Raw genomic sequence first — 71,199 nt, 5'->3', positions numbered from 1 at the left:
TCAAACAACTTATCTGGAACCATCTCGTTACAGTCATGTCAATTATTACCAAATCTTCACATTCTGGACTTGTCAATGAATAGTCTCCATGGAACCATCCCCTCATGTTTGAATAATCTTAAGAGCATGGTTCACCCAAGATGTAGAGCTTCATAGAAAGATAAGAGGCAGGGTGTATGGATTATTGACCCCGCAATGATTGAGTGGCAAGGAGAGGAACGTGAATTCTTTAGCACTCTAAATTTGGTGAAGAGCATTGACCTATCAAGCAATAATTTACAAGTACCCTGATCTTTCCTTAAACCAACTAAGAAACCTACTAGTTTTGTTCAAGGAAGAATATGGAAACCCGCAAAACATTTCATTAGATATTGTTTCAATTATGAACTCTAGTTTGTTTTGTATGAGACATCTAAAAAATTTCAAATTATGTTGTTTGTATTTGGTAAACTGATGGTGTAACATATTTTAAATCTTTGGATTGTAGATATGTAAAATGTTTTAGATTGAAAATTACTGTTTTTGTTTTATTAAATACAAAAAAATTATTCTATACAAAAATCTGGGAAATTAAACAAATCACAGGGGCATGGCTAAAAGTTGTAAAATCTGTGCAGAACTTATAGGGACGACTTGTCGTCTCTATAGGGATATGTTTGGCGACAAGAAGTCGTTGCTATAGATTCACCTTCGGCGACAACAAGTCGTCCCTATATGGGTTGCTATGGCGACGACAATAGGATCTAAAATGACAGAACTATGGCGACAAAGCCTATGGCGACGACATGTCATCTCCACAGGGTCTATAGTGACGACTTTGCACCCTATGCTGACGACTTTTATTGTCCCCATAGGTCTTTAATCTTGTATTCGTAGAATATAAAAACTAGATGCAATTAGAGGTGCACACAAAACCCAACTGTTTTAGAAAAAAAAACGTGGGGGGGGGGGGGGTTGATGCAAACTGATTTTGTTTGAAACTGAACCTTTGATTTAGTAATGGCACAATTGTTAAGAGATAAATACTTAATGCCAAGCTTGGAACAATAGTATAAGGACTTGAGTGAATCCTACGTACGTAATAACTAGTCTCAAATATATTTGTTTATGCTTTCCTGACTTCAGTAACCTTTTACTTATGTTATTAAAAAGAAGAAGAGGAATAGTCATTTCTCAACAATATAATAATTAGCAAAATGGATAAGTGTCATCATACTATTTTAGTTTGGATAAAACACTTTGCTCACAAGAAAGCCCCACAATATATACCATTGTAATTGAACTTTCAAATGTATTTAATATCATGCCAATAACTTATAACTCCCAAAACTAGTGAAAGATCTTTTTAGTAATGCTCATTATGCTATTACAGTTCTCTTTTAACATAATGAAAATACAATGACTGCAATCCACTGATGTTTTTTTATAGAGAATCAGAATCTAATTGATTTTAGAAATAAATGGGCGTCAAAGTAATATGGCTGCTGGATTCCATGTAAAAGATTTGAGGGATGACAACATGATGAGCTTTGTGACTTATATCTGAACAAGACACGTTCAAGTTACTCAAATTATATGTGTAAGAAACTAACAATAAGAATTACAGCCACATCAACACAAAAAGGCATTTCTTCAAACAGTCAGTGCTCGCAAACATACATATTCACATCATTTTGCACATTTAATCTAGTAAAGAAAATTTTAGATAAACAACATTTAAGAGAAAATGGTAAATGAGATTAAAATCTACAAAGTTGCTAACCTTGAAATGTTGATTCTAGATGAAATGAAAGTTTTGATAACTACAAAATGATAGAAGTGAATGGAGTGGAGCTTCACACTAGTACATAAATGACTTTTACTCAAACACTTTTCAAAACATGGTGTCACTATTTTGATTAATTGTGTCACTAAATGTCATTAATGAAATTTCCGTAACATTTTAGTCACATATTTACTAAAAAGATGTTTGGAAGATGCAAAAGTTCTTTTCAAAATAACTTTTTGTAAAGAAAAGAGTGGGTTTTTAAAATTCAAGAAAGTGTGACTTTTTGTAACTTTTGGACTTTTAAAGCTAAATCACACTCAAAAGTCAAAAAATACTACCCAAACATTTTTTAAAAACAACTTTTGGCTTTTGCTTCCTCAAAAGAACTTTTAGGCTTAAAAAGTAATCCTTAAGCATTGTCACCATTGTAAACCATGTTTAGACATTTAGCAATGGTTTAACATAACAAGTGTGAGATATATAGCCAATAGTCACAGTTGATAATTGTTACAAAACATCATCAATTGTTACGGTTTTTTTGTTTGATATCTTCCTTTATGTTGTGATGGTTATTAAATGACACGTAAATACATATAAGGTCACATGAATTCTACTTTTATGCCACAAAATCGTAAGGTAGAATTGGTCACAGTTTAATTTATTGATAAGAAAAATGTGTGACTATACGCAACTTATTATCAGGGTTTTATTTTATATAATCATAATATAAAAAGTAATCTTCATAAATAGCCCATGTGGTTTTTAGGAATATGAAGTTTAGTCTCTAATTTTTTTGGTCTCTTGGTAGGGTTATGTGGTTTTGGTTTTTATCGTGGTTAGTGGCGGATGTTATTAAGGGCCAGGAGGGGTTGTGCCCCCTCGGCCCTACTTTTTTGCTTATAAGTTGTATTAACCCACTAGCTTTTATATATATATCAGACCTAAGAATAATATAAAATTTGGTTTGTGCCGCCTGCTTTTTTGTAAGAACGGTAGTTTATTCCCCCTCCCCCCCCCCCCCACAAAAAAATACTTTTATACCATTATTAATTTATTTTATATTTTTCTTTAAATAATAATACTTAAAAAAATTGAAATATATAACACCCAAACCCCCACTTCAAGCACACCTATAGCCAATGTTTTGAAAATTGGACCGGAGATCAAACCGACCTTCTTACTAGTTCAGTTGTCCTACCGCACCTGTCTCAAAACCGGATGATGTCATGATTTCATACAAAAATGAAAAAATATTTTTTTAAACCGGTTCGCATGACGAACGGTTTTTTGGCCTCTAAGAACCAAATCCGAGACCGGTTCCCGGTTAATCCCCAAAAGATAGCTAATAGTAACCACCCTTAGTACTGACTCATCACCAGAAACCCAAACTCATCACCAGAAACCCAATCTCAGCCCCTCTAATTGCAGAATCGGGTTACAATCGTCATGCAGGGAAACCCTACAATTTGTTTCATCTAAATCCAACATTCTGATTCAAGTAAAAGCCCTCTTTGATGTAGCTGAATCCGCTTTCAATTCCCCATTATATATATCGTCAACAATGCCACCGGCAGGGTTCTCACCTTATCATACTAATTCTTTATCTCTTCTAGTGCTTGTTTTAATTAAATGATCTTGCTTATTTCCGTTAATTATTCCTTTAAATATGATGTCGGTCTTTGTGTTAATATCAATTTACTTGTTGAATGAGATTGTAGTTCATTTTAAGAATTTTTTGGGTGAATGTGATAATACAATATTTGAACACCCTGTATTAATCTGAAAATCTTAAGTGTTGGATGATTGATTTTATGTTTGTCGATGATATTGAATCAAAATTTGAAATTGATTGATTGTTAAAAAATTAGAAGGTGTGGACTTCAAACGATGGCAGAAGAAAATGCATTTCATGCTGACTGCTTTGAAGGTTTTTTATGTAATTTTCAATCCTATACCTAAGGAAGAAAATTGGAGAGGATTATTGGTGATTTTAGAGTCACCTCGAGGAGGTGAGATGTTTTAAGTGTGGAAAGATTGGGCATTATGCCAATGAGTGCACATTCAACAAGAAGGTTTGTTATGGGTGTAATGAAGAAGGGCATATTTCTAGGGACTGCCCAAAGAAGAAAAAGGTGGCAAGTCCTAATGTTCCGCCAAGGCCAAAAGCAAGAGCATTCCAGATGAATCTGGAAGCAGCAAAGGATGAACCAGATGTCGCTTCAGGTAGCTTTCTTATAAATGGATTACCTGCCAATGTATTATTTGATTCTTGAGCTAATTACTCCTTTATAACACATAAATTTGGTGGAAGACTAGCATTGCCTGTAGATAAACTTGATAATGCTCTAGTTGTAGAAGTTACTAGTGGACAATTCATATATGTTAGCGATTGCATTAAGAACATCATCATCGACTTGAACGGGAATAAATTCCACGAAGAATTGTTACCTATTGAGTTGAATGGTTTCGACATCGTACTAGGAATGGATTGGCTTAGTGCAAACGATGTCGAGATACTATGCAAAAAGAAGATGATGAGAGTAAACCCACCTGGAAGAGAGTCATTTATGGTGTACAGGGACAAACGTAGAGTAAATTATGGAATTATTTCCCTGATAAAATCCAAAGAAAGAGAAGAATCTAGTGTCTATCAAAAGGGTGCACATCATACTTGGCATTTATGGTCGATGCAAAGAAAGAGAAGAATCTAGTGGTGTGTGACTATCCGGAAGTCTTTCCTGGAGATCTTCCTAAATTTCCCCTTGATTGACAAGTGGAGTTTCGAATAGACTTGTTGTCACGATCGACACCAACAGCAAAAGCACCATATTGGTTAGCACCGATATAGATGAAAGAGCTTATGATGCAACTTCAGGAGTTGTTGGACAATGACTTCATTAGACGTAGTTCATCACCCTTGGGAGGTTTGGTGTTATTCGTGAAGAAGAATGATGGGAGCATGAGAATCCGCATATACTATAGAGAGATAAACAAGGCAATGGTAAAGAAAAAGTATCTATTTCCAAGGATTGATGACCTATTCGATCATATGCAAGGTTCGAGCTATTTCTCAAAGATCGATATTAGGTTAGGATCTCATCAGTTGAAGGTGAAAAAGCAGGATATTGAGATGTACACATTCAGAACAAGATAGATACACTATGTATTCTTGTTTATGTCATTGGGACTAACCAATGTTCCAACAACATTAATTGATATGATGAATAGGGTTTGTAAACCATTCCTTGATAAATATGTAACAATGTTCATAGATGACATTTTGATTTACTCAATGAGCCAGCAAGAGCATGGAAAACACTTACAAGAAGTGTTAGAAATTTTAAAGAAGCACAAGTTGTACACAAAATTCTCCAAATGTGATTTTTGGATTCCAGAAATTCAGTTCTTGGGTCATGTGGTTAACTAAGAATGGATAATGGTTGATCCATTGAAGCTGTGATGAAATGGGAACGACCAAAAATTCCCACCGAGAGTCGAAGCTTTCTGGGATTAGCAGGATTTTACCAAAGATTTTTCTTCGATAGCCTCTCCATTGACAACTTTGACTAATAAAGGAGCTACATATACATGGAGTGAGAAACATGAAGAAACATTTGATAAATTAAAGAAGAAGTTGTGTGAAGCAACGATTCTTTATTTACCTAACAGAGTTGAAAACTTTGCATATGCATCTCAGCAATTGAAAGAGCATGAAAAGAACTACCCCAATCATGATCTGGAGTTGGCAGCAGTAGTATTCACATTAAAGATATGGAGGCATTATCTTTATGGAACAAAGTGCAAACTCCTCATTGATCATAAAAGTCTAAAGTATCTATTTGATCAAAGGGAATTAAATATGAGACAATGGCACTGGCTAGAATTGCTCAGAGGATTACGACTATGAGATACTTTACCACCCTGGTAAAGCAAATGTCGTGGCTGATGCTCTAAGTCAAAAAGTAAACCTGGAAAGAAGAAGGAAAGGAGCGTTAAGAATAGAAGTTGTCTCAACAATCGTGGAAAGCATCAAGAAAGCTCAGGAAGGTAATTTAGAGAAGAATGTTTAGGCAAAATGTTGGTATTCCGTACAAATAGTAAAGGATTAAAGGTATTCCAAGATAGGATTTGGGTGCTTAAAATGGGATGAATAATAGATCTTCTGATGGAAGAAGCTCACAAGACCATGTACTCGATTCGTCTCGGGAGCACTAAAATGTGTAGGGATCTGAAACCTTACTACTGGTGGCTGATGATGAAGCCCAATGTTGCAAAGTATGTAGAAGAGTATGTAACATGTGCAAGAGTTAAAGCACAACATCAGAAACCGTATGGGGGTTTAGAAACTTTACCTGTACCTATGGGTAAATGGGAAGACATCACCATAGATTTTTTTGACTAAACTGCCTAGGACAAAGAACGGTCATGACATGATTTGGGTAGTTGTGCATCGTTTCCCAAAGAGTGCACACTTCATAGCAGACAATGAGAGATGGTCTATGGATAAGCTTACACATGCTTACGTGAAGGAGATAGTATGTCACGCCCACGTTTCCAGGCTAGGCATTATTGTTGATGTAATATTCTATGTTAACCCTTGTAACTCTTTTTGAAGTATTAATGATGAAATATTTGAGTATTATGTGAATTTTGTGAATTATGTGTTTATTTTCTTAATTATTATAATTTAATGAATTAAGAATAAAATGAGCGTCAAAATTAAAGTGTGAGATAATCCTGATATCTTTGCATTAAGATGTAGTGGTTGAAACAAGGATTCCAGAGATATAAAGAATGCCGAAATCCGAGTTATAACGAAGAAGTTATGACCTGTCGAAGTTTCGCGACAGAACTGACACGACGCCGAATGACGTAAAAAGTGAATTTACGATAGAGCGATATTTAGCCTTAGTGATCTAAATGAAATTTGTAGAGTTCGTTAAACCGAGAGCGTGCATAAAAAGATCGTCCAAATCTGACTTCGTATGAGGAAGTTATGATTTTTCTAAGTTTCAGCTTAGCAGTATGCAACCTGAATACTCGATTTGAGATAGACAAGTTTTTAGCCAAAAAAATCTAAACGAGAATCGAAGATCTCGTCAATGGTAGTGCAACGGTAAAAAGACAGGCGAAAACGGACGTCGGATGAAGAAGTTATGAATTTATAACGGAGTTTTCCTGTCCCGGCCTACTAAAAATAAATAATAAAAAATAAATTCAAAATTAGCCAACGGACTCTAAATGAAAGTTGTAGAGTCTAGCCTCACCTACACGTGGATATAAAGAACGTCGAAAACAGAGCTCGTATGCGAAAGTTACGCAATTTTGAAGTTTGGTATGTCGGTGTACGCCAAGCGTAATGGAGAACGCCCAACGTACCCATATGCATTGACCCGCATGGGCCACGTCGACCTGAACCATCACTCGAGTACCCGGATACGTAAGCCATGATGACTCCGGTCTGATTCGAAGTGTACGCCCAACGTAGGGCTTAGTATGCCCAACGTACTCCGAGATTACGCCAAGCGTAATCCAATTTTCAGCACCCTATAAATAGAAGTCGAGGATGCCGAGTTTCTTTGCCAAATTTCTTTCATTCTCTCTCGTTTTTACCTCGTTTTGCGTGCAAGAAATATCCCGAAGCCTCGGTATCATTCCCGAGACTCGAAGCAAGTCCTGAAGCCCCGAAGATCCCGAGAAGTAAAATTCCCGAGCCGAAGCTTTGCCCGCGAGGAGCCCGATTTTTGTGAAGATCTTCCAGATCTACCGAAGAATATTACTTCTACAAGCAGTAGTGCTGTCCGATTATCTTCTGATCAAGTAAGTGTGTGGTTACTTTCTTCCAACACATAAATATGAAGTATTTGCTTTGAAATACGTGTTATGTGTATATATATATTGTTGTTTATTTGAAGTAAGTGTATATTCCTCTTCTTCTAACACACTGGTACAAAGTAGTCTATATAAAATACGTGTTATGTGTTTATACATTATTTGTTCATTTGAAATAAGTGTTGAATAAGTGTTTTATACAAATTTTAAACTGTATATGTATTTTTATCTACAAAAGTGTTGGGTAAAGCATGGGTAGATAATTGATGTGTGTTAAAATGAAGAGAGGCCTCGATGTTGTTTTTTATTCAATCATCTAGCAGAGTTTAGAAGACGACCACAGACTTTTCTAGACAGTCCTGCGGAACGCTAGCAGGCTCGCCACCTGTAGGTGTTAATGAACTTGGGTGTTCATTCGCTGTACTCCATCCCCCTCACGGTTGCCTTATTTGACATATATAGCTGGGAAACCCCCGAAGCATGTGTTGTCGCCCCGATGAAATATTCTTAGACTCGGCCCCTTATGTTAGTTGTTTTAGGGACGTAAAGTGGGAATAACGGGAATGGGTAATTGGGTTATTGTTGGTTGATGAAAATTAATTTAATTATTTATTGTGGGTTGAAAACCCTATATGCTCACCACTCACCAGGCTCCCAAGCCTGACCCACTCAGTTTTCTTTGTATTACAGGTAGTGGCGCCAGAGCATAAGTCGGATGACTTGTCAGGATATTTTGGATTATAGACCTGTTGTTTTATATAACTGTTGTAAAGTCTATTTTTGTAATGTTTATGCTTTTGGTCTGTTTATTGGAACATGACATCCCGAGTTTTGTTATATAATGAAAATACATTTCTTTAATAAATGCTTTGGTAAATCTTATTTTTATCATATTTCGTTTTGGGAACAAATTCCGCAACTATTTTAATCAAAGGATTACTCTGAAATTATTTTAAAAACATAAATTAAACCGGTCTTTTCTGGCCGTGATTTTGGGGATGTCACATCGTAAGACTTCACGGTGTACCATTAACGATTGTATCAGATCGCGACAATCGTTTCACATCAAGATTTTAGAAGAGTCTACAAGAGGGTTTGGGTACGAAGTTGTCTTTAAGTACAACCTACCATCCGCAGACTGACGGTCAAAGAGAAAGAATAATTCAAACAATGGAAGATATGCTAAGAGCATGTACCCTAGAATTTCAAGGTAACTAGGATGAGTATTTACCCTTGATGGAGTTCTCCTACAACAATAGTGACTATTCGAGCATCAAGATGGCACCTTATCAAGCCTTATACGGAAAAAAGTGTCGTACGCCGTCTTCTTGGCTTGAGGCCAGAGAAACACAGTTTATGGGCCCTAAAATAGTCTACCATACTCCTGAAAAGTTAAAAGTGATTAGAGAAAGGATCAGCAGCTCAAGATCGCCAAAAGAGCTATGCTGACAAAAACCGACAACCAATGACATTTGAAGTGGGAGATTTCGTATTACTCAAAGTCTCACCATGGAATGGACTTATATGATTTGGAAAGAGAGGAAATTTGATTCCAAGATTTATTGGACCATTCAAGGTTCTTTAGAGAATTGGGAACCAAGCTTACAAGCTGGAACTACCAAAAGAACTAGATGGTATTCATAACACTTTCCATGTGTGTGTATTTGAGGAAGTTCATGGGAGAAGTTCCCGATATAATTCCACTTTCAGAGTTAAGGATGGATGAAAATAAGAGGTTAATCGAAGAGCCTGAAGCAATTGTTGACCGTAAGAAAAAGAAATTGCGATGCAAGATGATTGAATTAGTTCTTGTGCGATGGAAACATACGAATGAGCCGAACCTCACCTAGAAAACAGAGAGTGACATGATGTGTCGCTATCCACATCTATTTGCTGATGCATGATTCCCACACAGAATCATCCTAAGGAGGAGAGAATTGCAACGCCCACGTTTCTAGATAAGCATTAATAATTTGATGTAATAGCTAGGGTCAACAACTATAACTTATTTTGACGTAATAAAGAGGAATTATTGAGTATTATGTGAATTATGTGATTTTATATGCATTATACTTGCTATTAACGATATAACAAATTAAGAATAAAATACGTATCAAAAAAGTAAAATAATAGATAGACTCAATATCTATGAAGAAACTTGAAGTGGTCATGACAATACCGACACGATGATGTGTAACGTAAAAAGTGAGTTTGCGATAAAATAATTTTTATCTTTAGCAATCTAAACGAAAGTCGTAGTATACGTTAAACCGAGAGCGTGTATGTAGAGGACGTCAAAATCTGACTTCGTTAGAGGAATTTATGATTTTTCTAAGAATTGGAATAGTAGTATACAACCCGGAAATCGAATTTTAGACTGATTGATTTTTAGCCAACACAATCTAAACAAGAATCGAAGAACTTGTTAATAGGATCTCAACGATATAAAGACAGACGAAAACGGATGTTGGATGAGAAAGTTATGAATTTTTAACGGACTTTATCTGTCTAATCTTGTTAAAATAAAACTTTAAAATAAAGTCAAAATTAGCCGACAGAGTCTAAACAAAAGTTGTAGATCACGTCGCTACCTACACGTGGATATAAAGGGCATAAAAAACAGAGCTCGTATGCGAAAGTTACGGAATTTAGAAGTTCATTAAATTATGGAAGGATGTGAGGGCGACACATGGTCGAAGCAAGGCCATTCCTTTCTCTCCATGGTTTCGCTTCGAATGATGACACCTGCCCCTCATACGCACAGCGTAGGGCCTCGTATGCCCAACGTACTGAGTACGCGTAACGTACTTCAAAGCTACGACCAATGTAGTCCGAAGCCTCAACCTATAAATAGGCGTGAGGATCACCACATATCTTCACACCTTTTCCATTATTTCTCTCTCAATACCCTCAAACTCTCCCTCCCCTTCGCTAGTACATCCTAAGTGCTAGAGGCGAGTCCCAAAGCACTAGATGGCTCTGAGAATAAGAGCTTTCAGCTCAGAAGTTCTGCCCCCACATAGCTCGACTCCTAGCTAAACCTCCTTTGTAAGTGAGTTATGCTTACCCTACTTTAATTATAACTTATGTTTAAGTTCATTATCTTTATTATAAACCTATAAACAATACATGTGCTAAGTATTATAAATTATAATACCTTTTAACTACTTACGCTACGAGGAATTTGGTTCGAAGGGCTACTTGGGTTGTTGGATTTCAGAACGGCTTAATTGCTAAAATGGTGTTGTCCTTCGGTGCTTCATGTATGGCCCTTGTCTGTACATAGTAGTTGAAAAGTGTTGTTTAACACTTATTAAATATAAGAAAAACAATATTGCTCGTAAACCTTGAGTTAATTTGTAACATCCAAAATTTCAAACCAATTTAAACTTTTTAAAACATATCAAGTTCATCAAACATTACAACTTTGTTTTCAAAATATTGATTATCAGAATTTTTCCCAGAAACATAAACACAATAGGAGGAGCTGTACGATCACGCCTTGGCCTTGCTTCGATCCCCTAATGTACCTGAAACAATAAACTGAAATTGTAAGCCCGAAAGCTTAGTGAGTTAACCCCAAAATACCGATACACATACAATCAGCATAGCAATATCAACATTAACATATCATATCAATCAAAAACAGAATAGCATGCACTGGGTCCACAGCTTTACAAGCTGGACTACCCCTGGGCCCTCAGTACGAGTCTGGAATGCCTACCGGGCCCTCAGTTCGTATCTGGAATGCCATCGAGCCCTCAATACGAGTCTGGAATGCCTAACGGGCCCTCAACTCGTATCTGGAATGCTCCCAAGTCCTCAGTATGAGTCTGGAATGCCTACCGGGCCCTCAACTCATATCTGGAATACTCTCGGGTTTGTTGGCTACCGCACAGAGCAGTACAACCTCAACCCACCCTACATAACATGTCGACATGTAATAGATAAATGCACATACAGGTAATCAATCAGTATCACAGGCAGTCCTACCGACCTACCCGACTAGCATATTAACTAGCATACATTACTAACTCAACTCAACATATCAATAACTACTAGGATATCAAATCCAATGGGCCGGCCTTGGTGCCTTAGAGCCCTTAGTATAGTGAGGATAACTCACCTCGCAACTGACGTCAGAAAACTAGAAAGCTTCAGCTCCCGGATCACCAACACAAACTCCACTACCTATGATTACTATACAATCCTTTTTCATAAGTTTCCAAATTATCAGAACACCCTCAGAAGTCATCTGGTCAACTCTTGGTTAAAGTCAACGCTCACAGTCAAAGTCAACAGTTCATGTTGACTCGACTCGTTGAGTGCAGTTCACCGACTCGTCAAGTCCTTCCTAAACTCGAGAAGTCGTGAAATCCTTGATTGGCTCGTCGAGTCCTCCTTTAACTCGCCGAGCTCATACGTGTCCAAGAATCGGGGGAACTTTAGTCGACTCGCTGAGTTTTCTAACAACTCGTCGCGTTCAAGGCAAACTTCAACGGAATCGTCGAGTTGTTCATCAACTCGTCGAGTTCATGGCCAAATTCATCGGGCTCGCCAAGTTGTTCATCCAACTCGCCGAGTTAATAGCCAAATTCATCGGGCTCATCGAGTTGTTCATCCAACTCGCCGAGTCCTCGTAGACCTCCATCTATGCAGACGCTTTTTAAGCCATGGCAAGGCTCTCAATTACGGATCCAAGCCTCTAAGGCATGATTATCATGTAAAGTTGCAAACTTTATGCACATGCAAGGTTGACCAATCTATGCTTCCAATGGAGTTTTACACCTTGGGAGAGTCTCATTCCTGCACAAGTTGGAAACTTTGTGTACTAAGAAGCCCAAAGGAGCTCAGTTCTGAAGTTACAACTTCAGATATGAGGTTGCAAAGAAGGGTAGCTTCCAAACACACTATGAAAACCCTAGAAGTTGCCCCATAGAATGAATGAGGTTAGGGTAACGATTTATACCTTCCAGAAGATGCTAACCACAGAAGATCTTAGGTCCTCCAAGCTCTTTTCTCTCCAAGAATTTCTCCTTCAAGCTTAAAAATGCACAAGATGAGCTCACACACATGATTTGGACTTTAAAGGGACAAGAGGCAATGAAGGGGAGGCCAGAGGGTGGCCAATGATCCTTTAAATAGGGTGAAATGCCCCGAAATTTAGGGTTTCATCTTCCAGCTTCTACTCGTCGAGTCCCTTTGTGGACTTAGCGAGTAGATCACTAAATTCGCGATCCCACCTCGCTGCTACTCGACGAGTAGGGCAGCCTTAACTCGTCGAGTAGGACTTAAAACTAAAGAAATTCTTTATTTAAATCCATACCTGAGAATCGGGGCGTTACATAATTAGTCGCAATAAACATTAAAATAAAATCTAGTAATAATGATAGTAGGTTTTGTTGAAGGAAAATAAAATTATTAGAAGCGAAGCGCTGCCCAAGTTTGGAGTCATCACTTTAAAAAGTGAGTGCATAGTTACTTTCATCTTACACGTAAATATGAGGTATTTAGTATAAATTATGTGCTATGTGTGCATATTATCTGTGTTCTTGATATCTATGCTGGATGAACAAAATATACATGTTTTACTTGATTTAAACTTTATATATATATATATATATATATATATATATATATATATATATTATAACTATGATTATGATGGGTAAAGATGGGTAGATAATATAGATGATGAAATAAAAATGATGAGAGGTCTCAATGTTTAAGTTGATTCAGTCATCTAGCGGAGTATAGATGACGACCACAGACTATTCTAGACTGTTTAGTGGAACGCTAGTAGGCTCGCAACCTGTAGGTGTTTGTGAATGATGTGTTCACCAGTGTACTCCATCCCCCTCATGGTTTCCTTATGGACATATATTGTTGAGGAACCCATATGCAGTATTGTCAATCTCGATGATAATCCTTAGGCTAGGTCCCTTGAATTAGATGTTTTATGGACAGAAAGTGGGGTAACGAGAACATGTAATCGGGTTGACTGATTTGATGAAATTTATAAACTTAATTATTGTGGATTGAAATCATATGTTCTCACTAGGATCCCAAGCTTGACCCACTCAATTTTTTGTATTAGAGGTGGTGGCACAAGAGTATAGATGCGATGATATGATGAGAGATTATGTATTATAGCCCAATAATAATATATAAATGTTGTAAGGCTTATGTTGTTTATGTTTATTCTTTTGATCTGTATTAACAATGACATCTCGAGGTTTTAACATAATGAAAATACATTTCTTCGGAAATGATTTGATAAAATCTTTATCATATTTTTGGGAACAAATTTCGCAACCTTTTTCTTCAAAAGGTACTCTGATTTTTATATAAAGAATAAATAAAATCAGTCTTTTCTGGCCGTGAAATTGGGGATGTCACACGTAATCCTCATTCTTACTCCAAAAAGTTATATGCCAGTTCTAATACCATAATTAAACGTTTAGAAACCTGAATACATAACATTTCCTATATCTAGGTCGACAACAAAACTTAAATCTAATTAATAAATAGCAATTTAGGTAGCCAAAAGCATGTTACAAATCATTTAGCACATAAAAGCAAATTAGGTATCTTATCGTAAAGTAAGCTAGTGCTTGTGTTAATTCAGATGTACTACCTAAAATAATATGGACACACACCTTACGATCATTGTTTAGCATTCTAAGTTTAAGTCTAGAAATTCCCTAAAATTCCTAATTAACTTAAACTAATGCTTTGATACCATTTGAAACATCTCCATTTTTACTTCCAGAAAAGACCGATTTGTTTATGCTTATTAAATCAGAGTATTGTTTTAAAAATATTAATTATGCAAAATTTGTCACAAAAACATGATAATAATATTATCAAAGCATTTTTAGAAAAATGTGTATTATTTATAAATCTTGGGATATCATTGTCAATACATGAACATGAGCATAAACAGAGACCTACAATGTCTCAGTATTCTAACGGTCTACATTTCTTTGAATTTCTCATACATCATTATCCGTGTATATTTATTTAATAACCTGTAATTCAAATAAATTGAGTGGGTCAGGTTGGGAAACCTGGTGAGTACATAGAGTTTTCAACCCACAATAATGTATTTCATATGTTTAATTATCAAACAATTAATCCAATTACCCATACTCGTTTTATTCTTTATTTTTTCACAAAGATTTATCCTAAAGGTCATCTCCTAGATCGCATTTACCTATCATCACCTACATCGCATTTCCTTATATGTTTGTTGCTAAGAATTTTTCCTAAGGATCATCATCTACATCTCATAAACAATATTGTTTCGAGGATTACTCCCCCAATACGTGTCCAGTAAGTGTTGAGTGTTAGAGTATCATTGCATGAATATGTAGTTTTGACATCGCCTGAACTCGTAATTTATCACGTACAGGTAACGAACTTGTTGAGTTGACACAACACAAAATATTAATTAAATGAGTCAGGTTAAGGTCAAACTCTTTCAACTCTCTTGTAACGCCCGCAAATCCGGGCTAGTCAATTTAGAGGCAATAGGGGTCGAAAACGACTTTCGACAAAAGATTATTTAGAATAAATAATCTTAATCAAATTGTAGAGTATGTCACAAGGTTTCCGGACATATAAAGAACGCCGAAATCCGAGTTATAACGAAGAAGTTATGACCCGTCGAAGTTTCGCGACGGAACCGGCACGGCACCGGGAAGCGTAAATCGTGAATTTACGATAGAGCGAGATTTAGCCTTAGAGATATAAACGAAAGGCGTAGAATATGTTAAACTAAGAACATCGATAAAAAGAACGCCCAAATTTGACTTCGTATGAAGAAGTTATGATTTTTCGAAGTTTCGGATTAGCAGAGTACAACCCGAAATTCGAATAGTAGATCGAATGATTTTTAGCCGACACGACCTAAACGAGAATCGAAGGTCTCGTTAAAAGTAGCATAACGAGAAAAAGATGGGCGAAAACGGATGTCGGATGAAGAAGTTATGAGGATTTAACGGACCAATCCTGTCCCGGCCCGTTAATAATATAAAATTTAAAATCGAGCCAAAATTAGCCGACGGAGTCTAAACGAAAGTTGTAGAGTACGTTCCCACCTTCGCGTGGATATAAATAACGTCGAAAACGGAGCTCGTACGCAAAAGTTACGAATTTTTAAAGTTTGTACTCGATTTTGCGAGATCTGATACGAATTCGCTGACGTGGCGCTTTCCCAGCCGTCCGATGATGATCATTGAAGTCGCCTCGGATGAGTGACGCGTCGCCCCTCGCTACGCCCAGCGTTCGGTCTCGTACGCACCGCGTTCGCTTAGCCGTTCTCGGTCCAGAAGAAGCCACGTCGCACCACCGAGCCTTCGCCACCTGGAGGTCTGATCCGAAGCTACGCCCCGCGTAAGGTCCTCGGTATGCCTAGCGTACTCCGAGGCTGCGGTCTATAAAAAGGAGGTGAAGCCTCTCGGATTTCTCACACCTTCCACCATAAGTTTCTCTCTCTACTTTCTCTCACTAACCCCCAAACCCCCCTAAACCCTAGGAAAACCCCTAGCTCCCGAGGGAAGCCCCGAGGCTCCCGGAGTCCCGAGAAAAAGGAGTTTTTCGGTTTCGACACGCTGCTCCAATTAAGTTCCGGTTTTCGATAAAATTCGCTGTAAGTGTGCTATGCTTACGCAATTTTTAATATAGCTTTCAAATAATTATAGAAATGTTATTAGGTCCTTAAAATAATTATTTGGGTTATTATTATGAGTTATATTGAGCGTTATTAACGCCTAATAATAGTCAGACTAATTAATTTGTTGCAGTTATCGTTAGACTAAACCCTAGTGGTATTGGTACTAGGTTTTATCGAAGGAATATTGTTTTGAGAGTATCGAAGCACTGTCCGAGTGCTGACTCACCACCTACTCAGGTGAGTGCATAGTCCCTTTCATCTTACACATAGATATGAAGTATTTTATATAAACTACGTGCTATGTGTGCATATTATCTGAATACTTGTTGTCTATGTTGGATGAACGTTTTATACATGTTTTAAAGGATTTAAACTGTATACGTATTTTATATATACAAATATGTTGGGTATGAGATGGGTAGATGAATGATGAGAGATAGAAGATGATGTGAGTATACATTGGCAGCTATAGACTTAGTGCCTATGGGACAAACACCGGTAGCTATGGACTTAGTACCTATTAGACGTTGGTAGCTATGGATTTAGTACCTGTTAGGAATTAGTAGTTATGGACTTAGTACCTATTGAACACTGGTAGCTATGGATTTAGTACTTGATGAGTAAGATATAGCAGCTATGGAATTAGTGCTCTACGAACGAACATCGGCAGCTATGGATTTAGTGCCAGTCCTATAACCCTGGAAGTAAGGGACTTCGGAATAAACGAATGGAGGATAGATGACTCTTAGGTTAAATCCTTAAGAGTAAAGAAGATAACGGGGATGGGTAATTGGGTTAATTGTTTGATGATTGAACATAACAATTATATTATTGTGGGTTGAAAACCCTATGTACTCACCAGGTTTCCCAACCTGACCCACTCAGTTTATGTATATCACAGGTGACGAAGTGAAGTGACATTACACTGAGAGATTTAAAGAGATGTAGATCACTAGTGTAAATCATTGTAAGTTCTGTTTATGCTTATGTTTCGGTATTAACGATGACATCCCAAATGTTTTAAAATGAAATAAATACGTTTCTCCGAAAATGTTTTAATAACGTATTTACCATGTTTTTCTGGGAACAAATTCCGCAACCTTTTTATAAAATGAAGTACTCTGATCTTTATAAAGCATAAACAAAATCGGTCTTTTCTGGCCGTGATTTTGGGGATGTCACATCTCTCTCAAACTATATATTGTTTTGACATGTCATGAACCCAACACTACATGTTATAATTGCTCTCTCTCCTTTCTCGATCTCACCACAACTTGTAGCCATTGGTTGAACCCCCCCCCCCCCCCCCAAAAAAAAAAAAAAAAAAAAAAAATCAATGCGGGGCAAACATATAATACAAATCACATCTTATATATTCCACAACTTTTTGTTTTTCCTTTTGTCGATAATATTTTTCTTCAAAATCACAACTAACAATCAATATACTATATTTTCATGAAATGATCAAGAAAACAGCAAATTTAAATTTTTAAAGCAAATAAATAAATAATGATTTGCTCATATATAGTCTAAATTGATTAGAACTTATAAATATCCAATAAATTAATTAACAACCATAAATATACATATGTGTATAATATGTAGATTAAGTTAGGTAAAATCCATTCATTTATAGGTGTGTTGTTTAGTCCATATTGTACCAAACCATTTGTCTCTTAATAAGTGAAGGACTTATTGAGTGTAGTAAATGGCATATGCATGGTTTGAAACCGATAAATTTGTATGTTTTCCATTCTTACACTTCAAAAAAGTTTTTTTTTCAAACATTTGTAGGAATCATGGCTTAGAAATACAAAATTGTCATTCTCAGTTCCATTCCAAGCCTTGGTTTTGGTATTGCTCATTAGGCTCGCAAGCTTAACATTACTATTTTGATATGTACTCGGAGATGAGGATTTCAACTAGGATTATACTTGAATATTCTAGAAGGCCCATGATTCACCTTTTACCTTTGTAAATGATATGTACTTCAATACTTGAACACTTTCGTACTCAACACTTCTAATAAAATTGATGTTTTATGTTTTAGGACCGAATTCTGCACTAATGTTCTCTAAAACATTTAAAAGATTTCAAAAGATTATCACATTTCTACTAACTCGTATGAGGAGTGTTACATAATTGGCCAAAGAGGATCGAGACGTATTCCTAAAAGGATAAAAGTTTCAGGAAGTATGTGTTGAAGAGGGAATGATACAAAGAAAAAAAGGGAGAAGCTAGGTAAGACCAGAAAGAGAAAGGAGGGAGAAAGGGGAACATCCATGCATCGCATGTTCAGTACCAAAGTTGGGAAGGACTCGACACAAGAACGACAGGATAAATCCCATACACCAAGAATAAATTGAAAACATTTCAAGTAGAAATGTACGTAAAATATTTTAACATTAAAACTTAAGTTTCAAAACTCTCGTATCAACACTTATAAAACCATCGTAAAATAGACAGTGAAAGATTTGTCATTTATTAACTTACCTTAGCACAAGAAATGATTAAGGGTTTGAGATGTGGCTAATAAAAGTACCATGTACGATAAAACTATTTGTAAGAATCGGTGATTACATACGAGAAAAAGAACTCGAGGGGTGATTAATCGTCCAATAACTATTTACTCCAACCATCGACTATTATATATAGTAACTCACAAACACTCTTTATGTGTGGGTGCTTTTCCAACCTAAGAAAATTAGTTTGAAAGCAAATAACATATCACAAATCTCATACAAAATCCTTGATCGTAGCATTTGATAGTGTATCATTGAATTGTTGCATACATAAACTCTTGTTTTCTCATCTTTATTGTTGTTATTGCTCTTGTTTCCACATAAATGGCTCATTTTTTCATCACTTGAACCAAAAGCCCTAATCGTTAAGGGTAGGGGCGCTTAAAAATATCCGTATCCGGAAAAACCGATCTGAAAACCGAAAACCCGATCCGAAAATATCCGAAAAACCGGATACCCGATTTTTCGGATATCCGAAATTCGGATATCCGGTTTTCCGGATATGGATTCGGATATTGATAATGAGGATTTTCGGGTAATCCGAAAACCGAAGTATATAAACAAATTTGATATTTTTATTGTTTTAAATAGGATAAATAATAGATAAAGATTATCATAAAAAGTAAAAATAAAACTCAAAAATTAAAAAGGGGTACGATGGTCGATGGGGTTATCTGGTTATGAAAGAAAGTTATCGACGTTTTAACTCTGAAGTTGCTCAATCGATTCAAGGCTCGAGCACCGGGTGACGACATTCACCGAAGTCCACCCAAGTCTAACGACCACCGTTAAGGTCACCATTCACTCGCTCAAGATATCACGTCTTCGTGCCTAAGGATTTCACGTCATCGTTCCTTATTACCGTTGATTCCGAGTGCAGACCGGTAAACCTAAAGGTAATTACTAAACAACATGAATCTTTCAGAATCTTTGAAACATTCAGGCCTCTTAGCCATTCAGCGCTAAATCATTCAGCGAATACCAAACAGCCCCTAAGTTATTTAGCATCAAGAAAATCAAGAAATCATCTTCTGAAGCATGATGGAGACGCAGGTTGTTAAACGTGCGAAATACAAATCTTCTGTCAAAGACCCTGGTGTTCGTGGGACATTGAAAATGGTGAAGTTTTCTTAAACCCAATTATTTTGGATTCTTATAAATTTCTTACTTTGTTAATGTAATTATTGTTGATATATTGGATGAGGTGTAGGATTTGGCTTCCTTACTAATGAATAGTCGATCTGCAGACAAGGGAGAGGTTTGTTTTTATGCCTAATGATCCATCATCCTCCATCAGGCTTAATGTAGAATTCAGACTTATAAAAGGCAAGTAAAATTACCTTATCAATGTTTGTCTATTTTACTTTCATCCATGCATCAATGATATTGATTGCTTTCCATCTGTTTCTTTGTCTTTCTTAAGGACACAAATCCAGCAAGGAGGGTTCCAACAGGCCTGCCTTACTTAATCTCACTCAAGATCAGGTTTCTTTTTCCATTTTTCAATTCTTTTGTAACTGTATATATATCAATCAATCATGTTTCAGGCTTTCAACAACTGAAACATATCTGTCTATAACATTTGATGTTTCATCCAAGAAAGCTTTCAATGATTCCATTTCCAGGGTAATTACATCTTTGAGTTTGAAAATTTCTCAGACAGGGAAGTTTGTCGAGACTTTGTAGGTAATGAATGCCATTTGGTGCTTCTGTTATGTTCTTATTCTCTTGTTGATTCTTTGTTACTGATATGATATATATGACATGACATGATTGAACACAGCTAAAGCTATTACATTTTATGGGGAAGGTGGCTCTGAAAAAGCTGTTCCACTTGCACACAAAGATGAACAACTTAGCTCAGCAGAAATGGAACGTAGGATTAAGCTGCTGCAAGAGGACAGGTAGCTTATCTTTCTCAACAATAACATTCATCATCTATTGAGATAGTTAGTTTATGTGTTTGAGATAATAACATGAACATTTAATTGTTTGTGTACTGTAGTGAGCTGCAGAAGCTTCATAAGCAGTTTGTGATAAGAGGTGTGTTGTCAGAGACTGAATTTTGGGCTACAAGAAAGGTTAGTAGTTGCTTGCTTAATGAAACCTGTATGATTTTGTTTATATGTAACAGAGAAATTTAATGTATGTTTACCAATAAGTGCAGAAGTTGCTAGATGTGAATAATACAAGTAGCAGTAGAAAAGCAAAACAAAAAGTGGGGTTGAAAAGTGACATGATTTTCAATGTCAAACCTTCATCTGATGGTCAGGTATGTATCTTATCTCTCCATACAATACATTCAAACTCATATGTCCACTTTTTGCATCTTTTGATTTTGGAGCCTTGTTTTTGTTTCAGTCAAACAAAGTTACATTTAACTTGACACCAGAGATGATTCACCAGGTATCTATCTATCTATCTTTGATGATGATGTTTTTTTTTCTTCGTCTCAAACATTATTAATACATGAAAATGAAAATGTTTTTCCCAGATTTTTGCTGAAAAACCAGCAGTGAGGCAGGCATATCTAAATTTTGTACCTAACAAGGTAAGGAGTAAACAGAATGAATATGAATTATGAACCTGCTTTCTAATTCTGATTGATTGTTAGATGACAGAGAAAGATTTTTGGACAAAATACTGGAGAGCACAATACCTTCACAGCACCAGAAATATTGTTGCTGCTGCTGCAGAGGCTGCAGAAGATGAGGAGCTTGCAGTTTTCTTAAGGCAAGATGCTATTTTGGCTAGTGAAATTAAGCACAAGGTATTATAACCAACTTTCAACATTCTTATTTCATTCAGATCACATCACAATGTAACTTGACATACATACAGATTAGGAAGGTAGATCCAACTCTGGACATGGAGGCTGATGAAGGAGATGATTACACACATATTCCAGTAAGAAACAGAGTTGGATTTTTTTTTTTTTTAATTCTTTAGTAATGTATGTATGTAAAATGTAAATTAGTATAAATTGTAATTGAATTGATAGGGTCATGGGCTAGCTACTGAAAGTGGGAATGATGAGCTGGAAGCACAATATGAGCCATTCAAAAGATCTTTCCTACAAGACATCAACAGACATGCTGCAGTTGTTCTTGAAGGAAGAACTGTAGATTTTGAGACTGAAGGGGATACAAGATCTGTAGCTCAAGCTATTGCTACTTGTAAACGTGGTCAGTATACAGTATACAGTATTTATTTATTTTTTTATTCAAAAAAATTAATCTCTGGTGATAAATGAAACAGTTGAGTTAGCTAAAGAAGCCTCTTCTGATGGGAATTTGGTGCATCAAGAACGGTTGGATCGGATAACACGAATGGCTGAGATTGAGGATCTACAAGCGCCACGTGATCCTCCTGTTGCACCACTATCTATAAAGGTTCTTGATTCTCTTGTCTTGTTTGATGTTTGTTTGTTTGTTTGTTTGTTTGTTTGTTGTGAGTGACTGATTTAAAAAAAAAAAAAAACAGGATCCTCGGGATTACTTTGATTCTCAACAACAAGTTGTTGGAATGGGAATGGGAATGGGTGATGAGTTAGGTGGGGGAGGAAGACACTTTAAATCAAGGATGAAGACCTCTGAGACGTATGCTTCTTTAAGGGGTTTTATATCTGAAATCAGAACCCTGGGTTTGACTGATCCTGTTGTTAGACCTGAAGTTGCAGTGAAGGTGTTGAATGGGTTGACCCAGACTATATCAAGCTCCAAATATCAACGTGGGTTTGGTAAAAACCCACATGACAGCATATTGGATACCTTGCCAACTGTCACAAAAGATGAGCTTTTGCTTGTGAGTTTCAAATATCTTGTCTTTGTTTATTATATAACTCTAACTCTAAGAAAGGTAGCTTTTGCTTGGGTTTTTATTAACTTTTTATATTTATATTTATATTCCTTTCCATTTCATTCCAGCATTGGACGTCTATTCAGGAATTGTTAAAGCATTTCTGGTCCTCATATCCAATCACAACTTCATATCTTTATACAAAGGTAATAATCTCATTTCAAAAAAACCTATTTGGTGAATCAATTCACTAAGCCACAAATCTATATATATCTTTTGTTGGTTTGGTTTTTATTTATTTGGATTTTTCCTTCATCTGTTATTTGTAATGTAGGTGAGCCGGCTGAAGGATGCCATGTCACAAATCTACCCAAAGTTACAGGTATGGTACCTTTTCTTTGGTCAATCAAGGAGTTAATTGTGTTGTGTATATATGGTAGGTATTAAATGACACACATTTTCTTGTATTGTATCATTATCATTATCATGTTTGTTACTTTGTATATTGTACTGAAACTTTAATAATTTCCTTCCAGGAGATTAAAGAATCCGTGCAGTCAGATTCAAGGCATCAAGTTTCCCTCCTTGTTCAACCAATGTTACAGGTGCTTAATATTTATTATTCATTTTTTTTTTGTTTTGTTGTACATTCTTATTCTTATTCTTATTATTCTTTTATTGTTTGTTGGTGCAGGCTTTAGATGCTGCTTTTGCACACTATGATGCAGTAGATCAACGCAAGAGATCTTCTGCAAATGGTTACAATGTCTAATCATGACTTATTTTCTTACTGATTCATCATCATTGATTTGCATATTGTACATTCAACAAAATTTTCATGTGAGACCCACCTTGTTTGCTTGGTCTTAAAAGACTTTTTTTTCCGATATAATATGATGAAATATCACTTGTCAAATGTCAATCAATTTTGTAAACACATCAATCACCAAATAAATCATCAAAACTAGAATTAGGGCATGCAAGCTTTCTAGGTTTTGGTTTGTATATTTTCATAATGATTTCATCAACACTTTAGGGCATCATCAAAATATGGTTTCACATGCCACTATCTAATTACAACCAAACTTTGCTCAATGGATACAAAACATCCACATTTTAGCAACTAATCTTAGGTGTTTGTTTTTCCCAAGTGAAACTGTCTCATGTTTGCGGATCACTTCTGTATACCTTTGCAGCAGAAGAGGTGGACCAAACGGCTGCAGACTGCAATGAGAAGCATGTTTGTTTTTTTAACATCTATAGGCTGCTGCAGATATAAAAAATTTAAAATAAAGTGATTTAATAAACCGGAAATAGTTTTTTAATATCAAAAATTTAATAATTGTAGTCTTAAAACATTGAAATAAGATTCAAACAACCAAATTAGTCTTATAATAACATTTTAAAATAAAATTCATATAACCGAACTTTAATAATTCTCATTCTATATATTGCATCAATTTTTTGGCAATTTCATTCCGTAACTGGGCCATATATTCACGGTCTGCTGCAGTACCGTGTATTGGAATCTCACAATTTTTTATTATCAACGACTGCATTTTTATTTCGAACAGAGACATGTGGTTCATCATATCGTGCAAAATACTCATCACGTAGTCCCTTTCTTCTTATAAAATTATGAAGCGCAAAGCATGCAAGGGTAATGTTTCGTTGTATAATCAACGAGAATAGTGCCATCCTCTTCAATATAGGGAATCGTGCCTTCAAGACACCAAAAACATGCTCAATGACATTCCGAAGTTTTGTGTGTGCATGGTTAAATTTTTCTTTATTTGTTAATGCACGTCTTCGACGAAAATTTCCAAGCCAATACCTCACATTGCGATACGGTGTTATAAAGCCTCGAATGTTTGCATAGGCGACATCACAAATATAATATTTATCTGTAAAAAGACAAAAAAAATCATTTATTTTTCAAACTAAGATAAAACTATTTAAATAACAATAGATTTACCTGATGGTGGAAACGAGAATGTTGCATGTAGATTTGCTAATGCTTCTGATAAAATTCTCGAATCATGTGCTATCCCTTCCCAACTGGCCACAACAAACGTAAACATCATGTTGAAGTCACATATTGCCAATATGTTTTGGTAACAATCGCCTTTTCCCCTACTTCCATATAAATCCCGTTTGTTTGCGGGGACAACATGTATCAAAGTGTCATCAAGTGCACCAACTGCTCCTTTGAACACCCGTCGTAGCCTTATATTATGTCCCGGAATGTTTGGATTCGGATTAAAAGAAGTTGGTACTATAATGTCATGTGCGAAAAACAACATTTTGTCCAACACTTCATGAAAATTTTTATGAATTGTTTGTTTTGAGTGTTGAAATTTTCGCTTGATAATCATGTATCGTTGGTTATGACCGATCATCATAAAAAACATAGCCATCTTTTCCTCAACTGATACATGTTTGCTATCCTTTTACGCGTAATTTAGTCTAAAATGCGCGCGTAGTCGGACAAATGATTCACAAGACATGCGTAGTACTTCAACACATTGTACTTCTTCAATACAAGTGTTCAATAAGAATTTTGTTTGCTCATTGGTCCATGTATGTTTATCTGCCATTGCTAATAAAAAAACATATGGAATACATACTTTAGCAAACATAACTTTATACCAAGAACTTTCAGCATAACAACAACTTGTATTGATTAAAATAACCAATTTCAGCAAAGATTATTCATATTTCAGCAACAATTATGACACTTCAACAACATTTTATGACATTTGAACAATATTTCATGACATTTCAGCAACAATTCAACAACAATTTGTGACAATTCAACAACAATTTGTGACAATTCAACAACAATTTTATGATATTTCAGCAATATTTCATGACAATTAAACAACAATATGTGACTTTTAAGCACAAATTGAAGACATTGTAGCAAGAACTTATCATTTATCAAGATAGAAACAACATCATCAACTATTTGATAATATTAGCATCAAGATTAAGCAAGAACAAAGATTGAACAACAAAAATCGAAAAATTAATATCAAGCATGAACAATGAAGTAATTCCACCAACTTATTGGAACGAGAAACTGTGGGAAGGGGGCTGTGCCGGTGGTGGATGCTCTGGGAGGAGTGTGGTCGACGAGAGGTGGGAGACGAGAGGTGCTGCGATGGACTTCTCGGAACGAGAAACTGTGGGAATGTGTCAGCCGCATTTTTTTTAAGGTTTAGGTTGGTTTGAAGAGGTTAGAAGTAATTTTCAAGTGCTGTCCCAAGAAGAGGACGGGAAGAGGTTTGTGTGACATCCCCAATTTCACGGCCAGAAAAGACCGATTTGTTTATGCTTTGTTTTATAAAACCAGAGTAATCATTTGATTAAAAGAGTTGCGGAATTCGTTCCAAAAACAAAATGTGATAAAATTTATCAAAACATTTCTCAAAGAGAATGTATTTTCATTAAATAATAAAACCTCGGGATGTCATGTTCCGATACAAACCAAAAGCATAAACAGTACAATACAGACCTTACGGTAGTTATTTACAACTACTGGTCTATAATCTCGAAATCTCTCATCAAGTCAACCAACTTATACTCTTGTGCCATTACCTGTAATAAAAAGAAAACTGAGTGGGTCAAGCTTGGGAGCCTGGTGAGCATATAGGGTTTTCAACTCACAATAATACAATTATTATATTTAATCGTCAAACAAATCAACCCAATTACCCAACCTCATTATCTCCTTTATTTCTTAAGAATTTACCCTAAGAATTGATCATCCTTCGCTCGTTCATTCCTAAGGAATTGACACAAAGTCCATCACCGCCAAGGTCCTTAAAACTTACTGGGTTTTAATTATCCAAATTTTAAGGCATTTAAAATTATAATTAAGGAAACTAGAAACCCTATCAATTTCGAAAATAGGGGTGGAGGCTAAGGTCTCAAGAACCCTAAGTCTTTTGCGAAAATTTAAGGCCATTAAGGTTTAATTTCCATAAACCCTAATTTTGAACAGTTCACTATTATGCACAATTAGTTAGAAAACCAAAGTTCTTATACCACTGTTGAGTTTGCTAGGTTAAAAAAAATCATGTGACAGAAAAACACTTAAACCTTTAAGTTCACATGCACCTAGAAAGGATCTAGGTTTTCTCTATTGATAGAAGTAACCTATGAACATCAAGAAAACCATAGAGAGAGATTATGAAAATTGAAATTAACATAAAGATTAGGGTTAGATACCTTTTGATTATTATTGAAAATAATCAAATCAAATCCTTTTGAAGTTCCTTAGAAAACAAGCACTAAAAGCTTGGATGCCTCTAATGGCACACACCCAAACCTTAGAACTAGAAGACCATTGAGGAGGGAGGAGGGGAGGAAAATTTTGTTCCTATGGCTTTATGGGTAGCGCATGAACGAAATTAAGGTCATAAGGGGTCATATTTATAGTCTAGGTAACTTAGGGACCAAGCAAGTTTTGAATAGATTTTAATCCAAATCCAAATCATTTCCTTATATGCATCAAAAAGGCTTCTGGAAACCCCAAGGAGGCTCCTAAAACCGTCCACCCCTTGAATGGTTCTACCGTTCTAGAATCGCTTCTTTTGTTCAACTATTGAACAATTACAATTCACCCCTTGCACCTCTAATAAATTCCAGTTAACCGTAAATTAATTCCAAATTAATTCTGATTAATAATTAATCAATTTTAATTGATTTCATATCAATTTATTAACCATATAAATTAACAAAAGAATTATTTTAACAATCGATCTCATAATAATTTATTAATCACATAATAAACTAATAAACCTACTGTCTATTTCCAATTAATATTTTAATCATATAATATATTAGCAAATCATTTCGTAATAATTTCCAATTAGTTTATTAATCATATAATAATATAATAAATCATCATTTCTCTATAAATGTCATTTTACAGTACATTCGTTATTCATTTATGAATAAAAACTATGATTATTTTTTTTTTTTTTTTTTTTTTACATTTTAAGTATCATTCATATATGAATATAGCATATACTAAACATAGTATATTCATATTTAAATATTAGACGATTCATTAACTTGTGAATATTACATAGTATATTCACTTGTGAATATTAGATGGTATATTCACTTATGAATATTAGATAATATTTTCATATCTGAATATTACATAGTATTACATGGTATATCACATGTGAATAATACATCGTATATTCACTTGTGAATATTAGATGATATATTCACCTATGAATATTACACAGTATATTCACATATGAATATTACAATGTGTTTTCACAAATATATATAATCTTTATATGTTATTCACATATGAATAACATACAAACTTGCATATTCGTTTTTTTGTTTTAATAATCATATACTGATTCAAGCAAGAAAATATATTCATATATGAATATAACGTGGTAATTTAGTTTATGCATTTCATCAAACAGTTGGAGTGCATACAAGTTAACTATTTTAAAAATGTTAAAAAACATCAAGTTATCAATTCCAAATCATCATATACTTCCGATTTCATCTTCAGATGCGACACCTATGTCTGATCGATTTCTCATTTTGATTTTGATTTCCGAAAATCCGATTGGGAACCTATGAGTACCGATTCTGAGTCCTTCAATGTCGACCGTGACTGCGAGTCAAGCACTCCGATTCCAATTTCATGAACAGCGAAGAAATTCCGATTCCAACTGATTTCGTTTGCGAATCTGGGAAATTCTAGTTCCAAACTTTAACAAATCGATGAAATTGATGAATTTAGGTTGCGAATTTGTCTTGAACGACGAACCTCCCATCTACGAATATTGATGATTGATTAACACTGAATGACATTGATGATGGTTTAGTTGAAGAAATTTGGATGATTGTTGAAGGTTGGAAGAGAAATTTTGAGGATGAACGAACTGTTATCGAATTCTCTATAGTTACATATTTGACATTGAAGGTTATTAACATATTTACAAGTTTGCCACCGTGTCTTTTTATGCTTATATAAATGAGAGGCTAAGAATGATTCCCTCATTCTCAACCTTTTTTATTTTCTCAATTGAACCCACACACACACACACACACATATATATATATATATATATATATATATATATATATATATATATATATATATATATATATATATATATTTGTGGGTAAATTTAAAACCAAAATGACCATTTGTGAAATTTTGTCTTATATTTAGGTTTACCGGCCTTCATAGGAGACACAAATATGTAGCTAAAAAACATTTCACATAAGCCAAAGGAAGGGATAAAAGACTTCCTTTTATAGTTAAAGCAATTATCTATACAAATATTACCCATCCATATCCATATCCATATCCATCTATCCATAATCCATCCATGTTGCTTATTGTATGTACAATACAAGCACTAAAAGTCTAAAACAAACTCTAATCCCCACCCCACCCCACCCCACCCCACCCCTCAAAAAACAAACCCCACAACAAAAGGACAACTTGTTAGTACTTCTACTTGCCCTATCATATCATTAGTCGATCCCCGGCCTTTATACTAAGTTATATATAACAAAGATAATTTTATGAAGAAGAAGAAGAAGAAGTTGAAGTTGTAGTTGTTGTTTTGAATACGCCATGTGGATGATCATATGCAGTTCTGAAACGTAGACCTGATCCTATGTAGTTTGATACAGGACAAACCCAACAAAGAATGTTGGGACCCAATACCTATAAATATATAAATTAATTAATCTTTTTTTTTTCTTTATATGTTATAAAAGAAAAGAAAAAAGAAAAGGGAAATGTTGTCTCACTGTAGTTAGATTTTCATAGACCCCAAGATCATACGGATGAGAGTACACATTTCCGCCTTGTTCAGCTAGCAACATTGCCCTCACGCCTTCGTAATACTGTCACATGTTGATGTTATAAACATTGTTTATGTTTAAAAAGATAATGCCTACAATAAAAATCTATATATTATTTAAAAAAGAAAAAAAAAACACCTCTATTGTGGTTTTGTTTTGTAATGTAAGATGGATATGCCACCCCAAAAAGACACCTAAAGCCATGGTAAGTGCAATTAGCAACATCCCGGATATGATCTGCAAAACAAATGAACTTTGTAAGATTTTTTTTTAAAAAAAAAAAAGAAAAAAAGAAAAAGAAAGACTTCTTACATATACAGTTCTATAAGATCCTTCGGGTTGCTGTCCATCTTTTTGTGTATCAACAGTTAAACTACCTAAAAGCAAAATCTACACATCCAAAAATAAAGAGTAAATTACATGAATGGTCCCTATGGTTTAGTGTAATTTGTGCGTTTGGTCCCTAACTTAATTCAGAAGGTCCCTGATGTTTGTTTTTGTTACGCGTTTGGTCCCTATCTTACCTTAAAAGACTATTTTTCCCTTGATTTTTTAATTTATTTAAATAAACACACCCACCCCCTTCATCTTACCTTACCTACCCCTTCATTTTTATAATAGTCGTTTTTTGTAAGATCCGGACCAAACGCGTAACTAAAACAAACAGTAGGGACCAAACACGTAACAAAAACAAACAATAGGAACTTTCCGAGTTAATAAAAAATAAGTTAGGGACCAAGCACACAAATTACCCCAAACCGTAGGGACCATTCGTGTAACTTACTCAAAAATAAATAAATCACTTCAATCATTTAAAAGTTTAAACAGAAATGGAGAAAGAAAGATTTAAGATGATACACACCATAGAGTATAGGCATGCGAGGACAGCATATACAACAAACACAAAGAACACCTTATAGTTGGCGTGGCCCACACAGTTGTTCATCCAAACACAATGGTGATCCTTCAATTTCATTTCCAAAAAGGGTAAAATCGTCATTTACTAGCATAAATCATAAAACAACAGAAGGTGGCAGGCATACCATTCTTAAGACACAACGTTTACATATACGACAATGATGGGAACGAGGTGGCTTGTATGATGAACATTTCTTGCAGTATCTCAAGTCACCCCCCTGCAAAAAACAAATCTACAGTCTCAAAACACAAGGGTAAAATCGTCATTTACAGTTCTTTCAGCCCAAGAAAGAAAGAAACAGCATTTGTTCATACAGTCTCATATGGTATTGGTATCGACACCATTTGAGCACTAAATGAAGTTTATGCTGCAATTAATTCTTAACTATTACATTCGGTTTATTTAATTTATTAGATACTATGATCAAATATCGTGTTCAATTTAAGTTCTAATCATATTGAGGTTAAATAGAATTACATTTGTATTGTTATTTATAGAAAATAGTTTGTGATTAATAATAGTTCTTATATAAACATTCATTTGTCATTTACCAACATTTCTATACAAAAGGGTAAAATGGTCGTCATGCACTCATCATATTCATACACTTCATTCTGTTCAATAAAAGAAACAGTCTTTATGTATACATCACTTTATCCAGACAGACATCACTATCCATTCAGCCACTTCATCCATACAGGATTTAATAAGAAAACTCATAGTTACATGTTGTAAAGTTATTAGGGAGTTGAATATACCATAGAAATTATGTAACTTCACAAGACTGAGCATATATATTTTGTATTTCCTAGCTACACATTCAAGTCAAAAAAATAGTTACAATTTCTTGTCGAATGCGTTACTATTCCTCAGTTTGCATGATTTCTTACTATCACATTGAACAAACTAGTGAAAAAACTGTTTTGCTCTATGATCAGAATTCAAAAGTCAACACCAAATACAAGTATAGGAAACTTTTATGCTCTAAAGCATTTTCCTTTCTTCTTCCCCTAAGTATTTATAACATCTTTACATATACAGATTATAGAGATAGATCTAGTATGAATCATGCTAGTAAAAATAATTGGATCTTGTTGAGTTGACAAAAATGGTCATAATCATCAGGTGTAAGTAGATATGAAAATAGCTAAAGTTACCTATGATTAGAGATATACTCAAAAGAGAAGCATTGATCAATTATCATTTATCACCATAACAAATTTGTTTCCATGTCTAAAAAGGAAGCCATGTTGGATGATCTTGAAATTAGTTTGTTATTTATTAGAGCTATTGATAAATGGCCATGAACACAACTCTTTACAGCAATCTTGAAGAAGCGTACAAGACTTAACCTTAGGGTTTCAATTTTAAGAAGAATAGCCATCAAGTGTAGCACGTGAGGGAAATCAATGTGTCTGCTAAAGCAACCTCCTGCCAACGGTATTTAAATTTGAACATGCCATTACCACATTTAGGTGTTAAGTTTTTCTAATATAACAGTTTCAATGGGGATATGGCTCAATTTGGTAAGCTATAATTAACTGTTTCTTTTTTACTAAATGCAGAAAGATCAACTCAACAGAGAAAGAACACTTAATGGGAAAAAAAGAAGAAGCAACCCCCTGGTTTCAGTACATGCCTTAACGTCTAATGGAAGAAAGTATACACTTTTATCTTAAATATCGATGAAGATCACTTATGTTGAGTATTTTGGGAATGATGTAGATTTTGATATGAACCAGCTAGAGTAGTTGAACATTAACAAGCTAACAATCAATCCCAAGAAGTAATGGCTACTTAGCAAGCTAAGGGGGAAAAACCCTTTTAAGGTCGGTCTAAACAAATCATAACAACGGATTATCAAATCACAGATTTTGATTTGCAGAAATGATTTTAAAAACACAGATGGGATCTTAAACCTGAAAAGGAAACTAATCGAATAAATAGAATAAGAAAATGCAAATCAAGTAACATTCGAAGAAAAAGAAGAGATCCCGCATTGTGTACCTTTCGTTTGATCTCATGAATCGGGTGCTCCGAGTCCTCAATGTCGGGCGCAAATGAAGGCGGAACCCGACCAGGATCCGTGAACATGGCGACGACGTAGTTACGGATACACATAATCGCAACCGCGGTGAAAACGACGGTGTTCATGATTCCTGGAGACGAACGGAGCCCAAACCATTGGTCCACAAAAACGAAGACAGTCGAAAAGTATACGTAAACGATGGCAAGTGAGACGACAATCACGTGCGGCGAGAGCTTGCCGCCACTCGCCATTTCTCGAGGAGCCACGCTCCTTCTTCTTTTTCAAAATTTCTTTTCCGGTGATCTCCCAATGGGCAAGATTAGGGGAAATTGTAGGTTGATCTTTGAGGTAGAATCAGTGCGGCGGAGGTACCGGCGTATAGGTTTACGACGGCATCTCCGGCGGGGGGATTTGTTTATTATTAGGAGAGATTGCAGAAGGGAGCGGTGGGTGTCCGATAGGTCTATTTGGACAAAGAAGGCTCCCAGTTTTGGCTTCCACGTCAAACAAAGCCTGAAAGGCCCCGGAAGAAGAAAAGTACGGATAAGTTACAACATAGACCCTTACACTTTTCTCTATCATCTAAAAGTGGCTCAACATTAGTCATATTTCCTTTTTATGATTTTGTAGATTTGTTTTTAACTTTTAGGTCACGATCATTTCTTGACATTGACCAACATATGTGTTGTAAATCATAATAGTACCAAAGTAAGAAAACTGATTTATAATCTATAGTCTTCTCATCTCTTTACCAACAAAACAACTGTAAGGACTAGTACATAATCTTAGTTGTACATATGATATAGCTCATTATTTATAGTTTTATACCACTGAATCAAACAAATATTTCTCTCATCAATAAATGACAATGATTTATAACCAGAATTGATATGCCTCATAAAGAAGAATCCATGATCTTTCATTTTCACAAGACAGATAAGTAAGTCGACGTTACTATTAACCTAATACTTATAGATTCATCTAACCATTTATTGATGTAGGACATGTTAGACTCCGTTTGATAGACATCTTTTTAGGTCCAAACAATTCTTTTTAGTTGAATCGGCCGAAAAAACTATTTGATTTGTACAAAAAATGGGGTCTTTCCCGGTAAAATCATGGGCGGTCCTAGAGTGGGGGCAGTTGCCCCCACAACAAAAAAAAAATCAGTAAAAAATAGGTTTTTTTTTTTTTTTTTTTCAAAAAAATATATTTTAACCCTTCAAAATTATATATTTTGACTCATCAAAAATATTTGCCCCCCATAAAAAAGTTATAAAAAAAATTGCCCCCTCTTCGGAAAATTTTTGGGTCCGCCCCTGGGTAAGATATGTCTTTCCTAAAAAACCTCAGGGGAGTCAGATTCTTTCCTAGACAACATTTTCTCAGACAGCAACCATCAAATAGGCCTTAATTAATTTGTATACATTTTTCATATATAAATTTTCCATTAGCATTTTTTTTGGCTTATCTAATAAAAGTTTCTCTTAACAAACCTTACCCAAATCATGTATAAGATGTGTAATCAAATGTTGCCTCCTAATATATATATATATATATATATATATATATATATATATATATATATATATATATATATATATATATATATATATATATATATTCTTTCTAGACTGAATAGCTTTTTGGTAACCTCTAAATGGAACCATTTTGAGGTGAATTGTTCGGATTCAATATGTGTGACTCAATCTCCAAAAGACTTCCGAATGAATAAAAAACCTCAGAACTACATCTGAATGGTTATGCAATTTTACATTCCCTTAACTAGTAAGAGTTCAAAATTCAACGCAATTTACCAAAGTCCCCTAATGGCGGTTTTAACAAGAAGTTTTTGATAGTTTTTAAAAAGTTAAAAAAAAAACTAATTTAAGAAAAAGTTCTTTTTTTTTTTGAAATATGAAATATGAGCTTAAAACTTTAATTTTATAAAAAAAACTCATAATTAAAAAGATAATTAAAATAACTTTTAGGAGTTTTAAACTTTTAGCTTATATAATCTATATAACTTTACACATTTTTACAGCTACTTTTGTCAAACATTTTTAAACAAATAAAAAACTACAGTTTCAAAGGTCTTGTTAAAGACATTTTAGTTTTGTTTAACTTGTATCGAGTAATCCACCCTTCTAGCCGTATGCTGTTAATTTGTTTTTTTTTTACACCGGCGCCCAACAAGTTTAGAGCGACCATTTGTGTGGCTTCAATTGTAGAAGTAGAGATATGAAATATTGTTCGACTTTGTGAAGCAGTTATGTTTGTTTGAATATTCTTTGGACTCATTTGAAGTATCTATGATCTATCTATTCATGGTTTATTTAGAGTAAATGGTTCAATCTTTACATATACACATACATGATATTTATTTTCAATTATTTAGCGTAAACTATATATACAATGTGATAATGAAGTGGCCTTTGTTGGAATGTCATAGAAGATTTGGTGATATTTTTGGTACAAGTATATAGAGTAATACCATGAGTATATTAGATCAAGGTTCTAAATGACGTGAGGCGTGGCGTGACGTGGCGGCAAGGCCAAGCCTCAAGCTTAACGAGTCATGGCGAACCATGACGTTTTTCAAGGCGTGATGTAAGATGGCAATTTTGAATTAATTTAAAGTTATATTACCACATATATATATAAATTTATATTCAATATAATTACTATTTAGAAGTGTTGGATCAATAACTAATAACAAAAAATTAACAAAAACCACAGTAGCAAAAAAACGTGTCTTAAACAAAAAAACACGCGCTATAACACGCCATAACGAGCCATGACGTGCCATATCACGCCTTGCCAGGCGTCACGCCTAACAGCAACGTTATGAAGCTTTTCGTAACGGCGAAGCCACGCCTCACGCTATGACGCGCCTTTTAGAACACTGTATTAGATTGATGTGATATTTCACTAAGTTATTTGTTGTTAATATGTATTTCGTTACGCTATGGTATATATTTTGACTTTTTTGAATGACAAACGTATATAAAACTTCGCCTTTTTTTCTAACTCAATAACAAGATTTTTTTTTCATCCTTACTTTCTTTTCCCTCTTTAATTCTTAAAATAACTCAAAAACAAAGTGGGAAAATTATAGTCCCTTAACCCCAAATGAAACCTTTAAATACACAAAAACCACCATATACGAAAGAGTCAAAACAATAGCAACGACATAAACCTTATGGCCTCAACACAAAAATCATTTTCAACATCTAATCAAACATAAAAATGTGGTATCAAATAAAATTCCCGTTTCCTAATAATACTTACCGTTTTCCTATAATCTAACCAGGAATACTTGAAAGTGATGAATATGTGCCTACAATAGCACTTATCAATCCAGCAAGAATCATTAAAGAACATACTGTAATCTGCAAAAAAAAAAAAAAAAAAAAAAAATTATAGATTTCTGCTTGAGGAACATACAAAAAAAAGGTAATATATTTTATACGATTATGAAAATAAAAATGTAAGTTTTGGACCTCAAATGTTGTGGTTTGACCACGGAGTAAACGCAAGTAGCAAGCACACGGAAAGATTACAGACTGTAAAAACATCAAGAAATTAATTATTTTAATTAATTAAAAAATATTCATAAAATGAAGAATAAAAATGTGAAACTTACTACAAGCATCATGAGTACTGATCCGGTCAAGGCCATTACAACTCCTGTAATGAATATAATAAATTAAAATAAAGTATGAATTACGTTTTGGTTCTTGAGTATAGCTATTTTTTCAATTCTAGTCCCAAAATGTTCTCTTATACATTTGGTACTTATTTGACGTTTTTAGTCTATGTTCTAACTAAAATGACTAAACTTTTGGGGACCAAAACTAGTAATTTACTTGGAACAGGGACCGAAAATGTTGCAAGAACCTCAAGTAAGCCGCAAAATTGAAAAAAAAACAACTTTATTTAAATAAGGACGAAAAATGTAATTTAGTTTTAATAAAAACAATCCATTACCAAAATATGGAACTGTTAAAGCTACAAGTAGGGTGAAGAACATCAAAGCTGTTCTGATGATTATGGAGACAGCATAAGAACTTTGTTGAGATGGAGGCAAAAGTTCTTCAATACCAAATGCTATTGGTGTAAGCGTTAATGCAAATTTTGTAACCGGGGTAACAACCTGTGTACAACATGTATATAATAATACTATTAGATTAATTAATTTTAAAGCTATATATATATATATATATATATATATATATATATATATATATATATATATATATATATAGATATGATGGGATTTTTTTTAAATTGTTATTTGATGCATATATACCACTGTCCATGCTGCAATCTTGGAGGTAAGATAATGAGGTGGCATGTTTAAAGTGAATTGAGATTTAATGTAATCCCCAAACATCAAGTATCCAAATACTCCTACTGCAGTGTACAAAACGAAACCTATAGAAAAGCTGCATTGCATGCATGCATGAATTCACAAGTTCAATAAAAAAGTGTTTGGGGTAAAAAAGTAATTTTGATGAATAATCGTGTCACCTGATAAGCATAGCAGATGGAAATCTAGAAGGATCTTTCATGGAAGTGTAGATATTTGGAAGAACAGAATGGCTACCATAGCAAAAACCAATAAGTCCAACTGCTACAGGCAAGTTTCCAACTTCTAATGCAGTTCCACTCGGTTGATATTCAATTCCATCAACTACCCCTAGCCATAGTAAGCATAGAATCACAGTTGCCAATGTTACAACTCCAAAAGCTGCTCAAAAAAACCTATGGAATTAGTCCCTTTAATTTATCTCAGGGGTAAAAAGGGAAAATTACTGAAGGATAGATATAGAAATTAGAACCTGAAATATAGGAGAGTAAACTGAGGTTTCTCAGCCAAACTGTTGGAAGGATGACAAGGGTGGATATAATGGCACATAAGTAATGAGAATCAAGATGTATGCCACCAATATCCAATTGAGCAAGTGGAAAAAGTGATGATAAATTGTCATTCATCATTATCAAATATTCCACACAAGAAGACTGCAGTATTAATTAGCACACAACTTGAGATTAATTTAAACTGTTAATTAGATACAATCATGCAAATGAAATTAATATTCACAATTAGCACTTACAAACAATTCCATGTACAAAACCATCTGCATTGAAATGAAAAAAGAGAAATTAAAGTTACATATTTGGTCCTCATGGTTTGTTTTTGTTATTTGTAGAAATATTTGAGTTTTGTATAAATACTCACAGCTATACATATGCGGCCAACAAAACCAAATGCAGCTTGTCCAATATCAGGGTAAGATTGGAGCCCATCATATCTTTCTAAACACAGTTTTATCAATATTCCTGTATAGCAAGAAATACCACCACCAAGTAATAGAAGCAGAAGACACAACCATCCTCCTTCTTTAAATGCATAAGGCATTGATAGGAGTCCTATACCACATAGGACATTTATTGCTGCATAACAATCACTACAAACAATAAGAACATAAAAATCTCATGGAGAATAATATGGGCTGAATGTTCTACTTTGAAGGAAGGTATTGGACTAACCATTAAGAACAGATTGAGAAAATGAGCACTGCTCTACAGGAGGTGGTAAATCATGGAGGCTAGGGATTCTTAAGGCTGATATTCGAGAGAACTTTATAGGGAGTGTTGAGATAGGAACTTGATCTTTGTCCAAGCTTGTTTCAGTAATGAGGGGCTTGTGCAAGGTGGATTGATCATCTGTAGGACCAAATGATCTCTTTATAGGTAGATTTAGATTCAACTCTGATGCGCCTTTTAAAGTACCCATAGACTGAAGGGGCATTGTGTACATGTCCATTGACTGCCTGCATAATTTGCAATTCATCATGGAAAATTATAAAAGTTAAATGTAATCTACTGTATCTGTGGATATTACTTATTGTTTAACTTGTGTGAGTTATCCTATAGGCAGGGTTTGAGTTGTTATCAAACTCTTGTCTCCTGTGATACCCATAGACTGAAGGGGCAAATTTGAGATTTCAAACTGCAAAGACTCTTTGCATTGTTGAATATACCAAAGATTGAGAATGCAGGATTACTCAAACTATTATAAGTATTTGTGTCAGTAATTGTTTTAATTAATCACCACATCCACATGCTTGTTACTTGTTTAAATCAAACCTTTAAACTGTACAGAGTGTTTTACTTAAGTGCAAATGTGGTCTTTTTCTTTCTGAAATGTTTGCTTAGGACAGATTTGGTCTACCCCTACCCTGTTCTCCCGAGGCCCTGGTCTGAATGCTCATTGAGCCTGGCTTTGTTGCTCGCATGGTTTTCTATTTACAGTTGATGTAGATTTGAAGAAATAACTGCTGCTAAGAATGATATATATGATAGAAGACTGAGATATCTACTCTTCAAGTGCAAATTTCATAGAATCATGGATATTTAAAAATAAACACTATGAATTTTTCGTATGAATGGCGGTATCCTTAAGTGTTCTTCTTCTAGATTTGATAATTTATACTCAAAATTGATCACAGTTGCATAGAGATTTGGTATAGTCGGAAACATCAATGGTCAAAGCTCGAAATGAACGAAGAGAACCTGTAAGTTTGAGGCCACGGATCAATGGAACAGTTTTGAGATTGAGAAGCGGTGATGAAGCCGGAATTGGTTTCAGCGTAGATTAATTCACTGTCGGATCCGGTTTCATCATCGTCGTTATCCTCGCCATCGCAATGTATTTCCGCTTCGTTTTCTTCATCATCTGTTTCAACCTCAATGCGCCTATCAGGCACAAATTCTTCGTCGATTTTCATCCCTGTCATAGCTAAATTATTCTTCAATTACAACCACATTCATAGAATTTTGGTGTCAGATGTATTGTGAAGTTGTTAGGCTAAATTGTTTGATGATTAGTGTAAAATTAGAGAGACACGAAGTCCGAAATTTATGCATTCATGCATGTCGATATGGTGAAATTTATTACTAGTTTTTAATTTTAATCTTTAATAATCCTTTTTCTATATTCTTAAATCTTTAAAATTAAAATAAAAAATAAATGGACCATAATACTTGCTTTAACCAATCACGTTAAAATAGTCATTTTTTTATTCCGTTGTCGTTGTAATGGAATCCCCATTCTATTATTCTGTCATCGCACACCAAAGTGACCAAACACTGGTCAATTGCACCTAATTTTTTTAGAAAGATTCCACACTTCCACCTCTATATTATCCGCTATTAACCAAGCATCAAGAGAGAGAGAGAGAGAGAGAGAGAGAGAAGAGAGAGAGAGAGATGACGGAAGTGAGAGCAGACGGAGGCTCAGCCGCAACAGCTGCTACCGGAGGATCACCGACGGTAAAATCGATCTTCATTCATCCAATTAAATCATGCAAGGCCATTTCCGTTTCACAAGCACCTCTTTCTCCCACCGGTAATCTTCGTCCCTCCAGTTTCAACTTCCAATCCTTGCAATTTTTATACATTCAGTGAAAAATCCAATCTCCAAATTCATTAAAAAAATATTCAATTCCACCTAAAAGTTTAGATCCTCTGGATGCAACTCGTTAAAGTCATTAATCTTTATTACGTAATTTTGTTGGCCAACCTAAAAGGGGTTAAACGTGTCCCGATTTTACCTCTGTAGCTTGCTTAACCAGGTGGTTCTTTCTGCATGTTCACTTGCACCTCTGCTAACAGCATAACAATCAATAAATTTGTTAGATTTTGTTTTGATACAGGGTTTGTGTGGGATCGTCATTGGGTAGTTATAAACTCAAAAGGCAGAGCGTGCACTCAAAGAGTTGAACCAAAGCTTGCTCTAGTTCAAGTGGAGATGCCCATGGAAGCCTTCTCTTTGGGTTGGGAGCCCAAAAAAACTTCTTATTTGGGTATATCTTTCTTCCTTAACACAACTAAAACTTGTCACAAAAAAGATACCAAATTTCACAAGCGTTGTCCCAGGAGGAATTGTTTATGCAATATGAATTGATTTGATCTTGTTCGGGCAGTGGTACGTGGGCCCGGTATGACTACCGAGCTCAAGATCTCATTGACCAAACCATCATTACGGTCAGACGGGATTTCGGTCTGGGAGTGGTGCGGGTCAGCCTTGGATGAAGGAGACGAGGCTGCAAAATGGTTCACTGAATATCTTGGAAAACCTAGCCGATTGGTGCGCTTTAATGAAGGTAAAATCCTATCACGTTTTTGTAAATTCATTTTATATAATACAAGAGAAATTTAACTCACTCGTGTTTTTTGTATGTAGAGACCGAAACTAGACCAGTTGACCCTTTATTTGCTCCTGGATTCAATGTTAAATTTACAGATGCTTTCCCCATCCTTTTAGCATCCCAGGTTAGTGACATTTGTTATTCAAGAGGAGGGTATTTACTTCTTTTTCACACAAGAATCGCAATTTTGTCCCATTGATATCAAATGCATTCTGTTATATTCATAATTTTAAATATTGAATTCTGCAGGCCTCTTTGGATGCTGTGAATGAACAGTTAAAGGAACCCGTTAGCATAAACCGGTTTAGGCCCAAGTATGTCTTTCATTGTTTTAAATTGTTATCTGGATAATGAAATTTAAAATATTTGAGAAAATTACAGCCAATTTGGGAAACACTTGAAAACAAACAAACAAATGAGTCTTTCTGCATTAAGTCAAAAGTACTAACAATTAACACATCTTTGGCTTTTTCATAACAAATTTCTCATGCAGCATCTATGTAGATGGTTGTGAATCGTTTGCTGAGGACCTCTGGAAACATATCAAAATAAACGGGTTAACTTTTACAGGCGTCATGCTTTGCCCACGTTGTAAGGTATTGCAATTCGTCAATAACACATGTGTCATATTAATTTTTTTTTTTTTTATTATTTTGAAAAGTTGAACATTTATATTCATTTAATTCAAAAACCTTTTTCTCAGGTGCCTACAATCAATCAAGAGGACGCGACTGAAGGGAGTGAACCAACTGTAACCATGATGAAGTTCCGATCGGCCAAAGTCTTGGAAGTGAACCCCACAAAATACAAGGGCAGGGTGAGTTACATGTCCCCACATTTTATCCTAGTTGTAAGAAAGTAAGGATCTATGTGTATAATCTTCCGTATTCATTTAAATGAATAAAATTTGTAGGTTTACCTTGGGCAAATGATGGTGTGTGAGAATATTGATAACAATTGGAGAAAGGTTATCAATGTTGGAGATGTTATTCATGTGGAAGAGGCATTTGCATCGTATGCAGATGTTGCAGTTTAATATTAATATTTATTGTTGGATAGTTGCAGACTTAGAGACTATAAGTTTTGCTGTCAATATACATCATGACAACCGTTGTAAGATTGCCTTTTTATTTTTTTTCTTGATTAATTGAGCTCTAGCATGAAGAAATGGATGAATAATTTCAGGAAATAAAAGAAAATTATTGCAAGTTTCTGTTAATCTCGAGGATTTATCACACAGTACGTATTTTCCCATAATGGATACCAATTCTCATTCCAAGTATTAATAGTTACATAATACGAACATTGACTTAAACACATAACAAATAATATATATATGAGTCTAATATACATATACAAACTAAGACTCTTCGGTGTGGGACGCGGTTTGGAACCGCACTCATGCCACGTGGGACATGAACACCGCCCCCAGGGTGCGGTTTCGAACCGTGGAGACCGCACTACGGCCCTAGAAGACCGCATTCTGTGATTGGTTCTCTTCCCCTTGACCGTTCAAAGATTCGTTGCATGCAATTGTTTTTTTTTTTTTTTTTTTTTCTTTTTTAACCTTTTACTCCATCTATATATACATATTTACCATTTTTACATTCACACAAACTTTAAACACATAAAAATACAATCATTTTATCCAATTTTCTTTGAAAAAATGTCTTCTTCCAAAAGACCTAGCAAAGAAAAAACACCAGTCAGAAACACCAACACCCCAATACCTTCATTTGATCAACCGATTTTCTCACCTCCGTATTACCACTATAGCGGTATGTTTCCTTCTTTTCCACAACGACCAGGGCAACCACATCCACAAACACCACCACTACCACAACACGACCCGGATTTTAATCCATTTGATTTTTTGTCCCAACCCGAGTTTGTGCAACAAACACAAACACAACCAGAAACGGTCGTTTCTGATTCCGAACCAGAATTCGTTACAGAAACTCAGCCCACTCGAGCAACGAATAAAAGAAAAGAGAAGGCGGAGGCTAGATGTTGAGAACCTTTGGAAGCGTTGGTGTTGGCACAATCTTGGATCGATATTTCAGAAGACGCGACGGTTGGAAAAGACCAAAAGCATGACCGCTTTTGGATTCGCGTTTTACACAGGTTCCATAAAGGAATGGGCCGTGGAGAATACCGTTCAAAACATCAAGTGTACTCCAAATGGGGGAAGATGAACAAGGAAGTCATGTTGTTTAATGACTTGTGGAACAACATGAAACGTCAATGGAAAAGTGGAGAAAGCGATGAAGTTATTTTGCAGAAAGCGTTGAAAGTTTATCAACAAGAAAATCTGAAGGCTTTCAAGTTTCTGGAAGTTTGGCATTTTTTGAAAGATAACAAGAAATGGCTGAGTAGCAAAACATTTGACCAACATATCGACAGTGGGTCAAAACGCAGCAGAACATCTGAGTCCGACCACACTACATCAGATGCTCGTGTTCAGTTTGATCTAAACGAAGATGAACCTGTTCCAGTTTCACCACCTTCCCGACCATTGGGAAGAGACAAATCAAAAAACAAAGGCAAAGGCAAAGCGTCGGATTCAGATGATTTGAAAGAAATGGGAACCAACATGAAGGATATAAAGGAGAGAATGGATAAGATTTTGAAAATTGCTTCTGAAAGAGAGCTTCGGAAACAAAGGGAGAGCGACATGCGAATACTAGCAATGGACACGTTGAATATGACCGGGGCGGAGCTTGAAGTGGTTTTGGCGATGAAGGAGGAAGTGAAAAACCGTTACATGAATCGTGGCTAATTTTTAGTTTTTTTTTTCAACTTTTTAATGGTTTCTTGTGTGTGTTTTTTTTAAAGTTGTTGGTTTTTTGTTTCTACTTTGTTTTTCTAAATTTTTAGGTTTTTTTTTTTTTTTTTTTAAATTAGGCAATGTATGGTGTTTGTATTTTTAATTAATTATTATGTTTTTAAAATTATGTTTTTTTTATTAAAAAATAAGTTTTATTAAATTAAAATACTTAACAAAAAAAACAAAAATAAATAAAAAATAAAAAATAAAACTAAAACTGTGGCACAACACCCTTGGTGTGGCAAGAAACCACACTTAAGTGGTAAACTGTGACGTGGCGCTTACGTGGCGAGGGAGGGAGTGCGGTTTCGGTGGCACCACTCCCTCCGGCCTAATATTCCTCCATACTTTTGAGCGGGAGGCTGCCAATCTAGATCTAAACCTTTGACCAAAGAAGACGGGAGTTGCATTAATTTGAAGCAGCATCAATCAAGGAAAGTGTAATACATTCACATAAACAGTAAAATGCAATTCTTTTTAGCGAGTCTACTCAGGCTCGCAATCAATTAGAACTTGGACTACTGAATCCATTGTAGGCCTTTTATTCCTGTCTTCCTCCACACAACTTACACCAATCTCAACAAGTTTTACAGCTTGCTTCCTACTAAACAACCCTCCCAACCTCGAATCAATCATCTCTTCAACCCACAGATCCATTTCTTCTCCTTGAAGCTTCGTTTTCGTGACCCTTACAAACTTCATAAGCTCCGTTTCTTCCTCTTCCTCTTCCCCTTCCTGAACAACAATATTAGAAAGTCGACTTCCCCTTGTCATTTCTAAAACCAAAACCCCATAGCTGTACACATCAACTTTTGCTGTGATAGGAAGGTTGCTAGCCCATTCTGGAGCCATATATCCTTTTGTCCCTCTGATCCTGGTAAACTCCGAGCCTTGACCACCTCTCTGAGTCAACTTTGCCAGACCAAAATCTGCAATCTTTGGTTCGAACGACTCATCTAAAAGAATGTTTTCTGGCTTAACATCACAATGGATCACCCATTCTAGGCATTCATGGTGTAAATAAGCCAAACCTTTTGCTATCCCGATGGCAACTTTGAACCTTTCTTTCCATTGAAGAAAACTCGAGGAGAACAATCTTTTGTCAAGAGATTGATTTTCTACAAACTCATAAACTAGAAGTTTGTGTTTTCTCTGAGAGCAGAATCCCCACATCCTCACTAGATTCATGTGATTGATTTTACCAATGGTGCTGACTTCTGTCCAAAACTCTCCACCTTCTTCGCTCACATCACCCAGTCTTTTCACAGCCACCACCCTTTCGTCTTCCAGAATCCCTTTATACACAACTCCTGATCCTCCTCGGCCTATCTCCTCCTTAAAGTTCCGTGTCGCCTTCAACAGCTCTCTATAACTAAACCCTCTAAATTGACTAGATACCATACGATACCCTTCTTCTAGGTTGTTTACCAATGCGTTGTTTCCATAAAATATCCACCACCCCAATAAGATGACCAAAGCTTCAACTAAACCAATAGCCAAAGCAAACGAGTAAAGATAAACCCATTTCACCTTTCCAGCAGGTGATTTATACATAGATGGAGAACCCACCATGACTGGGACATCTGTACATATGGCCTTTGAACCATTAAGGATTGAGGCAGATTCGGGAGCTTCCATGCCAATTGGTACTTTGAAGTACATGGTTGCTGGGAAATTAGGATACTGGTATCCATTAAAAAGGTCGCTTTTTACATAGCAAGTACCTTCACCTGTTAGCCTGTAACCAAATGCTTCACAACGACAATCGCCCAAGCAGATGTCTTTACACGATTCAAACGAAATGCGCGATGAGAAATTTAGATCAAAGCCATAGTAATCAGTATGCTGCATCGGCACAAATCCAAACGTTGCTGACTTTCCACATGTATTGTTGAAAGTAGGCTTACAACCTTTACCTAAATCATTAGGGTCACTCCACTCATAGTGAGGTGGACATGAACATTCAGGTTTGTCTCCATAAACACAAACCCCGTTTCTCCCACAGATTCCATGAATATTACATGATTGTGATATAGCTTGCCACGAGATCGACCATAATCCTGTTGACTCATTCAAGCTATAAAATCTGAGATTACCATCATAGTCCATGGTGAGCCTCCTTCTGATCCCAAAACCCATATCTGAAGAATTAAATTGCAACCCATCGCTTGAGTTAAACACACCGAGATCATTAAAGAATGCGTATCTGGTATTGTTAAAAGGGGTTCTTCCATAGGCCCAAACATTAAAACTTGGATCAGGACTAGGCCAGTAGACACTTGATATTTCTGGGCCATCGTAAAACATTGTTAAAACGTTATTACTACCATAGCTCAAACTAAAATACCCAGGTTGAAAACTTTCTTTACTGAAAGCAGATATCAAGCTTTTGCTCCTTGTTAATGATTGAGAAGGCAACAGAGTATCAGTTGGATAGTCAAAGCTTTGCCAAAGAATCTGATCTTTGTTGTTCATGAGTACTAGATTACCTGTATTAAGCAGCACTACTCTATCTACATCCGTGGACGTTGGGTTTGTCTCCCACACAAACGTGCCATCCACATCAGTCAAAACCATGGCACCATTTGTCTCAAGTGTTAACTTTGAGCCATGGCCATTGACAGGTTTGTTGCTGTTTGCAGTCCAAACCACAGTACGTTCTTTGGAGTTTGTAAACCAGATTGCAAACCAGTAAGCATTGGTTTGAAAGCCATAGAAGCCGCAGGTAAAAGTGTTGTCAGGGGAGGTTATGAAGTGTGAATCATCATCTACGGAGAGAAACGAGCCTCTATAAAGATGATCCTGAATTGTGTTCTTTGATACGGAAGATCTCATTAAGCAACAGAAGAGGAGGAGAAAGACTCTTTTCGTCATGCTGGGCTGTTTAATTCTTTCAGTAAACAGCTTACTTTGTTTTAGTGAAGAGCGAAGACTTTGCGTTTGGAAGTGTTAATTATTTATTCGGGGTAGGGCGTGCATGTATCACCTGAATCCTTGTATATTTGCATTTCTTAATACTAAAGACTTTGTTCTATGTGTTTAAAATGTAAAATGATTAATGTTATATTAGATACAATGAAAGATTCTGACATGAAATATATTATGAATTATCATTTATGTCTTAGTTGATAATAATTTCTTTTATTATGTCAACGGTTCATTAATCTATTCTATTTCTATTTCTAATCATAACCACATTTTGTCAAACTCAGTATAAAATGTTTCCATGTGTCTTTCGTAAATTTGTAGCATTTTGGTTATACTAATTAGAAAATTACAAATTTGGCCATTTTCTTTAATTACTTAGTAAAAATAGCAATAAATAAATAAATAAAATACAAAAATAGCCATCAAAATCGCAGATAGATTAGAGTCATCTGCAATTTTGGCATTTGATCTGTGAATATACAAGTGTTTAAAGCGTGGACGTGCATTGTCAACTATACGTTAGTTCATCTGCGATTTCCTCTGACGTTTCATCTGCGATTTTGCACATTTTTTTTTAATTTTAACTACGAAATCGTCCGTAGCTACTGATTTTCGCCTACAAAGAGAGTTCTTACAACAAAAACCTTGCAAAATGAAAGCTCAAAAAGGTTAAGGTATTTATACCCTTAAAAAGTCAAAATCGCAGATCAACGTCTAATAAAATCGCAGAGTCCATCTGCAAATGTACAACTGCCAATGCACGCGCACACTTTAAACACTTGTACATTCGCAGATTAAATGTCGAAATCGCAGATGACTCTAATTCATTTGTGATTTTGGTGGCTAATTTTGTAATTTGTGTTTTTTTGGCTATTTTTTGCAAATAATTAAAGAAAATTGTTAAATTTGTAATTTTCTCTATATTTATTCATGTTCATTTACCCATGTACGAAACTACAAATCTAGATGGTCACTGCTAACATATGAATGAATTACGACAACACTTATTTTATTAATTACCGACATTTTCATAAAAATAAGACAAAATTACATAAATGGTCTTTGTGGTTAACCAAAGATAACAGCTTTAGTCATGTTAATCTTTTTGATAAATAATCTTGTGGTTTTTAAAACTTTGAGCCATATGAAATGACTTATTTGTCCTTTTCAAAACTCTTTTATCTTTTTTTATTTAACAAAAAAATATTTTAATTTAAAAAGAACTATTATTATCTAACATTTTATTAAATTATTTATAAATCTCTTTCAATAAAGAATGTTTCCATTTTCCCAAAATTTCACCAGAATTATATTTTTATATCTATGCAAATCAACTACCCAAAATTTCTAATTTTTCATTTTCTCTATAAGAACTAAATCGAAGCTTATCATCATCATCATCATCAATGGCAATTACCAACCTAGTTTCTATATTTTCATCCAAATCGTCACTCGATTTTGTTCACATCCATATGATTAATCAAAGCATTTCCGATTAACACCTTCAGCTTGTCGTCTTTTTCTCCATCCCAGACATGTAATGCCTTACTTCTTTTTTATCATTTCCAGCATCATCACCATTAATTTCTGGTTGGATAACTCATAATTTGCACCACCACTTTGCAGTTCCGCCGCATGTGGTAGTGTCGAAGACTCTTCTGGGAACTTTTGTTTCAGTTTAGATCTAGGTAAGGACAAACTTAAAGAAGTCGGTGGATCATTCACAACTGGACCATTGTTTTGAAGATGATGAGTGTGACATCCCCATTTTCAAGGCCAGGAAAGACCGATTTTGTTTATGCTTTATAAAAATCAAAGTACCTCTTTTAATAAAAATATTGCGGAATTTGTTCCCAGTAAAACATGATAAATACGTTATCAAAGCATTTCCAAAGAAAAGTATTTTTATTCATTTTAAAACATTTGGAATGTCATCATCAATACAGAAACATAAGCATAAACAGAACTTACATTCATTATCACTAGTGATTTATATCTCCTTAATCTCTCAGTGTAATGTGACTTCATATCAACACCTGTGATATAAATAAACTAAGTGGGTCAGGTTGGGAAACCTGGTGAGTACACAGGGTTTTCAACCCACAATAATATAATTATTATGTTTAATCATCAAACAGACAACCCAATTACCCATCCCCATTATCTTCTTTACTCTTAAGAATCTACCCTAAGAATAAGTTATTCCTCGTTCATTTATTCCTAAGGCTCATCCTAAGGAATCAACACGAAGTCCATCATTGCCACGTTTTACACAACAGGCACTAAGTCTGCATAGTCGCCAGGGTTTAGGCACCAAGTCTTCATGGTCACCAGGGTTTAGGCATCAAGTCTGCATGATCGCCAAGGTTTAGGCACTAAGTCTGCATAGTCACCAGGGTTTAGGCATCAAGTTTGCATGATCGCCAATGTTTAGAGTACACCGGGTGAATACATCGTTCACAACACCTACAGGTTGCGAGCCTGCTAGTGTTCCACTGGAGTGTCTAGAATAATCCGTGGTTGTCATCCATACTCTGCTAGATGACGGGGCCAACATTTGGGAACAAGGATTCTCACATCGTCCACCTCTCACCCTTACCTCATGGTCTATATCACCTCTCAACTCATCATCCAACTCATATTTCATCTACCTATGTTTTACCCAACATATTATGTAGATATAAATACATATACATTTAAATCATATAAAACTTGTATAAAATCGTTCATCCAGCATAGATAGCAATTATACAGATCATATGTACACATAGCACGTAGTTTATATAAAATATTTCATATCTATGTGTAAGATGAAATAGACCATGCACTCACTTGAAAAGGTGGTGACTCGGCACTCGGACAACACTTTGTTACTGTTAAAACAATTTCCCTCGGACAAAACCTATTATCATTACCACTAGAGTTTAGTCTAATGTTTGACGAGACTAATTAATAGTCTAACTATTATTACTATTATGTAAGCGTTAAACAATACTCTTCACCCACTATCTATAGACAGGGGCCAGACATAAAACACCGGAGGGCATGACCATTTTGGCATATAGCCCTTCTGAAATCCAACAACCCTATGCGGCCCTTTAAACCAGATTCCTCGTACCGTGAGTAGTTAAAAAGATATTATAACGACACTTATATAATTAATGATAATAGCCCAAATATTTATTATAAGGTCCTAATAACAATACTAATATTAATCGTAAGCTATACTTAAAGTAGGATAAGCATAACTCACTTATATTGGGGCTTAGCGAATAACCGGACTCTGCGCGGACAGAACTTCTGAGCCGAAATCTCTTCTTCTCGGGACCTTCTGGCGCTTCAGGACTCACTACTAACTCCTAAGAAAGGCTATAGAAAAGCCTTGAGGCTTTGGGGGTGTTTGGGAGAGAAGTTGAGAAAAGGTGTGAAGAAAATTGAGGAAAAACGCCTCTATATATAGGCTGTCAGCACCAAGTACGCTGAGCGTACTCAAAAGTTACGCTGAGCGTAATGGGGTTTTAAGGGTTACGCTAAGTGTACTCAAAGTTACGCTGGGCGTAATGTGCCACGTGTCGCAATCTTATGCAAAGCTGTGGGGAAGAAGGTGTGGCCCAGATTGTATCACGTGTCACTCGCAGATTACTCCAAAAACTAATTATCTTATAAATCCGTAACTTTCGCATACGAGCTCCGTTTTTGACGTTCTTTATATCCACGCATAGGCGGCAACATGATCCACAACTTTCGTTTAGACTCCGTCGGCTAATTTTGGCTTTATTTTTAAAGTTATATTTTTAACAGTCCGGGACAGGATTGATTCGTTAAAAATTCATAACTCCTTAATCTGACGTCCGTTTTCGTCTGTCTTTTTATCATTACGCTACTTTTAACGACGTCCGTTTTCGTCCGTTTTTTATTCTCGTTTAGGTTTTGTTAGCTAAAAACTGCTCGATCTAATATTCAAATTTCGGACTGTACACTGCTATTACGAAACTTTGAAAAATCATAACTTCCTCATATGAAGTCAGATTTGGGCGTTCTTTTTATGGACACTCTCGGTTTAACGAACACTATGAATTTTTTTTAGATATCTAAGGCTAAAAAGTCATCTATCGTAAATTTACTATTCACGTCTCCTGGCGCCGTGCCGGTTTTGCCGAAAAACTTCGACGGGTCATAACTTCTTCGTTATAACTCGGATTTCTACGTTCTTTATATGTATTGAACCTTTGTAACATATACTAAAACTTGGTTAAGATTAATCCCTCTAAATAATCTTCCATCAAAAACTCATTTTTGATGCTTATTGTCTCTAAATTGACTAGCCCGGATCTGCGGGCATTACAATTATCTCCCCCTTAGGATGATTACGTCTCGGAATCATCAACGAAATAGGGCATTATAATGATTCCATATGTTATCTCTTCATCCTAGGTAATAATCGTAACTTCTTTGTTTCTTCAAATGAGTATCTAACTCTTAGACTCCTTGAGTGTAGGCGGTGCTCGATCTTGCACTTGCTCCCTATCTCACGTTAGACTCCAAATTATGACATTCAAGTCACAATCTCAATCCCGACTGGATACGAACTTAAGATAAGTTCTTTTATTACTACAATGGAACGATGTGTCATATTCTAATGACCTATCATCGTATGTTGCAATGCTTAGACTCAAGTCTCTTAGAGTCTTCCAGAACAGACTATAGTTTCCTTCATGTTCTAATCTCATCTTAAAGGTAGCATTTCTAGCTACAAGAAACTATCACGATACCTCTACCGATCTCTTTGATTATCTTTTGTTTCAATCTTCTGGATTAAGTCAGATGCTACATAAAACTTGGTTCTCTGAACCACGTAACATACTCATCGTAGTCGGACTCAATTCGATATGACCACTCGAGTCGGAATAACAATCATCTTCTTAGTTATTACCGAAATGATGGTAATGACATATTTGAATAAAACGGTATCAATTACTAGCTTCTTGGTAACCTTGTGACTTTCCCTGATCCAAGCGTGAGTCATGTGCTTCCGGTAGTATAGGCCTCTACTACCATTCACATCTACTCATACCCGTCCCAAGTATTGTCTCGCAGTTTATCCAAGTCACCATACAGGAAAATCAAATAATCATTCAACACATCAAATAACAAAATGAAGGTTTATATTATTTATTGAAACAATTACATAGGTGTTCAAGTTCACCCTAGACTATGCTTATAATAGGCTACATCTCAAGATACTATTCTCTTGGCTACTTCATAACTCAACCTTCGGGTATGACTTCCTCATCCTTGATTCCTTGCGTTGTTTTCTGCTTCGTCGAGGATCATGTGGAATGTCCTTGGCCTTGGTGGCGTTTCTGGCCTTGCCGCTTCGTTTTTCTTCGGGCAGTCTTTAGAAATGTGCCCTTCTTTGTTACATCTGTAGCACACCTTCTTGTTGGATGTACACTTGCTGGCGTAATGCCCTGTCTTTCCACATTTGTAGCAAGTCACATCTTCGCTACATTTCCCAAAGTGTTTCTTATTACACTTCTCGCACCACTTAGCTTCACCTCCTCCTCCTTCAGTCTTTGAGAATTTCCTTTCTTTGTTGGATTTTGAAGATCCTTCATACTTCCTTTTCTCGCCAACTTCAGCTCTCTCCAGACCCTTTTCCCTAATATGGGTCTCAACATTCTTGGCTGCTCTAACGACTGTTTTCAAGGTAGTTGCCATTTTGACTGTTGGGCCAAAGTCTGTGGGCAGTCCGTAAGCAAACCTATCGATCTTGGAGAGTTCAGTAGGCACCAAGTAGGGGAATAGCTTCATCCTCTCGGTGAATGTGGTGGCATACTCATCCACACTCATCTTTCCTTTCTTCAGGTTCTGAAATTCGTTGTTTATGTCTATCAGATCTATCTCTGAGCAGTATTGCATTTTCAATTGCTCCACGAATGCTTCCCGAGACATTCGCATGGCTTCTCCTCGTGGCATTGTACCTACCAACAACTTCCACTAACTTAGCACTTCATTCTTTAGGTTTCTGACCGTAAAGACGGTCTTTTGCCTGTCGCTACAGTTACAACTCTCAAACACCATCTCCATTTCAGAGATCCAGTCCATAATATCAACCGGCTTCGGGCTTCCGGAAAGGCTTGGTGGCTTCGCACCCAAGAAGTTCTTATACATTCATCCATACTTGTTGTTTCCCCTTTCCGGGCCATTCCTGCGTTCTCCTTGAGTCCCAACTTGACTCAAATTACGGGTGTAGTTTCCTTCCTCCGATTGCTTGGGGATCAGCTCAGGTTGCTCAATATGCATGGTAGGTTCGTGCCTATTTGCATGCAACATCCTCCTCATTTCTTCCCTTTGTTCAACTAACATAGCCCGGCTCATGGCTTGTACTCTAGCCATGGTGATTGGTTCAGGTGTAGCTTCTACTACAACAGGTATTTGTTCAATCACTAGGGGCTGTTGATTCCTATTTCCATTTGCGTTCCCGACTCCACTTCGGGTTCTTTCCATTTCGATCTATACACCAATTCAGATGTTCGCTATGTAATGACGATAATTAAGATAACAAACATTTTATTTACGATCGACGTGTAAATCTCCCTATTAGTCCGAAAAGTTACATGCCAGTTCTAACACTGTAATTAATCGTTTAGAAGTCTGAACACGTAAAGTTTCCAGATCCGGTCGGCAACAACCATAGATCTGATCATACATTTAGCATCATAAAGCCTTTATCACATAAAAGCATGTTAGGCATTTTCCCTAAATAAGCTAGTGCTTGTGTCTATTCAGGTGTATTACCTAAGACACACTACTCACAATCATTGCTTAGCATTCTAAGTTTAAGTCTAGAAATAATTCCATATTCCTAGTTCTCTAAAACTAATGCTCTGATACCAACTTTGACATCCCCATACTCACGGACAGGAAAGACCGGTTTTGTTTATGCTTTATAAAAATCAGAGTACCTCTTTTAATAAAAATGTTGTGGAATTTGTTCCCAGTAAAACATGATAAATACGTTATCAAAGCATTTCCGAAGAAAAGTATTTTTATTCATTTTAAAACATTTGGGATGTCATCGTCAATACAGAAACATAAGCATAAACAGAACTTACATTCATTATCACTAGTGATTTATATCTCCTTAATCTCTCAGTGTAATGTGACTTCATATCAACACCTGTGATATAAATAAACTGCATGGGTCGGGTTGGGAAACCTGGTGAGTACACAGGGTTTTCAACCCACAATAATATAATTATTATGCTTAATCATCAAACAGACAACCCAATTACCCATCCCCATTATCTTCTTTACTCTTAAGAATCTACCCTAAGAATCAGCTATTCCTACTTCATTTATTCCTAAGGATCATCCTAAGGAATCAGCACGAAGTCCATCGTTGCCACGGTTTACACAATAGGCACTAAATCTGCATAGTCGCCAGGGTTTAGGCACCAAGTATGCATGGTCACCAGGGTTTAGGCATCAAGTCTGCATGATCGCAAAGGTTTAGAGTACACCGGGTGAACACATCGTTCACAACACCTACATGTTGCGAGCTTGCTAGTGTTCCACTGGAGTGTCTAGAATAGTCCGTGGTTGTCATCCATACTCTGCTAGATGACGGGGCCAACATTTGAGAACAAGGTTTCTCACATCGTCCACCTCTCACCCTTACCTCATGGTCTATATCACCTCTCAACTCATCATCCAACTCATATTTCATCTACCCATGCTTTACCGAACATATTATGTAGATATAAATACATATACAATTTAAATCATATAAAACTTGTATAAAATCGTTCATCCAACATAGATAGAAATTATATAGATAATATGCACACATAGCATGTAGTTTATATAAAATACTTCATATCTATGTGTAAGATGAAATAGACCATGCACTCACTTGAAAAGGTGGTGACTTGGCACTCGGACAGCACTTCGTTACTGTTAAAACAATTTCCCTTGGACAAAACCTAGTATCATTACCACTAGAGTTTAGTCTAATGTTTGACGAGACTAATTAATAGTCTAGCAATTATTACTAATATATAAGCGTTAAACAATACTCTTCACCCACTATGTACAGACAGGGGCCAGACATAAAACACCGGAGGGCAGGACCATTTTGGCATATAGCACTTCTGAAATCAAACAACCCAATGCGGCCCTTTAAACCAGATTCCCTGTACCGCGAGTAGTTAAAAAGATATTATAACGACACTTATATAACTCATAATAATAACCCAAATGCTTATTATAAGGTCCTAATAACAATACTAATATTAATCATAAGCTATAATTAAAGTAGGGTAAGCATAACTCACTTATATTGGGGCTTAGCGAATAACCGGATTGTGCGAGGGCAGAACTTCTGAGCCGAAATCTCTTCTTCTCAGGACCTTCTGGCGCTTCAGGACTCGCTACTAACTCCTAAGAAAGGCTAGAGAAAAGCCTTGAGGCTTTGGGGGTGTTTGGGAGAGAAGTTGAGAAAAGGTGTGAAGAAAATTGAGGAAAAACGCCTCTATATATAGGCTGTCAGCACCGAGTACGCTGAGCGTACTCAAAAGTTACGTTGAGCGTAATGGGGTTTTAAGGGTTACACTAAGCGTACTTAAAGTTATGATGGGCGTAATGTGCCACGTGTCTCAATCTCATGCAAAGCTGTGGAGAAGAAGGTGTGGCCTAGATTTTCACACGTGTCACTCGCAGATTACTCCAAAAACTAATTATCTTCTAAAATCCATAACTTTCGCATACGAGCTCCATTTTGACGTTATTTATATCCACGTGTAGGCGGAAACATGATCTACAACTTTCGTTTAGACTCCGTCGGTTAATTTTGGCTTTATTTTTAAAGTTATATTTTTAACAGGCCGGGACACGATTGGTCCGTTAAAAATTCATAACTCCTTCATCCGACGTCCGTTTTCCTCTATCTTTTTATCGTTATGCTACTATTAATGAGATCTTATATTCTCGTTTAGGTTGTGTCAGCTAAAAACCGCTCGATCTAATATTCAAATTCCAGGCTGTACACTGTTAAGCTGAAACTTCGAAAAATCATAACTTCCTCATACGAAGTCAGATTTGGGCGTTCTTTTTATGGACGCTCTCAGTTTAATGAACACTACGAATTTCATTCAGATCGCTAAGGCTAAAAAGTCATCTATCGTAAATTCACTATTTATGTCTCCCGGTGTCGTGCCGGTTTTGCAGAAAAACTTCGAAGGGTCATAACTTCTTCGTTATAACTCGGATTTCGACGTTCTTTATATGTATTGAACCCTTGTAACATATACTACAACTTAGTTAATATTAATACTTCTAAATAATCTTCCATCAAAAACTCATTTTTGATGCTTATTGTCTCTAAATTGACTAGCCCGGATCTGCGGGCGTTACAAGTCTCCCTCCTCATTTTCTCTCTTTCTTATTCATCACTGCATCACATGAACACTACTAATATCCTTGAGGATTCAAGTTTATCGGGACACATCCCATAGATTTCCTTGCCCTACCAAACGACGTCGTGGCAATCATGACCATAAATCAATTCATCGATTTCAGCCCCCCTACCAAACCTTAACCTCCATCTCCTAATCTCCACCATCACTACCTCATCAACCAACAAAAGACAATCTAGCCACCACCAAACGCCATATCCATCACCAAATTCATCATACCTACCACACATTATGTAACACCCCAAAATTTTCAAATTTTTTTCCAACTTTAAAATGCAATGTTTTAAAAACATTCGGGTATTAACCAACATTTAACAAAAACCGGTCCCAAAAAAACTTTCTAAATCAAAACTTAGGGTGTTACCATTAAGCATCAATAAATCCATAGCAAGCAAATACGAACTACATCAATACAAAATAATAAGGAACTAATCAAGTTTCACTCCATTCTCTATAACTTGACTTCTAACTTCCATCTATCATCCTCTCTCCTTAAAGGTAACCTGAGATACATGACACTAAAAAAAGATACGCAAGACAATAATGCCTTGTGAGCTATGTGGGTTTGTGTGACAACTGGCAAATTTCGTGTAAGCAAGGTTTAAAATGTAGCTATGTATAAGTACAACCACAATGTAACCTTGTTGCAATAAAATTTTGAAAGCCAAAAAGAGCATTATTTGTAAAAGTATATATGTATGTATATATTTATGCTTTGAAAATCATATTTTTAGTAAACACTTAAAGTTCAAGCAAAGCCTAATAGTTGGAACATAAATCATGAATTTAAAACTTTGCTTTATAGTTTTTGGCCTAGTACCCCACCCTCCTTGAGATTTAGGTTGTAAGGAGGCCGAAATCACCAACCTAGAAAACCCCTAGGCCGAAAACACCTAAGATCCAAACAACTAAGACTGAAAACACCTTTGTGGGGGAGTTAGTACCGAAATCACAAAGGGTGCAAGGTGATTTCGGTCATACATTGGCCGAAATCACCACTTTAAGTCATTTCTAATGTGATTTCGGTTTAAGAGAAGTAAAAGACAAGGATAGTTGACTTTGTGATAGGATATTTCATCAGTTTCCCATGCCATGTATACCCAACAAGTATCCAAACTTATAACCAACAGTTAACTAAGTAATATCACTTCACCCTTTCCTTTTTATACATGACAGTAAGCAATCAAAAACCCCCACTTCCATTTCTCTTTGCTATAACTTCAAACTCTCTAAAAAAGAAAGCCAAAATCTTCCAAGTTCAAAATTCTTCACGTGTGTTCTTAGAATTTGGTAAGTATTCCTTCAAAGTCTAGTGTATTTGTACACTTTTATGTTAGTTTCATCATATTTACACATATTATTATGTGTTAAAATTCTTAGGATAATATTCTTTTCAAGGAAGTTCATCAACCCCATTCAAGTGTTTAGGCTTGGAAATCTTCACATCATCACTTCAAACAACCCACAAATCCACTCAAGGTGAGTTCATACCCCCACATTTTCGAGATTTTCCATGTTTTAGGGGGGGGGGGATACAAGTCAAAATTTGTTTATCATATAAATACTTGCATGTTTCATCCTTATGTTAAAATATAAGCCATTGTTTGCATAAGACGTGATTATTACTAGCTTTTGTACAAGTATTTGTGATATATTAGTTTTCAAATGCAAAACTAACAAAAACAAAACATGATCTATGCTATAAAATTCATGGGAAAAATTATGATTTGCAAAACTACAAGGCTTTTGGAAGCTCTTTACCAAAATATAGCTTTTTCCAACAAAAAGGAGTACACTCAAGTTATTTCACTATTTTGTGGGTTAAAACCCAAAAATATGAAGTTGGATCTTAAATTTTGAAACTAAACAAGATGATTACTATTTATTCATAAAAAAGATTATATGAATGTTCTTGACAAACAAACATAATAAACTATAACTGGTATAGTTTGGGAGTCACAAAACTACACTATCATTACAGAAGAAACATCTACTTATTTAATGTTATAATTAGTCCATCTACAAGAAAAAGGAGTTTTTAATTTATGTAAATCGATAGATACTGGTTGTGAGACATTTGGCTTCACCGTACCCACCAGAGTACACATACTAAGACCTGTATTATATCCAGAGTCTCTTGTAAGGAGAGTGTGACACTTGTGTATAGATCTATACAGGATTGGCAACCCCACACCTAAACTGTTAGCCACAGTTAGACCGGCAGGTCTGGGGTGACAATGTCGTAACAGTTCCGACGTTCAAATCACATCGTTCAGGAAACTAGTCGCATTAGCATAGTTATAATAACTCACATAGGGTATCGACAACACACTTGATTTACGGGTTAACATACACTCAAGTAGTTTTATATAAAGATAGACTTCATGACACTATTTCTCAGTACAATATTACTTACATTTTTAGTCTTGGGATTTAAGACTTACAGTTCGTTTATAAAGAAAATATCGGATTTTCTGGAAGTATACCTGACCATTTTATACGAAACAATTACAAATCATTCACATACAAAAACGCTTATGAAATCACCAACTTAATTGTTGAAACTTTTCAAAATCACTTGTATTAACAGAAAATCAATAAACAGGTAACCACGAGAGTTTTTGGTGGATGGGACGTCGTCACATCACGTCATTCATTTTTATCACATATATTTGATATCATGTAAACAATATTTGAATATAATGTAAACAATATTTGAATATAATGTAAACTTATTTAATATTTAATGCAATGGTTGTAATTATTTGATTCATTTATAGTCAATGGTTATGATACTGTACAATGACGTCATCCGCCCCCGGATGTTTTCGCCGTCTGGTTCCGGGTGTGACAGTTTGTGACCCAAAACATTTATCATATTTTTACCAAAAACATTTCATCTTTGCAAAACATAATTTTAGACCATAAAACATTTTCAAGGAAAACTCATTTCATACATGTCACAAATATCATTTCATTTCAAAACCATATTTCCATATTTCATTTTCTTTTATCATTAAGGGTTAATTCTGGTATTAAGCCGTTGCCATTTTTATACTTAAGGTCTACGTTCAATAAAGGAACCGCTCCCAAGTCTAGACCAAGGTGGAAAGAACAAATCAATCCACCAAAGCATCATTTCCATTAGGACATCTATCTCGCGAAGGGTAGGCGTCACCCCAATAGATTCCTCTAGTGCCTCTTACTAGGTATCATGGCCCAAACAGTTTTCATTTCATTACTTTCCATTCCTTTTCATTACTTCCCATTTTGTTGTTATTACTTTTCATGATTCACTCATTTCATATTTTATTATCAAAATAATCATTTCAAACACATTATCAAAACATTCGATCTTCCAAAACATTCTTTACTTTCAAAAACATTCTTGCCTTCAAGGCATTCTTTCAAAACATTTTTTTCAAAAGCATTTAATACTTACATTTCAAAAAAATTTAGTATACCAAATAATTAATATTCATTTATAATAAAAAACATTTTTCCATTTACCCTAAAGTGGGAAAATGCCAACACGTACTCACCTTAATCACACATAGGTTAGCTAGTGCTCTTCTAGTTCCTTTCCCTATAGCAATACTCTTCAAACACTACATATACCATATACGGACATAAGTCATTAAAATGACCAAAATACCCCTCATAGCTTCCATTATTAAATTTTATTGTTTCAAATCATTCCTCATGCAAAAATATAAATGCAGACAAAAAACCGTGCGTAAATCCGAGTCCGTATGCAAAAGTTATGAAGAAAACAAGAAAATCTCCAAATCAGGGATTTACACAGGCCGTCTAAATTAAAGCATGCATTTACAAAGGCCGTGTTTTCATGTCTGCACACACAAAAAACTCGATTTTTCTCAAAATAAAACTATACTTTGCATAGTTCTTGAAGACCTTTTTCCAAATCACTTTGTACCATTTGTATAGGTTGTCACACATGTTTATGAGGTGTTTTATCATCTTAAAACACTCCATTTAATCCATTAAGTGTTCATTGAAACCTTAAGATCATGATGATCCTCAAGTGTTTACAATAAGGGTAAGTAGTCCATTTTTCACTTGAACATTCCAAATCTCACAAGGCTTCTTCCCAGCTTATTGAACACTCAAATAAATGTTGTCAAGCACATAAAACCTTCAATAATCTCATTGTAAGTACATAAACTAACCATGGGATGCTTAATTCTTTTCAATGTTTCCCAAATTTCCCTTTAGGCTAAAATAATCACTAGAACCACTTATAGCTCAAGATATCCTTCATGTTTATGTTCCAATTCCATCTCTAAAGTGTCAATTCATATCCATGAATGTCATTCACCTATTAGATGTCAATCATCATGTGGCTATCCTTAGATTTCCCAAAATTTCCCTTATGGCCAATTATTCCATAAATTCAACCATAAATCACTCAAGCCTTCATGTTATTGCATTGAAATCATATTTTTAGTATCAAATCATGATTATGAGTATCATATATACTCATCAAATTCTCACATTCCAAGAATTTCATTATATTCATCAAAATTTCTCACATAACCATATAAAACCCATCTTTATGCTTTGATTCTACCATCATAGATGAATTTGAGCATTCCAATTGGTTTTATTGCTATCAAATATCATCTAGGTCATAGAATCCCATCTCATTTCATCATCAATTGCAACATCCCCAATTTCAGTTTCTAGGGTTCATGAGGGTTTTCACTCAAATCGATCAATGAGATGATTGGATTGAGATTAGGATCATCAAAACAACTCAAGAAAGGTTAGAAAACCAAACCCTAACCATCATAACAATCTAAAATCGACATTAGGGTTTCCCCCAAGTCATAATTTCGCATTTGAGAGCTAGAGGAGAAGGGATTCTACCTTAAAAAGCATTTGATTGATCTTCCTTTTACTTTGACAATCAAATCTCCACCTGAATCAACCCTAAGAGCTCTTGAGAATCAAAAATAGCCATTTCCTTCTTCCTTTCTCTCAATTACGTTCTTCCCAAGCAAATGGGAGAGAAGACCCGCTAACTAGTTTTAAACTTTCCTAACTTGCCACTTTTGGTCCCTCCTTGCAAAAGATCTTTCAAGATAACTCCAAACTAACTTATAAGCTTCAATAAATTCCAAAATGATCCTTCTCCATCTTAATCTTCACAAACTTAGTCCAAGTTATTAAGTTTTTCAAATCTCTAGTCAAACCTAAGTTTCACGTGATTGTCACAAATGGCCCTTAAACTTTTAAAATGTTATTATTTTCAGTTCTAGCTTTCTAAACTTCATATCAATTAATGATACGATTAATCTTTTATGATTTGACTAACTAAATCATATTTAATTTATTTACTTTATTAATTTAAGAACCTAATCTTAAATTTTAGGATGTTACACATTCATCGTCTCTCTCACCACTGTTGGAGACTCATTTCACTTTTCTAGATCGGTGGAGACTTCTTTCTCTGAATCTGATGGTTTTTGCATCAATAGACCAGAAGCGATATAGAGGAATAGATTAAAAACAAAACCAAAAAATTTTGTTCTTGTGTTTTTTATTTACCCATTTTCTTTCTCGGCTGCTAGAAGGAATCAGGAAGACACATAGACCTTTACCAAACTTGGATATCGATTGAGGATGACAGCAATAGAGGGATCAATTGAGAACTTTAGCAATCGATTTATAGGTTTGTTCAAGAATTTCTTTACCAAAAATTTTGGGTTTTATGATCAAATTATGAGGAGAGAGAGAGAGAGAGAGAGAGAGAGAGAGAGAGAGATGTAGGGAAGAAGAAAGATGGTGAGGGATTGGCGAAGGGGCGGAGTGGGTGTCTATTTATTTTTTTATTTTTTAAATAAAACTATATAAAAGAAAAAGGAAAATGAAATTGAAAAATGGTATAATAGTAATTTCAATTCAAATTTGTAGGAAAACAAAACCACAAGGATCAATCATGACAAGTTTTAAAAAGCACAAGGACCATGTTTGTCAAAAAAAAATCACAGGGTGTAACACTCATTTTCCATAATAGATTAGTTGAGGACTTGAGGGATCAATGTAAGGTTTTTGGAAAAAAAAACTTTGTAACACGACATGGTGAATGGAGTACCACGGTGTGGCATGCCAACTTCAAGAACGCGCATCTAATGGCCGCCACGACGTGGCAAGAGGGGTGCCACGACGTGGCAGATGCTACAACCCAAGCTTATGATTTTAGGATTTCTTCCATATTTAAGAAACTAAACTTAAGGATTAGGGCATCGTCTTCAGCCTCCAACCCTTCAAAATGAAACCCTAGCCTCCATGGATGATTAAAAGCTTGTTTGCTTGATTGAAGACCTTGTTCTTTGATTTTTGTGAAGCTTGAGGAACGAGGAAGATCATTTTGGTGCAACGGAGCAAAGAACCAACTTGGATCCATCTTCTTCAGATTTCTGAGTTATTTAAGGTATAAAATTCACACCTTGGCATTTCTTTTCATAGATTCAAGTTTGGGATCATTTTGGGTGGTTTTGTCCCCTTCCGTTGATGCTCTTGGAGTTTGAGGAACTCCCGAGCTTGTTATGGTTCTCTTATGGTCTCTAGGATTTTAATGAATAAGAAAAAGAGTCATGTTTGGAGTATTGTGTTCATGCATAAGTTTTAGCCTCATTAAGGACTTAATGGACTTAGGGTTGTAGATCTTGCCTTGTGGTGGAGTCCTAATGGATAAAGTTGGAAACTTTATCAACTAAATCATTGAAAAGGACTATATCTAAAATTATGGGTTTAGATATGTAACGATTAAGTTCTTAATGAAAAATATGGCTTTCTGCCAGGAGCCACGACGCAACCATGGGCTTGCCACGACGTGGTGGTGTCTTGCATGTCAACTGTTTTGTCATGGCATGCTCACGGCGTGGCCAAGAGGTTTCCACATCGTGGTGAATGTTGATTAGGTTGACAGTTGACTTTTTTTTATCATTGACCTTTGACTTTGGGTCAAACTCGAATTATTTGGGTTATTGATTAGAGACTCATCTTTGTTTGGTGCTAGTCGGTTCATAGGAGTAACCAGTTTATGGAGTGAGGGTGTTGTTGTGCTTCCTTGGGTCTTTGATTCATGTGATTTTCCTCACTATACTATGTGTCATAGTGTATATCCTTATATGATAGGATATATGAGTAATGGCATGTTGGTTAGAGTACCATAGGTCAGTGATAGTCTAGTTGGATGCCCTATGGGTTGTATGTAGTCATGTAGGATAGCTTGAGAACTTTTGATTAAAACGTTCTTGCATGTTCCTTGTGTGGTTGTGGCTCTAGAGTGGGATCAACTGTTCGATTGTGTATCTCACCTCTGATTAATTATATATAGTTATGCATTCGCTGGTGATCCTACTAGTTGTGGTGTAGTATGTTGTATGAGATCCTATATGCAATCGTGAGTCTTCTCACTGTGTTACCTATATTAAAGGTCTATATTCTAATAGTGAATATTCTGAGAGACACAATATTCAGGTTATTGAATGGCCACTTCTTTGTAAACTCTCTTTTTGTATTATAATGTTAATTTCAACTTTAGTAAGTTATTTGTGGGGGGAGGGGGGGTTATTTATGACTGAATAGTGAAATTTGTAGGTGTTGAATAAACATGCTACATGTATGTTTTTTGACTTGTAAAATGGGTTGAGATTGAATGAGATTTAGGATTTAGAAAGGGTAAAACCATTGAATAAATTAACATGCAACAAGTACGCTTTTTGACTTGTAAAATGAATTGTTTTCCTCTTTTAGAATTTACAGAGAAGAGATATTTTCTGAAATTGAATATAAGATTTAGTTTATAATAACAAAACAACTATATTTAATAAGCCTAAAAGAAGAGGATATAGACCAAGAGGAAACTAAATGCAATTAAGGAAAGTGCAACAAAAGAAAGTTTTTGTTTTTATTTTTCTTGGAGCAGTATCAACCAAGAACAATTTTTAATTTTTCAAAGGAAAGTGTAATTTAAACCTATATGAATACAAACATTCACATAAACAGTAAAATGCAATTCTTTTTGGTGCATCTACTATGGCTCACAATCAATTAGAACTTGGACAACCGAATCCATTGTAGGCCTTTTATTTCTGTCTTCGTCCACACAACTTACACCAATCTCAACCAGTTTTGCAGCCTGCTTCCTACTAAACACCCCTCCCAACCTTGAATCAATAATCTCTTCAATCCATGACTCCATTTCTTCTCCTTGAAGCTTCGTTTTCGTTACCCTTACAACCCTCATAAGCTCCGACTCTTCCTCTTCACCTTCCTGCATAATCATATTCGAAAGTCGAATTCCCCTTGCCATTTCTAAAACCAAAACCCCATAGCTGTAGACATCAACTTTTGCTGTGATAGGAAGGTTGCTAGCCCATTCTGGAGCCATATATCCTTTTGTACCTCTCATTTTAGTAAACTCCGAGTTTTGACCACCTCTTTGTGACAACTTTGCCAAACCAAAATCTGCAATCTTTGCTTCGAACGACTCATCTAAAAGAATGTTTTCTGGCTTAACATCACAGTGAATCACCCATTCTAGGCATTCATGGTGTAAATAAGCCAAACCTTTTGCTATCCCGATGGCAACTTTGAACCTTTCTTTCCATTGAAGAAAACTCGAGGAGAACAATCTTTTGTCAAGAGATTGATTTTCTACAAACTCATAAACTAGAAGTTTGTGTTTTCTCTGAGAGCAGAATCCCCACATCCTCACTAGATTCATGTGATTGATTTTACCAATGGTGCTGACTTCTGTCCAAAACTCTCCACCTTCTTCGCTCACATCACCCAGTCTTTTCACAGCCACCACCCTTTCGTCTTCCAGAATCCCTTTATACACAACTCCTGATCCTCCTCGGCCTATCTCCTCAAAGTTCCGTGTCGCCTTCAACAGCTCTCTATAACTAAACCCTCTAAATTGACTAGATACCATACGATACCCTTCTTCTAGGTTGTTTACCAATGCGTTGTTTCCATAAAATATCCACCACCCCAATAAGATGACCAAAGCTTCAACTAAACCAATAGCCAAAGCAAACGAGTAAAGATAAACCCATTTCACCTTTCCAGCAGGTGATTTATACATAGATGGAGAACCCAGCGTGACTAGAGCGTCTGCACATGTGGCCTTTGAACCAGTAAGGATTGAAGCAGCTTCGGGTGTTTCCATGCCTATTGGGACTTTGAGGTAGGTGGTTCCTGGGAAATTAGGCTTCTGGTAACCATTATAAAGAACATTTTTAGTAAAACAAAGACCTTCACCTGTTAGCCTATAGTTAAATGCTTCACAACGAGAATCTTTCAAGCAGATGTCTCTACACGATTCGAAGGAAATGGTTGGTGAGTAATTTAGATCAAAGCCATAGTAATCAGTATTCCACATTGGCAAAAACTCAAACCTCGTTGAGTTTTCACTCGTAGCATTGAATGTAGGTTTACAACCACGGCTTAAATCAGTAGGGTCACTCCACTCATGGCCAGCTGGGCATGAACACGACGGTGGTTTGTGTCCGTAAACACAAATCCCATTTCTCCCACAAATTCCATGAACATCACATTGTTGTGCAATAGCTTGCCATGAGATCGACCATAACCCAGTTGACTCATTCAAGCTATAAAATCTGAGATTCCCATCATAGTCCATGGTGAGCCTCCTTCTGATCCCCAAACCCATATCTGAAGAATTAAATTGCAACCCATCGCTTGAGTTAAACACACCGAGATCATTAAAGAATGCGTATCTGGTATTGTTAAAAGGGGTTCTTCCATAGGCCCAAACATTAAAACTTGGATCAGGACTAGGCCAGTAGACACTTGATATTTCTGGGCCATCGTAAAACATTGTTAAAACATTATTACTGTTATAACTCAAACTAAAATACCCAGCTTGTAAACTTTCTTTTTTCAAGGCAGATATTAAGCTTTTGCTCTTTGTTAACGTTTGAGAAGGCAAAAGAGTATCGGTTGGATAATCAAAGCTTTGCCAAAGAATCTCATCTTTCTTGTTCATCAATACCAGATTACCTGTATTAAGCAGCACTGCTCTATCTACATCGGTGGATGTTGTGTTGGTCTGCCAAACAAACATGTCATTTACATCGGTCAAAACCATGGCACCGTTTTTCTGAAGCGTCATTTTTGAGCCATGGCCATTGACAGGTTTGCTGCGGTTTGCAGTCCAAACCACGGTTCGGTCTTTGGAATTTGTATACCAGATTGCAAACCAGTAAGCATTGGTTTGAAGGCCGTAGAAGCCACACGTAAAAGTGTTGTCAGGGGAGGTTATGATGTGTGAGCCATCACCAACAGATAGAGACGAGCCTCTACGAAGATGATCCTGAAGAGTGTTCTTTGATGATGAAGATTTCATCAAGCACCAAAAGAGGAGGAGAAAGACTCTTTTGTTCATGATTAAAACTTCTTCTTTCTTCTTCCTCATTCACATATAATTAGACAGAGTATGAACCACGCCTAAATATTGACGTCATAATAAGTGTATATATGTGGACATAATAACTGTTTTAAATATGAACCGAATTATACTCCATAAATCTTTAAGTCAATCGTCAATTAATCATGAACCGTCATAATGATGAAGATTTATGGCGGGTCAACCCATTTATTTTTTGAGAAACTCATATATGACCCGTTTAATAAACGGGTTGGCGGGTTGAAAAACTCAATCTAACCCCATTTATTTTGTGTCGTGTCGCGTGTCGTATCGAGAATTGTCAGCCCTAAACACATGCATGCAAGTGATATAAAAGTTAAATAATATTTATGAAATTAAAAACTTCTAACAAATTCAACGATTCACTAAAAAAGAGTAATAATACAAAACAAAAATAAGACATAATATTTAACTAACTTTTTTCACATGATCAAGATGATCAGCTACGTCCATGGTCAGCGGGTTCTGGACCACTACTCTGATTCAGCTCATTAGCTGTAAAAAAATTATTAGGGTGCAATGTTTTTAAAAGTTTATGACACCAGTATTTTACATTTTGTTGGAATTTTTTTTATGCCACCACTATTGAAAGTTTATGCGTTGACCACTGTCCACGGTGAACACGGACGAGAGATTTTATTATTTCTATCGTAGGAATAATGCCTTAAAAGGGTAATATATTTTTCGATATGTACACATTTGGTCACTAAGTTTTTTTTTCATCAACATTTACCCCTTCAAATTGTTAAACTGTACACATTCAATCCTTATGACCGATTACTCCAGGTTAGCCGGGAAAAATGACTTAAAATGGTAATATATTTTTCGATTTGTATAAATTTGGTCACTAACTTTTTTTCGTCAACATTTACCCCTTCAACTCATTAAACTGTACACATCCAGTCCTTATGACCAATTACTCTAGGTTAGCCGGGAAAAATGACTTAATAGGGTAATACATTTCTCATTTTGTACACATTTAGTCCTTACTATTTTTTTACACATTTAGTCCTTAATATTTTTTTGTTTCAAAAAAGTCTTTTTGTTTTTGTACCCATTCAATAGTTATGAATGATGTCTTTAGGTTTTTCTCACGACATCTTATGTGGGACAATCATTGATGAGGTGTTTGTGGTTGTTGATGCTTATGTCCATCGCGATCTCAACTGCTTGGTTGCGTAGGTAGTTTGACTTAGGTCTTGTGTTCTGAACGTCGTAACTTTTTCATACGATATCAAATTTTAACGATCTTTATATCCTCGTGTTTGTTTTTTGAGTCTACTACAACTTTCGTTAAGATTATCCCCGTTAAAATGTAATATATTTTTACTTACGATTTTATATAAAGAAAAAAACATCCATGCATGTATTCATAAAAAACGTATGGATATAAAGATCGTAAGTAAAAATATATTACTTTTAACGGGAGTAATCTAAACGAAATTTGTAGCAGACTAAACTATGAACACATTGATATAAAATTCGTTAAAATCTAAGATCGTATGAAGAAGTTATGACGTTCTGAACACATGACCTAAGCTACCAAGTAGTCGAGATCGCGATAGACATAAGAATCGAAAGCTCCAAACACCTCATTAATGATTGTCCCATGTAAGATGTCATGAGAAAAACCTAAAAAAATCATTCATAAGTACTAAATGAGTACAAAAACAAAAATGACTTATTTTGCAAAAAAAAAAAATTAAGGACTAAATGTGTACAAAGTGAGAAATATAATACCCTATTAAGTCATTTTTATTGTCTAACCTACAGTAGTCGGTCATAAGGAATGAATGTCTACAGTTTAACAAGTTGAAGGGGTAATGTGGACGAAAAAAACTCAATGACCAAATGTGTACAAATCAAAAAAATACATTACTCTTTTAAGTCATTATCCCTTCTATCGTATGACTTCATTTCCTTATGTTACACCAATTTAAAGAATATAATTATATAAATACTAGTGAGTTATATAGATTCTAGACAACACAGTTAATGAAATCTCATTAATATATCATAAACCCCAAATTAATGAATCCTAATAACTTCAATCATCCTAAATTATTAAATCTTGATAACTTCATTTGGCTCATACGAAACAATCCCACCCAAACTCATTACACAAGTGGTAAATTGGATACTTGGCGACCAACTAGTATACAAGAACTAACTTGTTAGCAATGAGCTCTCGAACAAACTAATTATAATTGAGGTTCGGTTCTTATCTACAACGAAGAAAAATATTATGTAATGGTCACTTGTAATTATTCTCTTAATCGATACTTGGAACTATAAAAGTTGATTAAGATTCGCAATTCAAAGAGGTCTCACAAGGACTTTATGCTGATGATCAAAATGAGGATGGTGTTCTTTGTTTGTAAATTCTTAAAAGATGGTGGACATTGCTAGTATAATATTATATTTGGTTTGTATTTATCTTGTATGTATTTCACCCTTGTTGTGCTTGTAATTTAATTTTACTTATATAAAGAGAGGATGATTATGAGAAAACATTTTATAATCATGGTATCAGCAATAATATGAATGAGTTATCGTCTCCGATATATTCTCTATTTTCCCTTTCCCTTCTCTCTTGGTGCTTCCTCACATTTCCTCTCCTTATTTTGTTCTTTCATATGTCTTCCCACTACAAATGTCTTAGTGTTTCTGCTCATCTCAATGAACCGAATGATAAAGCCCTAGTTGCCTAAAAAATGATAAATGAAATTTCATTGATTCCATTGTAAACATGTGGATATATGGATTACCTCCTAGTCTCCCCTTCAGATGATTATGAAGAAAAATGACACTGGTAGACCGTTAAGGATAAGCCTAAAGACTTTATTACATGATTATAAAGATGCCAAGGCTATTTAATCATACAATGAACTTCAAAACATGACTATTGGGAATTCAAATGTAACCAATTACTACACCCACATATAAATTATTATTGACCTTCTTGATAACATTGGTGTAAGCATTCCCAGAAAAAATGTATCTTACAATATTAACGGGTTTTCCCCTAAATTCCAGTATGTTGCAAGTTTAATTTCCTATTGATCTCATCTTCATAAATTGATTTAAACTCGTATGCTTCTATTGGAAGAACATATGATGCATAAAGTTTAGAACCAAAATATTTAATTTTCTCACTCAGGTCATTCATCATCTCTAACATTTAACAACTTTAATAACGGATCATGCAATCATGAACCACTCATACCATGAAGGAAAGCAACATTAAGGATGAAGTAGTCGTAGAAGAGGTGACTAGTGTGGTAGCTCGTCAATGCTCCATTGCAATAAAATACCTAATGTAGGTAGGGGTTCTTGTGGTATATGTGGAACTATCTTCCCGCCAACAGTCATTGTGCAATGCCCTTTTGCACTATCTCTCTTGCAATCAGGCCTTCTGCCTACACTATCAGCTGCCTAGTTCTCTAGTGTGCCTCAACAGCAACCATTACATCCCACTAGTTGGAACGTCCTACACTATTTTGGCCCACCAACCCCTTATTTGATTCTTCAACATGTTTGCAGAGAATAACCTTATCTTAATCAATAGAGAACTCATCGATTTCATGAATGGGATTATCAAGAACGTACTCACGATCATCGTACCTTAGGCTTATCCTAAGGTTACGCATCCAATTGAGGTAGTTGGCCCCACAAGTGATTTTCTCCCTTTGGAGAATAGAGAGAAGGGAGAAGTTTGAATTGGTAGGGGGAGGATAATATTGGAGAGGAGTTCCATCAAGACCATACATCTAAATTGAGAGAAATTTTAGTTAGTTAATTTAATCCTTAAATAATTACTCAATTTATTTTAAGGTTAGGATCCATATTTTAGATTCTTTTTATAAATAGGGATACCGTAATCATAACACAAATTTATTTTAGGTAGATAAAACTATTTATCAATTTCAATCTCTATGAAACTTCTGGATCTTTAGAGCTTCATTAAAATTATTTAATGGCATGTTAATCTCATATTTGCACATCCTCTATTTGTTCATGGGATACCGATGTCTCACAAATAAGATGGCGAATCAACCATGAAAAAATATGTGACCCATTGATTATGTTATTGTTTTCTAATTGGCGTGCCGGTTTACCACACGCGCTCCGCCAACAAACAACAACCACAAGTTCCGCATCATCTTCTTCTTACATCTTAAATTTATATGTCGGTTAACCACACACACTCCATAGATAGATAATAAGGAATAATGTGCGTTTTTCATGGGTTAGCAACTATTCACATTTCCTAATATAACTAAGAAGAGAATTTTGTTTTAGTACTTTATATGTTGTACTTTTAATCAGACATCGTCATATCAAACCCTTTCGGCTAGCAATAATTAACCACACAAAGAAGTGGTGAATGAAAAGGAGACTCATTAAACAGTCATTTTATAGGTCGTTTTTTATACCTCTTTTATAGCATGGTCTCGAGAATGATGCATACTCTTGATTCGACTAACGTCTATTTTATCTTTTAGTTTTACATATACTATATATAAAGTATTATAATTATATGTAAGGTGTATTTTAAACAATTTAAAATACATGATTTAAGCATATTATCTTTAATTAACTTTTAATTAATTAAATTTTAAATCAATCATTTATAATTTTAAATTTCTTAGGTGCATTTAATCTTCTAGTTTAATTATTCAAGTTAACAGTATTTAAAACTAGAAGTAATTCCTAAAATCTGAAATTATAGACCGAAACTCGAAAATCCTATATCTTACGAGGTCGCGTCGCGACCAACCAAGGTCACGCGACAACATGCGCCAAACAAGTTTCTCTCGATTTTCTCTATTTTTCAAGTACTTATAACTAAAA

The 71,199-nt window shown here is 35.5% G+C and overlaps 8 protein-coding genes across 12 annotated transcripts; 2 read left to right on the top strand and 6 right to left on the bottom strand.

Annotated features, from left to right (window-relative positions):
• Positions 1-19,474: 19,474 nt before the first annotated feature.
• LOC145073714 (general transcription and DNA repair factor IIH subunit TFB1-3-like) lies at positions 19,475-23,519 on the top strand. Of its 5 annotated transcripts, none has more exons than XM_079020224.1 (19): positions 19,476-19,695; positions 19,789-19,918; positions 20,047-20,125; positions 20,223-20,284; positions 20,425-20,485; positions 20,583-20,703; positions 20,805-20,880; positions 20,967-21,071; positions 21,161-21,205; positions 21,294-21,350; positions 21,414-21,569; positions 21,641-21,706; positions 21,801-21,984; positions 22,058-22,191; positions 22,283-22,603; positions 22,726-22,803; positions 22,932-22,979; positions 23,134-23,202; positions 23,292-23,519. In XM_079020224.1, the coding sequence occupies exons 2-19, from the start codon at positions 19,838-19,840 to the stop codon at positions 23,367-23,369; spliced, it is 1,821 nt and encodes a 606-aa protein (XP_078876350.1). In that variant the 5' UTR covers positions 19,476-19,695; positions 19,789-19,837; the 3' UTR covers positions 23,370-23,519. The 5 variants fall into 5 exon arrangements, with proteins under 5 accessions (XP_078876352.1, XP_078876350.1, XP_078876349.1 ...); XM_079020223.1 differs by having other exon boundaries at positions 19,775-19,918; XM_079020222.1 differs by having other exon boundaries at positions 19,476-19,918.
• A 608-nt stretch (positions 23,520-24,127) lies between these two features.
• LOC145075546 (uncharacterized) lies at positions 24,128-24,900 on the bottom strand. Its single transcript, XM_079021753.1, has 2 exons — positions 24,573-24,900; positions 24,128-24,501 (listed from the first exon to the last, which is right to left on the bottom strand). Exons 1-2 carry the CDS (start codon positions 24,898-24,900, stop codon positions 24,128-24,130), a joined length of 702 nt encoding a protein of 233 aa, XP_078877879.1.
• A 3,946-nt stretch (positions 24,901-28,846) lies between these two features.
• LOC145074819 (DHHC-type zinc finger family protein) lies at positions 28,847-32,922 on the bottom strand. Its single transcript, XM_079021145.1, has 7 exons — positions 32,385-32,922; positions 30,502-30,594; positions 30,321-30,422; positions 29,771-29,848; positions 29,597-29,695; positions 29,405-29,500; positions 28,847-29,318 (listed from the first exon to the last, which is right to left on the bottom strand). Exons 1-7 carry the CDS (start codon positions 32,655-32,657, stop codon positions 29,172-29,174), a joined length of 888 nt encoding a protein of 295 aa, XP_078877271.1. The 5' UTR covers positions 32,658-32,922; the 3' UTR covers positions 28,847-29,171.
• A 2,294-nt stretch (positions 32,923-35,216) lies between these two features.
• Positions 35,217-37,407, bottom strand: LOC145073171 (amino acid transporter AVT1E-like). Its single transcript, XM_079019737.1, has 7 exons — positions 37,251-37,407; positions 36,940-37,159; positions 36,719-36,854; positions 36,397-36,562; positions 36,053-36,096; positions 35,910-35,972; positions 35,217-35,798 (listed from the first exon to the last, which is right to left on the bottom strand). Exons 1-7 carry the CDS (start codon positions 37,405-37,407, stop codon positions 35,712-35,714), a joined length of 873 nt encoding a protein of 290 aa, XP_078875863.1. The 3' UTR covers positions 35,217-35,711.
• Positions 37,408-37,502: 95 nt separating this feature from the next.
• On the bottom strand, positions 37,503-39,447 carry LOC145073172 (amino acid transporter AVT1G-like). Its single transcript, XM_079019738.1, has 4 exons — positions 38,989-39,447; positions 37,963-38,246; positions 37,652-37,866; positions 37,503-37,550 (listed from the first exon to the last, which is right to left on the bottom strand). The coding sequence occupies exons 1-4, from the start codon at positions 39,210-39,212 to the stop codon at positions 37,503-37,505; spliced, it is 771 nt and encodes a 256-aa protein (XP_078875864.1). The 5' UTR covers positions 39,213-39,447.
• A 237-nt stretch (positions 39,448-39,684) lies between these two features.
• LOC145073170 (uncharacterized) lies at positions 39,685-41,844 on the top strand. Its single transcript, XM_079019736.1, has 8 exons — positions 39,685-39,823; positions 40,131-40,280; positions 40,401-40,580; positions 40,661-40,749; positions 40,875-40,939; positions 41,119-41,221; positions 41,329-41,442; positions 41,539-41,844. Exons 1-8 carry the CDS (start codon positions 39,685-39,687, stop codon positions 41,659-41,661), a joined length of 963 nt encoding a protein of 320 aa, XP_078875862.1. The 3' UTR covers positions 41,662-41,844.
• Positions 41,845-43,789: 1,945 nt separating this feature from the next.
• Positions 43,790-46,341, bottom strand: LOC145076421 (putative receptor protein kinase ZmPK1). Its single transcript, XM_079022300.1, has one exon. The coding sequence runs from the start codon at positions 46,324-46,326 to the stop codon at positions 43,939-43,941; it is 2,388 nt and encodes a 795-aa protein (XP_078878426.1). The 5' UTR covers positions 46,327-46,341; the 3' UTR covers positions 43,790-43,938.
• A 17,440-nt stretch (positions 46,342-63,781) lies between these two features.
• LOC145075273 (putative receptor protein kinase ZmPK1) lies at positions 63,782-66,350 on the bottom strand. The gene has a single exon (XM_079021572.1). The coding sequence runs from the start codon at positions 66,331-66,333 to the stop codon at positions 63,925-63,927; it is 2,409 nt and encodes an 802-aa protein (XP_078877698.1). The 5' UTR covers positions 66,334-66,350; the 3' UTR covers positions 63,782-63,924.
• Positions 66,351-71,199: the final 4,849 nt, after the last annotated feature.

The sequence above is a fragment of the Lactuca serriola genome, chromosome 9 (assembly GCF_051521515.1).
Source record: "Lactuca serriola cultivar US96UC23 chromosome 9, Lser_US96UC23_V15, whole genome shotgun sequence".
NCBI classification, from domain to species: Eukaryota; Viridiplantae; Streptophyta; class Magnoliopsida; order Asterales; family Asteraceae; genus Lactuca; species Lactuca serriola.
This window is presented reverse-complemented; position numbering and strand designations above follow the sequence as displayed.

What these genes read in the sequence shown, in the direction of transcription:
- LOC145073714 (XM_079020224.1), top strand. Translation starts at nt 19,838, where the DNA reads ATGATGGAGACGCAGGTTGTTAAACGTGCGAAATACAAATCTTCTGTC. An exon ending in TTCGTGGGACATTGAAAATG is followed by an intron (nt 19,919 to 20,046) that starts GTGAAGTTTTCT and finishes GTCGATCTGCAG; the next exon opens with ACAAGGGAGAGGTTTGTTTT. An exon ending in TTAATCTCACTCAAGATCAG is followed by an intron (nt 20,285 to 20,424) that starts GTTTCTTTTTCC and finishes TTCCATTTCCAG; the next exon opens with GGTAATTACATCTTTGAGTT.
- LOC145075546 (XM_079021753.1), bottom strand. Translation starts at nt 24,900, where the DNA reads ATGTTGTTTTTCGCACATGACATTATAGTACCAACTTCTTTTAATCCG. An exon ending in ATTCTCGTTTCCACCATCAG is followed by an intron (nt 24,502 to 24,572) that starts GTAAATCTATTG and finishes GTCTTTTTACAG; the next exon opens with ATAAATATTATATTTGTGAT.
- LOC145074819 (XM_079021145.1), bottom strand. Translation starts at nt 32,657, where the DNA reads ATGGCGAGTGGCGGCAAGCTCTCGCCGCACGTGATTGTCGTCTCACTT. An exon ending in TTCATGAGATCAAACGAAAG is followed by an intron (nt 30,595 to 32,384) that starts GTACACAATGCG and finishes TGTTTTTTGCAG; the next exon opens with GGGGGTGACTTGAGATACTG. An exon ending in AACGTTGTGTCTTAAGAATG is followed by an intron (nt 30,423 to 30,501) that starts GTATGCCTGCCA and finishes ATGAAATTGAAG; the next exon opens with GATCACCATTGTGTTTGGAT.
- LOC145073171 (XM_079019737.1), bottom strand. Translation starts at nt 37,407, where the DNA reads ATGATGAATGACAATTTATCATCACTTTTTCCACTTGCTCAATTGGAT. An exon ending in AGATTGCAGCATGGACAGTG is followed by an intron (nt 36,563 to 36,718) that starts GTATATATGCAT and finishes TGTTGTACACAG; the next exon opens with GTTGTTACCCCGGTTACAAA. An exon ending in TTTAACAGTTCCATATTTTG is followed by an intron (nt 36,097 to 36,396) that starts GTAATGGATTGT and finishes TATTCATTACAG; the next exon opens with GAGTTGTAATGGCCTTGACC.
- LOC145073172 (XM_079019738.1), bottom strand. Translation starts at nt 39,212, where the DNA reads ATGACAGGGATGAAAATCGACGAAGAATTTGTGCCTGATAGGCGCATT. An exon ending in CCGTGGCCTCAAACTTACAG is followed by an intron (nt 38,247 to 38,988) that starts GTTCTCTTCGTT and finishes CAAATTATGCAG; the next exon opens with GCAGTCAATGGACATGTACA. An exon ending in TTCTCAATCTGTTCTTAATG is followed by an intron (nt 37,867 to 37,962) that starts GTTAGTCCAATA and finishes ATTGTTATGCAG; the next exon opens with CAATAAATGTCCTATGTGGT.
- LOC145073170 (XM_079019736.1), top strand. Translation starts at nt 39,685, where the DNA reads ATGACGGAAGTGAGAGCAGACGGAGGCTCAGCCGCAACAGCTGCTACC. An exon ending in AGCACCTCTTTCTCCCACCG is followed by an intron (nt 39,824 to 40,130) that starts GTAATCTTCGTC and finishes GTTTTGATACAG; the next exon opens with GGTTTGTGTGGGATCGTCAT. An exon ending in CAAAAAAACTTCTTATTTGG is followed by an intron (nt 40,281 to 40,400) that starts GTATATCTTTCT and finishes TTGTTCGGGCAG; the next exon opens with TGGTACGTGGGCCCGGTATG.
- LOC145076421 (XM_079022300.1), bottom strand. Translation starts at nt 46,326, where the DNA reads ATGACGAAAAGAGTCTTTCTCCTCCTCTTCTGTTGCTTAATGAGATCT.
- LOC145075273 (XM_079021572.1), bottom strand. Translation starts at nt 66,333, where the DNA reads ATGAGGAAGAAGAAAGAAGAAGTTTTAATCATGAACAAAAGAGTCTTT.